Below are 72,089 nucleotides of genomic sequence, written 5' to 3' on the forward strand. Positions count from 1 at the left end.
GGGGGAGGGATTCGCAGCAGGAGTATCTTGTATCTTTTATTTGATGTCTGTGCTGTGCCAGTGAACTAGGGTGGACGTGTGTCGTCTTTTTCGAGTAGCTGTTCTAGGAAGGTGTCCCATATATCTGCGTTTTTAACCTCAATCCCAATGTCCCTTAAGGTGCCTAATACTTGTATTTCTGCATTGGTCCAGTGGGTTAAATCTTTAGTCCATCTGTGTATGTCTGGGGTGCAAGGCGACTTCCATTGTGTTACAATGAGTCGTTTAAAGGTGATGAACGCTAGGTCTGCACGTCTATGTTTTTGTTTGTCCTTGTTACGTCTACGAAGTATGCCTAATATGCAGGATTCATGTGTGGGATTCAGCAAGAGACCCGACCACTTCGTTATCTGTTGTGTGACGTCATGCCATGTGCGGAGTAGTGGTGGGCAATTCCAGGTCATGTGGAAGAAATCTGCTTCCATCGTTCCGCATCGTGGACATTCGGATGTAGTCTTGTGGAAATATGCGTTTTATGCGAAGTGGGGTTAGATATGTCTGGTGTAGATAGTTGAGTTGGGTGTATCTGAAGTGGGCATTGCGAGATATTTCCCACATAGTTGTGAGGTCCATGGACCATTGTTGCTCTGTGAGGGGTGTGGGCAGTGCTTTGTCCCAGTTTGATTTTGTTTGTGCTTGTGTTATTTCTGGATAAGCCTGTAGTATGCAGTATATCCGGGAGATGCTTGTTGGCGAGCCAATGTCTGCGAGCAGTTCGTGTAATGTGGGTGATATTTGTGATTCTGAATTACCTTGGCCCCATGTTTTACGTATCAATGCCCCATGTGTGATGAATTTGCCTGGTCCTAGAGTGTATGTCTCTGCAAGTTTCATGTATGTAATGTATTGCTCATCCTCAAATAGGTCGCCGATCTGCTGTAAACCTTTTGTAGTCCATGTCACTAGGCCCAGTGTACCATGTAATTTATTTATCCCTGGTATACCTAGTAGGGGAATCTTGGGTGAGTATAGTGGTACACGGGTTCCCTTTGATACGTAGCGGTTCCATGTGCGTTCGGCAACTGTCATTAGTAAGTTTTTGTGGTGCGGAATGGGTATGCACCCTATAAGCCAATCTAGTATCTTTGTGCATCCCAGTTGTGTTCTCACTTTGTGTCCCTCTGGATTTGGGGGATCTTGTAGCCAAGTCATGATCCAATGTAATTGTGCTGCTGCGTAATAGAGTTTGAGGTGTGGTACACCCATACCCCCCTTTTCCACTGGGAGGTAGAGCTTAGCTACAGCCACCCTTCTGCACCCGTTCGCCCATATCAATTTGGTCAGAAATTTAGTTAATTGTACGAAGAGTGTTTTTGGTAGTATTAATGGTAGCGCAGCAAAGTAATAAAGTAAGCGAGGACGCACTATCATTTTGACCAAAGCCACTCTCCTCATGGGCGAGAGGGGCAAGGAGCTCCAAAAGGGTATAGAGCTTTTAATTGACCTAATTGCTCTGTCTAGGTTGCCTTCTTTTAAGTCTATGGCGTTATGATAATTATGGACTCCTAGATATTTCAAAGTTATATGTTCCCATTTTAAAGCGTTGTTGATTGTCACGCCAACATGTGGTTCTGGGGATGGTCTCATGGGGAATATGCATGATTTGGTCCAATTGACGCGCAGGCTGGACAAGTCCCCAAAAGTTTTAAGTAGTTGTAATATGTGTAGAAGGGATTCAGTGTAGTTGCGTAAGTATATTAATGCATCGTCTGCATATAATGAGACTATGCGGAATTCTTCGCTGTCTGGGATGCCCCATTCTGCTGCTTCGTTGCGCAATCTCGCAGCAAGTGGTTCTATTGCTAATGCAAACAATAGTGGTGATAATGGACAACCTTGTTGCGTACCTCTACCTATGTCGAATGCTTCTGATATGATAGCGCCGGTTTTAACACGTGCTTTGGGGTTAGTATATATTATGAATATCCAGCGCATGAAGCCTGCGCCAAATATCATTTTTTTGTAGTGTTGTCATCAAAAAAGGCCAGCCCAGAGTGTAAAAGGCTTTTTCCACATCTAGTGAAACCGCCACGCGAGAGTGATCTAGACCAGGAGTCTCAGACATGATGCGTAATGAGTTTCTAATATTAATAAAGGTGTTACGTCCTGGTATAAAGCCAGATTGGTCTGGGTGTATCAGAGTAGTCATGAGTGGTAGGAGGCGATTTGCAAGAATTTTCCCTACTATTTTATAATCTGAATTTAATATGGATAGGGATCGGTATGAGCGGACATTTAAAGGATCACGCCTCCCGTTGTGTTTCTGTGAGTTGTCCTTTTTCATATGCTTCTTGTAGCATTGTTTGGAATGGTGCGATTATCTGTGGTGTGAAAGTCTGGTAGTATTCTATGGGGAGTCCATCTGTCCCTAGGGTTTTATTGTGTGTCACCTGTTTTAATGCCTGTAATATCTCTTCTCTGTCGATTGGCCTATCGAAGTTAATTATTTGCTCTGTGTGTAATCGCTTCAATGGGGCGTGATGGAAGAACTCTGCCAATTGTAGCTGATGTGGGGGGGGGTTCGGTTACATACAGTGTGCTGTAGTATTGCTTGAATGCATCGTTAATCTCTTGTTGTGAGTTTACTAACGTGCCTGTGTCTTGTCTTATAGCGTTTATGGGTGTGACTTTCTGTGTCCCTTTTGCTAGCCATGCTAGCATCCTGCTAGAGCGAGCGCCTTCGGCATGTAGGGACGCTGTATAGTGTCGGTGGTCGAATTTGCGTAAGCGAGTCTCGGTTATGTTCCATTGTTTTTTTAGGTTAATTAGTTTGTTGCTGCTGCCCCTACCCAGGGCCAATTCGCATTCCGTGTTGCGTATTTTCCCTTCGATGTCATGCAGCTCTGCACTTAGTTCTCGACGGACCCCGCCTGCCGTTGCCATGCATATGCCTCTTATTACCACTTTGTGTCCGTCCCATTCTGTCGCTCGTGATGTTGTTGTCTTTGTGTTTTTTGCAAAGTAGGTTTCTATTTCTTCTGTTATTTTGACTCGGAAAGGGGGCTCGCGCAGTAGGGTGGGTTGCAGGCGCCATGTTGGAATACATGTTGGCTGTCTGCCCCATTTTAGTGTTGCCAGTAACGGGTAATGATCTGATAGGGTTTTAGCAAGGTACGATGCACTATGTATCATATGTGTTAACCTGATAGAACATAGTAGTAGGTCTATTCTCGTATGGAGTTGATGTACTGGTGAGTAAAAAGAGTATTCTCTGTCTGTGGGATGTAATTGTCTCCATATATCTTGTAATTCTCTTTCTTGCATCGATTGATTGAGCGCACGGGACAGAGTCCTGCACTGTGCGTCATTTGTTGGGGGATGTGATCTGTCCATTGACATCTCTATTATGCTATTAAAGTCTCCCCCCCATATAGTGGGTGTGGTCGGGTCATACATAATTGTGTGGTGATGGTCTGAAGGAACCCTCCTTGTCCTGTGTTGGGTGCGTGTATCCCAATTATTGTTAGTGTTTCCCGTCTAGTTCTCCCTCCAGGCAAGTGTATCTGCCATTATTATCTATGTGTACATCTTTGATTGCGTAAGGTACGCCAGGTACGATCCATATTAATACACCCTTTGCATATGTCGGGGTTTTGGTGCCATGTACTGTACCCGACCACTTTTTGTCTATTTCGCCCAGTTTGTGTGTTGTTGCGTGTGCCTCTTGTAAGATAGCAATATGTTCTTTGTGTCGTTTAAGGTAAGAGTGTATCCTACGTCTTTTAGTCGAATCCTGCACATAGTACACATATGTGTGAGTCAAACATAAAATAAAATACTTTACACACCACACATGATCTGGGGGATTAATGGACCCCATTTCTAAAGTTGAAATAGGAGAGACTTGTGGGCACTTACTGAGGTATATGTAAAATACCAGTGCTGTTACAATGGTAATCAGTTACTATTAGTCATCAGTCCCCACATAGCCTGGCTTAAGAGTGCAATAATCCCCCTTGAGTATATTTGAGGGAATATCCAACTCCAATACACTCACAAATTGCTGAGTAGACTGAAGGAAAGTTAGAGGTAGGGGTGGGCACAGCTGATGGAGTTCCACTCTGCGGAATTCCGCAGAGTTGATTAATAACTCTGTGGAATTCCGTGGAGGCAGAGTTCTGTTAGCTGTGGAGTGGCCCTGAATGTACCTGGTCTTGGAAGCACTAAGCAGAGTTGGGCCTGTTAGGCTTCACCCTGCTTAGCAATTCAGAGATCAGGCACCTTCAGGAGGACAGAGCCAATAGCCGCAAAAGCTGCCATTTCAGGCCTCTTGCGCATTGGCCTGCCCGGTGTGCAGTCAGTGCACATGGGGCAGGCCGGTGCACTAGAGGGCTGAAACAGCAGCATTTGCTGCCTATGACCCTGGTCTGAATTCATAGGCAGAAAAAGCTGCCGTTTCACATCTGTGCACCAGTGAGTGTTCACATAAAAAAAAAATACGAGGATTACTTGGGTCCTCGTTCTCAGGGGGTCCACATTGCAAGCAGCATGGCTGGCTCCCTATATCATCCGGAGCAGCTAGACTGCTAACAAGCAGCTCCATGTGGGTGAGTGCTCACTGCAGCCAAGTTATGGGCTATACAGTGGAAGCACAGACTCTCCGTGATTGCGCTTTGTGGCCCATAACTGGGCTGCAGTGTGCACACAGTGAACTCCGCTCCACTGGCGGGGCTAGCAGAGTTTTTGGCTGAACTCACTGCTCCAAGCGGAGCACGGAGGGCCAAAAACTCTGGTAGCTCCACCAGTGGTGTGGAGCTCACTGCCAACACCTAGTTAGAAGATATATAACAGAGTGACACTTCTTTCCCAAGCAATGCTAGGACTTCTGTCCCTGCTTGACAACAAAGAACATCTGGTCTGATTTAGAGTTTGGTGTATGTGTATGCTTTGACATCCACGATGGATGTCCTGACCATCGTATTATAAGTGCCATAGAAATAACCTACTTTTTAAAAGGCTTACAGGAGCTCACTCTCATTTATGATGGAGTAACCTGTCCACCAAACTCAAACCAGGCCCATGGTCTGTTCACTTTATTGGAGAAAGCATTGTAGGGATGGCTACAGGGATATGTAAAAACTTACAGGTATACTGCTTGTGAAACTCTGACCTGTAAAACAAGGAGACTACCTGTTAAAGGAGGGCAGGAACTCATAACCTTCAAACCAACTTGTTTATCGAATGAGGTAGCCAGGTATTAGTAGTGAAGGAAAAGATAGTGACCATAGTATGTCACCAAGGAGCAGCCAGGTACTCCGTGATGAAACAAGGGATGACCTCTGCCAGAGAACCCAAAGTGAAATGTTTGGCCACCACCAGTACTTACTGTTGACGAGAATGCAATTGTGGTGTTACTAAAAATACTGTGGAAAAGTGAGTACAATATTCCTTAAATTTTGTGTTTCTGCCGACAATACTTCGCCCTGATTTATACTTTTGGTGCAAAAGTGCACTAACACAGTTTTGCACCAAAAAGTTTAGCACCAGTTGCACCATTTCTGTGCACCAGCCAAGGACCATATTTATGGAATGGTGCAAGCAGGTGCAAAGGGCGGGCTAGCGTAAAAGAAAATGACGTTAGCCGCGTGGGGCTGGTGGTATGGAAGAAGAGGGTTTTGCACCAAAAAATGACGTTAGGGAGGTTAGAGTAAAAAAAATGACTCTAACCTGCCTAGAGTCATTTTCTGACGCAAAACCATCCATACCACATGACTCCTGTCTTAGAAAAGACAGGAGTCATGCCTTTCTAAGACAGGAGTCATGCCCACCACCCCAATGGCCAGCACAGGGGACCAGGGTCCCCTGGGCATGGCCATTGCACTCAGTGCCATGTAGGGGGGCTCATTTCAGGGCCCCCAATGGCACTTTAAAAATAAAATAAAATACTTACCTGTACTTACCTGGGATGGGGTTCCCCATCCTCTGCTGTCCCTCTGGTGGGGGTGTCCCTGGGGCCTGGGTAGGGCACACAGAGGCTTATTCCATGGTGTTCCACCATGGAAATAGGCCCACAGGTCCCCTAATGCCTGCTCTGACCCAGGCGTTAAAAAATGGGGCAAAGCAAGCTTTGCCCCATTTTTTGACCCCTCCTCCCTCCCGTGCACCATTTTTGAACGGGGGTATAAATACGGCGTTAAGGCCATAGAGTCATTTTTTGCACGGGAACACCTTCCTTGCATCTCATTAAGGCAAAGTAGGTTTCCACATCCAAAAATGACTTTAACTCCATAAATTTGGCGCTAGACGGGTCTAGCACCAAAGTATAAATATGAAGTTAGTTTTACACCGAATTAGAGTGAAAAAAAATGTTGAATTCGGTGCAAACTGAGTATACTGTTTGACCCCCCACTTGTTCCACCCACCCTGGGTTGCGCTGATCCGAAACTTTGACTGCTCACATCCTCCCTCCTTTCATCTCTACTTAATGCCATTTCAATTTCCAACACATAACACTCAGTCACCTACACCCCATCACAAAATGCCCAGACATGTAGCAGTGTAGAATGCTAGTCATGCAAAATGGAGTAGATCACACCAGGAGATTTCCCATCACATGTCTTCAGAATCTTTCTAAGCACAGTGGCGACCGGTAATTTTAGGAGGGAAGGTGGAAGCACACTCACACTCACACTCATTCATTCACACACACACACACACGCTCACTCATTCACAACACTCATCAAATATTCAAACAAACATTCACAGACCAAACATTCATTTTAAAAAAACACACACACATACTTACCTTCAGCTCTGCCTTGGAAGTCCCAGGAGGGTTGAGACTGCTGCCTTCCCTCTCTGGCTGATCTATGGTCAGCCAGAGAGGGAAGGCAGCAGTCTCAACCTCGTCACAGAGTGGGATGGGGTCAGTGAAACTTCTGACCCCACCCCACTCTGTGACAAGGTGTCACTAATTGACACTCTCCCTGGGCGCTTCAGGGCTTAAACCTGAAGCGCCCAGGTCAGAGTCAAAATGTGATGCTTCCCCTCAACACTGAGGGGAAGGGCATCGAGGCACCTTTGCTGAGGTGAGGAGGTCATGCCCATAGGAGCTGTGACCTCTTCAGCCCAGCAAAGTTCATCCCAGGCAGCCAATAGTCTACGCAAATCGCGCATGTCTCCCTCCTGGCTCCTTGATCTGAACATGAAGAGTGTCTGTCAGACTGACCTTTGCTCAGCCTGACAGGCACTCTTCGTGAGGGACAAAAGGTAGGAGGGCATGGCACCACTGCCCTAAAGGACGGGCTGCGGCTGTCCAAGCAGAAAATGAGTATCATCCAAACTTTCGGTGGGAGTTTGGGTTGGTAAATGCAGAGGAGAAAGCTGAGAATGTTAACCTCTTTTCAAAGTCACCGTTTGAAGGCGTAAAGGTGAGTGGAGATGGCAATGCAACTACAATGCACACTGGGAATATGGAAATGCTCCATCCTTAGACCAGTCCACAGGTATTAGTACCTAGATGAAAGGAACCTACTGAGGTCCTATAAGGTAGCCACTGCAAGAAGAAGACAGTTGTGTCAAGCAAGGATCCCAAAAAGACATTAGGGGGCATATTTATACTCTGTTTGCGCCGGAATTGTGTCGTTTTTTTTTACGCAATTCCGACGCAAAACTAACTCCATACTTATACTTTGGCGTTAGACGTGTCTAGCGCCAAAGTCCATGGAGTTTGCGTCATTTTTTTGCGTGGACACCTACTTTGCATTAATGATATGCAAGGTAGGCGTTCCCGTCTAAAAAAGTGACTCCGAGGCATGTGCGCCGTATTTACACTCCCGGGCAAAAATCACGCCCGGGAGTGGGCGGGTCAAAAAAAATGACGTTCAGTCGCTTTTGCGTCGTTTTTTAGCGCCTGGTCAGGGCAGGCGTTAAGAGACCTGTGGGCTCGGAAGGAGCCCAGAGGTGCCCTCCCATGCCCCCAGGGACCCCCCCTGTCACCCTTGCCCACCCCAGGAGGACGCCTAAGGATGGAGGGACCCATCCCAGGGAACATAAGGTAAGTTCAGGTAAGTATTTTTTTTTTTTTTTGTGGCATAGGGGGGCCTGATTTGTGCCCCCCTACATGCCACTATGCCCAATGACCATGCCCAGGGGACAGGCCCCTGGGCATGGCCATTGGGCAAGGGGGCATGACTCCTGTCTTTGCTAAGACAGGAGTCATTTAAATGGGGGTTGGGAGTCGAAAAGAAAATGGCGCAAATCGGGATGAGGCGATATTTTTGCCTCAGCCTGACTTGCCCCATTTTTTGGCGCCCAAGCTCCATATTCCCCTATGCCGGCGCTGCCTGGTGTACGTCATTTTTTTTTACGCACAACAGGCAGCGCCGCCGGCTAACGCCGGCTAACGTCATTGAATAAATACGGCGCCCGCATGGCGCTTCAGAATGGCGTTAGCCGGCGTTATATTTTTTGACGCACAACTGCATTGGCGCAGTTGTGCGTCGAAAAGTAGAAATATGGCCCTAGGTTCTCCAATTCAAAAGTTGTGGTATGGGATAGTACTCATGGAAGGCGCAGTTGCTTTTCGAAGGAATGCGGACATTTTTCCAGGCCTTAGGCCATACCAAGAGAGATGATTAAAGTTAATAAAAGGGCCCGGTTATGAATAAGGCCTTTGTCAGGTCAATAATTATCACAGCAATAGAATCCAATACTGTGGTTCGGAGTTTATTGGATTCGATCATTTTAATCTATTCTGACTTTTTGGAAAATTACCTGTAAATTTTAATGGTCCCTGCACCACAATCCTCGTGTCGTGGTTAATACCAGGCTTTTAATTCCTGTTAAATTCGGACAGATCTGCCCTGCTAAAATGCAACTAACGGTGCAAACTTAATCGCACCTAGTAATTGATGGTTGCAAGGTCACAACACATGTAATTATGATCAATGTACAAACAGATATTTGGAGGCTTAACATTTAGGCCCATATTTATACTTTTTGACGCTAAACTGCGCTAACGCAGTTTAGCGTCAAAAAATTTAGCGCCGTCTAACGCCATTCTGAAGCGCCATGCGGGCGCCGTATTTATGGAATGGCGTTAGCCGGCGCTAGCAGACCGGCGCTGCCTGGTGTGCGTGGAAAAAAACCACGTAGACCAGGCAGCGCCGGCGTAGGGGGAAAATGGCGTTAGGGCGTCTTAAAATGGGGCAAGTCAGGTTGAGGCAAAAAAATCGCCTCAACCCGATTTGCGCCATTTTTTTCGACACCCAGACGCCATTTAAATGACTCCTGTCTTAGTAAAGACAGGAGTCATGCCCCCTTGCCCAATGGCCATGCCCAGGGGACTTATGTCCCCTGGGCATGGTCATTGGGCATAGTGGCATGTAGGGGGGCACAAATAAGGCCCCCCTATGCCACCAAAAAAAATAAAAAATTATACTTACCTGAACTTACCTGAATGTCCCTGGGATGGGTCCCTCCATCCTTGGGTGTCCTCCTGGGGTGGGCAAGGGTGGCAGGGGGTGTCCCTGGGGACAGGGGAGGGCACCTGTGGGCTCATTTTGAGCCCACAGGCCCCTTAACGCCTACCCTGACCCAGGCGTTAAATAGTGGCGCAAATGCGGGGTTTTTTGACCCGCCAACTCCCGGGCGTGATTTTTGCCCGGGAGTATAAATACGACGCATTTGCGTTGCCATCATTTTTTTAGACGGGAACGCTTTCCTTGCATCTCATTAACGCAAGGAAGGCGTTCACGCAAACAAATGACGCTTTTTGCCCATACTTTGGCGCTAGACGCGTCTAACGCCAAAGTATAAATATGGCGTTAGTTTTGCGCCGAATTTGCGTCGAAAAAAACGACGCTAATTCGGCGCAAACGGAGTATAAATACGGGCCTTAATGGCTCACTTGTAATCAGGTCCTGAGTCGGAGAACTTCTCGGTATTTTATAATAGTTTTTCTATGAAGAAAGAGCAGTAAAATACATGAACTGTGCATTTATATTTTGCACCAACTCCTTGTTATGCATGTGGAGACATCTAAATTGGAACTGCATTTGTGTTCCTCTGATTGTTCACACTCATACAGTTTTGCCCTGTGTAGCTACTTGTCTGTTCTAGTTCATTTCATGTCATATCTGGCGATAGTCGTGCGTGGATACTCTTAGAAAATGGTGGGTCTGTTTGGTGTTTACGAATTTAGGGCCAGATGTAGCAACTTCCGAGTTTGTGATCGCAAATTGCGAGTCTGTGCGACTCGCAGTTTGCAAGTCGCAAACCGGGATGCAGGACCCCCTTGCGATTCGCAGCACTCACAGGGATGGTGGCCTGCTGGAGACAGCAGACCACCATGTCTGTGACTGCTTTATAATAAAGTAGTTTTTTTTTTTTTTTTGTATTGCAGCCTGTTTTCGTTAAAGGAAAACGAGTTGCAATACAAACGAAAAAATTAAACGTTTTTGTTTCATTTTTTCAGAGCAGGCAGTGGTCCATAGGACCACTGCCTTCTCTGAAAAAATGTTTGCAGGGTCCTATGGGGACCCCTTCCCTTTTGCGAATGGGTTACCACCAGTGTGACACTGGTGGTAACTGCGAATTGCTTTGCGACCGCGTTCGCAGTCACGAAGCAATTCTGCATCGCGATGTGAATTGCAAATAGGAAGGGGAACACCCCTTCCTATTTGCGAGTCGCATTCCCATTTTGCGAGTTGGTAACCAGGTTATCGAATCGCAAAATGGGAATGAGCATCGCGATGTGCTTTTTGCATGTTGCAAACAGCAAATTTCGCTGTTTGTGCCATGCAAAAGCTTCGTACATCTGGCCCTTATTCTGATGAGTGGTATTATGGGTGTGAATAGGTAATATCATATGCTGGATTTTGGTATGTGTTTATGACTTTGTCTTAACCTGAACATGAATTTTGCCACCTCTGTGTTTGTGTAGTTGATGTAATTTCGCTTTTCTGCTCTATCAAGACTTAGCAATGTTTGACTTTTTTAGTGTTCACAAGCACTGTATCGCAGCCTTTCTTGCTCAGGCTTTTAACATTTGCAGTATTCTGCGAGAAAGCCACTTCAAAGTTGTAGAAACAGGTACAATTTTTTGTAACATTGAAAGTAAAACTTGGATTAAAGGGGAAATTAAAGTGCTTGATTTGTAATTGTATTCTTATTGCAGAGAGTCAAATGGAATATTAGTATCTGCACAATACACAGAGCCCGCAGTCTAGTGATGTATGGCTCTTTAGTGTTGATGTTTGGTTCTGAGGGACTGGAAATCATCTGGATGTTGTCCTGCACAGACATCCCATTCAGTGAAACATAGTTGACTTCAGCCTAGGCACATACCCATTTTTTGTTAGATGGTTGTGTATGATGCACTCTTCTTTTCTTCAGACTTTATAAGGATCTCCCTGGACCTGGATGATGTGGTCAGTGGCATTATTGAGACAGGTCTATTTGCCTCAGTTCAGTGAAAAAAAGGCCTACCTTTCTCCTCCTTTTTTCCTACTGGCTTTTGGTTTATCATGATCCGATGGTATTTTTGGCATTTTAGGGCAATGTTTGTAAAAAAAAATAGACCAGTGCGCCTTTTGTGTAAATTCCTGTGCAGAAATAACACAATATACCCCAAAATTTAAATACAATTATCTGAAATGCTGATGCATTCATTTGTAGATATGAGAACGCATTTTGCTCTGAAAAATATCACATTGTTGCTATGACCCAAAAAAGCAGCTGCTCGCGTTCTGTCCATTCATGTTGCTTCTGTACACTCCCACAATAGGATTTTTATTAGAACAGAATAGAATTTACCCGACGTGGCATAATGGTGGAATTTGATGCATTTGGCATAACAAGCATAACACAAAATGCTGAAATTATGCAACATTACTCTGGCGTAAACACCATTTTCCATAGCGTGGTAAGAACACACCTGGAAGAGCTTCTCCTCAGATCATCAAGGATTCAAAATTCCTTTCTGAAAACAAAATTATCATCCCTGTTTTATATTTCTTTAACTGTCCGAACTAATACTCCCTGTGGAATAAGACATATTCTAAGCTGTATCTGTGCCTCTGTTGGTATGTGTCCAGCTGTGGAACTGTTAACTGTGATTTTCCTGAAAATCATTTGGTGCAGCTTCAATTTTTTAAACGACATTTGGCTCGCTAAAGACACTGGAACAACTTTCATTTTCGTACTCGTCACTTGGTGCAAATGTCGTTTTTACACTTCTCTGGCAATAAAAATGTTAACCCAAAATTGCAACAGTGGAATACGTTAAGTTCACCCTTTGTTTTTCTTGTGACTGTTAGAGTCGGATCAGTGTGTGTGTTTTTTTGTCTGTTTTGATACCTGTTTTTTTTTCTCTGTCTGGCCAATTTGTTTTTACTGTTATTTCCCTGATATTAAAACAAACATTGCCTGCACCAAGCTCACTCACGTTGATGCACCTTGCAAAACACTTATACAGGGTGTCTTTACAAGTTCAAGACGGCCCCAATTTGTGTACATGGGTCATAATTTGTAGCTATCTAACCCACTAAAGGGTTCCACTTTTTGGGGCTAATTTAAGAGCCCGCAGCACCTTCTTGCATCATTTTTGTTATGATAATGTGGCCCAACGAGGCCATAATCGCCATGCCAAATTTACAAAGTGGTGCAATGCAAGCATTGCTCCAGTTTGTAACCCTTTGCGCTACATAATATCTGACCAGGCATAATGTATGCAAAGGGGGTGCTCCCTGTTAGGGGCACCAAAAAATAGCACAAAGAAATCTAAGAGATATTTTTGCGTCATGTATTCCGGCACTTTTAAAGCCTGCTCAGAGCAGGCATTAAAAGAAGGCACACCATTATCTACAATGGGCATCAATGGGCTTTGCTGGATTTCCGTCATAATTTTTGACGCCAATCCTGCAAGGCTCCGAACTAGCATCAAAAATGAGGATGCTAGTTCCCTAACTACTGCCATGGTGCACTGTATCTTAGATATGGCTCACACATGGTGGCGTTAGGGGGGCCCTAAGGGGTGCAAATTCCTAAATGAGGCCTTTTATTTTGGTGCCTGGACCCGTTTTCTGTGCCCACTCCGACCCTGATGGCTGTAGGACAGAACTGATATTTGGTAGAGCCGTTCTGACCACAGGTGTCAGATTTGGGTCGACTGGAATCACTTTACAAACATTTTTGCTTTAACAAAAAATTGCATTTTTTTCTACCACGTTCTACTCCCTCATTGCTACTTCGTCTCAGCCGGTGCTTATACTGTGTGCAATTTCAGTACCATGTTCAGTGTTCCTTGGATCGCGTTAAATAGACAGTTTGCTGCTACCCCTGAGCTCTGTCTTATTACCGCTTACATTTGCAGAGTTGATGAGCTTACAATGCTAATCTGTCTCGTGCTTGCACAAGGTGGCCTAATGTTTACTGTAAAGGGCTTAGGATGTCTCCATTCAAATATGATAGACACGATAAATTTTTCAAGTATGTAAATAAACCACCCCTCTGCTAGACGAGCAGTCTTTAGTGATACCGCTCAATGCACAGGGATTGCTCTGAGCCTGCAAAATACAGACGATAAAGGGAAGACTTTTCAATCATAAACACAGCCTGGGTGAGGAAAAAGCATAAGAAGTGGGAGGTAATGCAAAGACATTTATCACAGACCATGCAGGACTGTCGTGGTTCGGTTACGTTTATAGGGTTTTCAGTGAAAATGACATGTTATGGTACAAAAATATATAATACTGTAGACACATGAATGGTAATAACTGAATTTTACAAAATATAGGCAATATGTACTGTATACTTAACATGAGAGCTACTGACCATGTGCTGCGAACCAGCTGTGTCTGCAACATATTTTATACCGCTTATCCTCACACTGCAAATATTTTACTGCACGTCTATTGGTCTTTTTAACTGACGGCCTAAGCATGGAGATAGTGTTTAAATAAAAGCTATTTTATTTTGGTTGAGTATAACATATTGCCCTATTGCTGTGCACGCTGTGTTGGAGTGTTGCGCCATAAAACCTGATGGGAAGAGATTATACGAAGAAAACTTGGTCTAATGGAGAACGTTAACAATTCTAAACTCCTGGGCACTCTACGGGCCCTAAAGAAGTGTCACAGCATCTATAGGTATGCAATATATGAATCATCGTAAATTTTGTGGAGCTTGGCAGTTCGGTGACTGAGAAGTGGCATACAGATTATTTACTTGCTCACACCAGTTGTTAATTTGATACTGGTCCAGTGCATACGTACCTTCCGCCTAATGCGGGTGATCATCTCAATGCCTCTAATATATTCACAAAAAAAGTTCACTATTGATCTAGGTTGATAACTGAGAGCTGATCAATTTCATGAAATCAGAAATTATTCTGTTGACCATGCACCGTGATGTGCACTTGCACATATCTATGTGCCCAATTCTGATGTCACAAAGAAACGAAGAAGCTAGGATGAAATAATTTGATGTAGCGAATGTGATGTATATTCTTGATGGGGAGAGATCCACTCACGATGCAGGAGAACAACTGACTTTTTCAGTACCTTAAATTGACCTTCAGCATGGGTATAACTAGAGTGCAGATTGATTGATGTCATAATTCTTTGAGAAATATTTAATGAACTGCGAGATTACATGGAGCAATACGAGCTTCAGAGTGCCGAACATTTGCAAATTAAATTTAATACTAAAGAAAACCAGTTTTTCATATGCATTTTCAGGGCTTGATTTAAAGTTTGGTGGACAGAGGACCTTCCTTTAGTGCAGCGGAAAGAATTACATCTGCCACCCTGAAGGACTACACTCTGCCACGTTAATAGATGACTAAATGGTACAGGGATTTTGTTTGTATTTTGAAGAAAACTTCCATCATGGCGGTTCTTTTCTATGTTCAAAATGTTTGGTGGACAGCTACCATTAGTTTTGGTGGCTGTCTCCCAAACTTCTTCATTTTTTTGTTTTGCAGAAACAAGCTCCACAAATCGGAGTTTGTTCCTGAAAAAACAAAAAACGAAGGACCGCACCGCACCGTGGAATGAACAAAAGAGCAGTAGTATAGGCCCGATTTTATTGACTGAACTGTGGTAATTAGAGGGACAGTCACAATAATTCAATGACCTCGGTATCCAGGTCTAGGGCAAGCTTTAAAATGTCTTTCACAACAGCAATCTGAAGAAAAGAAGTGTTGGAGTGTGTCTTTTAAAAGCAATATTAATACGAAAAACATGCAATATATTGTGTGATGAAGCTGCATAGAAAATGTGCCCATGGTGGGTGGTTACCAATGTATACGAAGACTAATGGAAAGGGCTTATTAATTCTGAATTTTATGCAATAATGTTTGAATTTGTATTAGTGTATCATAATTAGGGTTATGTGCTGAGAGTTGCTTTACTTAACATGGAGGGCTTTAGCTTAGCGAGAGGTTGGGCCTAGCTGCCTGACCTCATGTTGAATTGTTTTTTCTAACGTGTAATGTGCTGTTTTTCCTGAAGGACATGAAGCTGTATTTTTCCAAGAGCTCTGTGTGTAGCCGTAGTAAATTCTTTCTCAAGAGAACCGACTTCCTCAAGACGATGTTCTTGTTAGATGTAACAGTGTAGTTCGTAACAGGTGCAAGGTTAACCGTGGTAGGAGAAGACAATGAATACACTGACTGAAGCGCAAAGTGTAAAATTTCTACCTGACATTCCAACCATTGAAGACGTCAATAACATGGACCAATCCGTGACATGGGAACTGTGGAACATTCTAGTAAGGTGCTTACCAAATTATTGGACAGAGATAATGATGCACCAAACTTTATCCAATGAGGAATTAGGGAATAGTTAAACAGTTTTGATTTAACGGCGTGACTCCAGAAGAACTCAACCCATTTTCTCCACTCTCCACTCCGGACACTCTGAGTCCGTACGTTAGTTGTCCTATCATCTAAACCATCCCCTGCCCACCCTTTGCATGATATTATTTTCTCCACTATCTGAGGAAAATAATATGTTCCTCAGCTATGCTATTCCGAGACTATGTCCCGTCCTACCTCTGGCGATGGTGAATCAACTGGTGTCCTGAGGACGAAGACTGACGCTGCTTGACGATCTGTTGGATTGGTAAATATCCGATGAAAATTGTGATTGTCTGTTTGCCTTTTCTTTCTAGGTACCAACTGCTATTTTGATTGAGGCCTTAGTATAGAAGTTTTTTTAATTCATGTTCACTAAACGTTTTGCATGAGGCCCAACATGCTAATGCTAATTTGAGGTTAGTTAAGGCATTCACTAATACCATGTGCAAATAGACAAATGACAGAGTTCTTGCCGGGTTGAATCGTGTACTAATGAGACTCTGCTAAGTTGATTCATATTAAATGTTGTGTCTAAGTACTGAATTAATATAGTCTATCTCTTGATTAAGTTGTGCTCTGATTGCTAATTAGAAGTGCTTCTGATATGGTTTATTGATATTGAAGTTAACAGACATGGTATTAGATTGCAACAACTAGGGAAATAAATATTCTAACACTTAACTAAATTGGTATAGTTATTCATGGCCGGAAGGTCATGGTATGTTCAATTATTGAATCCTATTGGTGGTTCTATTGAGAAATTGATTGTTATTATTGGTTGCTCATTGATTTATTGATTGATGATGCCAAGAAAATACCTCGTACTGGAAAGTTCCCAAAGGTGATCCAACGGTTTGTCGCCTAAACGCATCTTCTTGTACATTTACTTATTAAGGCTCTGACACGCTAACAGTTTTTGGTAGCAGAGGATGGTTTGGCCTTTTGGGGCCTCAGTGCGAAAGATCAACAGTTTTGGTAGATATTGATGGGGTTTGGCCCTGTGGGGCCCCAGTGTGAAAATTGGGTTTTGAATGATTTTTAAATTATGCAAATTGGAGGGATGATGTGTCCCTAAGTCCCAAATGACTTTCCCGGAATCTCAGAGCTTGCTGATGGGAGTTTGAGTATGTTCTCAGCGTTCTAGTGATAGTGTGAATGAAGAAGGTTTTGCGCTTGCACGGCTTAGGCATATCGCAGGTGAATTGTGATGTTTGTGAGGATCTTAGGCCAGATGATGATGTTTTAGTAGGAGTGGGCGTACTCCGCAGTATGATAGTAGGGAAGTCGGCGAACTTCATGTGAGTGTGGCGCTTTGTGCTAAAAAAATGTCCACGTAGTTGTTGATGATGTACGGACCCTGCGTGGTCTAAGACTCTGGAGTATATTGATAAGTGTATGAGACAATTGGTTTATGTTGTAATTTGTTCTGTTTAATAGGTTAATAGTGAAGTCGACAAGTCAAGTTTGAGTCAAAGCGAGTGAATGAAAACTTCGATGGAGATTTGGTGAGTTCTAAAGTGCACTAGAACAATAATCCATTGACAAGTCGAGAGTAGAATTTGCGGGTCAAATCTTGCTTGTGAGTGCAGGATCTGAGAAGGAGAGAGTAGGGGCCGAGGCTAAGCGAAATCTCTGTAAAGTTCTGAAGCGGTTGTGTTACCCTTCCTGTAGTAAAAAGGCAAATTTGAGTTTAATTTTGGTTGGTGCTCTCAATATATTGCAATAGTTTTGTGTGACTCGAGAGCGGGAAGACAAGCCGCAAGACTTTTTAAGCCGCAGTTTGTGAGTGTGACGTCATTGGAGCTGCGCTGGGATAGGTTGGTTAGTAAGAAGGGTCGCGCACGGATTGGCAGCCATCTGTGTGAGGCAATTGGTTGAGAAGGTAAGCAAAGAGAATTCTGGGAATTAAAGTCACTTCCTGATTTGATTGTGAACAAAATAAAAGACGTAAAGATTAACTTTTTCAAGGCTATATATATTACCGTGAGTGTAGGGGAGGTTACACCGGCTTAAATTGAAATGGGGGAAAAGGGTGTCGCGCTATGCCTTTGGCTGAAGCAATGGTGCAAAGCCATGGAGAAAGAGGGATGCTTAGCGTTTCCTGAAAACGTAACATTCAATTGGAGGGTTTTAGAAAATTTGCGGAGGGTGCTAGATGATCTGAAGCCACCTCCGAGACCAGCACAGTTTGAGGCGTTAGCAATCTAGGAACTAATGGCAATACGACAACAGCAACAGAAATTTGAGAGGAGAAAAGACACTAGAGGAGGCTAGGTGGGATAGTGCGAAGAGAGTTTGGAGGAGAGAAACAATAGATGGAGTTACGCTGTTTCCAGCGATAGCCCAAGAGAGTGAAGACAAAGGGAGGAAAGCTACTCGTAAGACTGACAAAAGTCCTTCCAAAGACAAAGAGGTTAGAAAGCCCTGGACAGAGGTAGATGTCTCAGATGATGACGAGTTCCTTAATCAGTTACTGAATGATCGTCCACCGCCATATGCGATAGACGAAAATGGCCCAAGCACCAGTACATGTCCTACAGGTTCAATACAGGAGAAGGGGACAATAAGTCCAATACATGTTAGTCCTGTCTCGACACAAGTCCTGGTGCAGAGTAGTTTTGGCATGCCCACCACTCAGGTTATGCAACCTCAGTTGCAACCGCCACAGGTTCAGAGAATTTACCCTGATGTACCCATTTAAGAGACTACCACTAATTTGATGGTGCCGACAGAGCTAGTATATGGGAGACCAAAGTTGATTCAGACTGAGCCAACTCTACCTTTACTGCCCCAGATGCCATATCTTTGCCTATTATGGTTAGTCCACCAGTACCATTGTACGCGCAGGTGAGGCCTAGTGTATGCGATCAAGGGGTAATGACTCAAAATATGACAAGAGGAAGGTTCGTAGGAAGCTCCCAAGGGACGAATCCAGTGGAACCGAAATTTGAAGGATCTAGATCCCTGCTAGATTTCAGGCCAATTGGGGTTCCTCCAGATGCCATGAGACAGTCAGGTTCGAGACTACTGACACCGCAGAACTTGAGTGTGAATGTACCACAGACCCCTTTAGTGCAGGCAGGGAATATCTCATTGCAAGGTTTAACAGCACAACAGCTGACCGACTGGTTAGACAAGCTCAATACTCCACAGACTGCTCCTGTAGAAGAAGGAAGAGTGGAAGGAGAAGAGTACCTGAACCATGTGAGGTTGGGTATGGAGGCAAATGAACTCGTAGAAGGGAATATGGGTGTGAATAGGCTAGAGTCCTACATGGAAACAGAATTGAGGTATTTGTGCCCAAAGATAACTAGAGAAGTGAGCAGAGTGCACCAGAGGTTGGCAAATTTGGCAGACAGGTGTGGCGTAGATTTAGAGAATACCAAACATTTGAAGCGAAGTTACAGATTAGATTTTGAGCCAAAGGATTTTGAACACATGAGGTCTACTGGAATGAAAGCGCACCTCAAGGAGATACTGCAAAGTGCACAAGTCTGGGGAGCCTTAGAGAAGTGGGAAGGCAGATTGGCGAAGAAAAGAGACAAGAGGAAGAGTGATTGCATAGAACAGTCAGCTTAAACATTACCGGATACAGGCACGGTAAAGATGTTACCAATGAGAGAAACTGCTGGAGGGGTTCTTGTCCATGTACCGTGGACTAGAGGCGATATTCTGTCATTTAAGAATGATTTCCCCAGGCTGAGGGAGAAACCAATAGAGTGGTACCAGCAGACAGACAAGTTTGTGAAGCTTGCGAAGTGTCTTTGGGAAGACCTGAATACTCTCTTTGAGATCATAGTTCCAGCTGATTTGTGGGTTGAATGAAAAAGGAGCATGGATTGGACAACTAAGGAACCGGCAAGGGACAGGAACAAAGGGGCGCCGTCTCCTGATGTGATGAAGTATTAATATAAGGTGATTGAGTTTCTGAAAACAAGAGTTTCGCCTAAGAATATTGATTGGCAGAGGATTGATCGAACAGCCCAGGAAGTCAAGGAATCAATACATGCCTATTATGAGAGGTTGTTGAAGGCGTTTAAACATTACAGAGGTACAGAGGTTATTGAGGCAAAGGACATGAATCACCTTGTGTTCAGGTTGGTGGAGGGGTTGAGACCTGAGATTGGCCAGATGATTAAGAATCATTTGATTTGTTGGCAGGCAAAGCCGATTGATGAGGTGTTGCAGTATGCAAAGTAGTGTAGCGATGAAATTGAGTTCAAGCAGAGAAAGTTGAAGGAGAAAGCGTTGGTGATGCAAATTAAGGCAGCACAGACAGGGATACAGGGAGGTTTTCTACAGCAGATGATGCAACAGCCACAGGGAAACAGGATGCTTTAGGCACAAGTGAAAGGTAGAGGTCGAGGAGGTTTTGTAAACCACTGTCCAGACTTGAACGCTGTAATAGCTCAAAACGATGCACAGGGAATGAAGAAGATGTTACCTTATCATGCTTGCGGGGTCATTGGACACTGGAAGCGGGAGTGCCCAAGGATGGTGCAGGATGGTGTTGTTCAACAAAGCAATGATGTCAGTTCATTCCAAAATTTGAGAGGACCAAGGTTGAGAGGTCCAAATCCAAATTTTCAGAATAATGGGAATCACGTGCAAGGTTTTCAATCCATGCAGCAGGTGCAGATGCCACGTATACAACCAATGCAGTTTCAACAAATGCAACAGCAGGTACCCATGGTACCTAGACAGCAAATGCAAGTGCCTTTAGCTCCAATGGAACAGCAACAAGTGATGCTTCCTCAACAGGTCACAGGTCAAAGAATGAGTCAGAATCACACAGTACAACAATACCCATTGCGTGGTGAGAATGGAATAAACATTGAATGGTCGGATGAGAGTTCAGACGGAGAAGAGTGCAGGCTTGCAGCATCCCTAGCGGTAGATCAGAGAGAACCCTATGTTCAGGGGAAGGTAATGGGTCTCAAGGTTTCATTCTTGGTTGACACAGGAGATACTCGCTCCACAGTCAGAAGCGCAGAGGTTCCAAAACTGCCCCTTTCGGGACAGACAGTTAAGGTAGTAGGAGTAGCAAACCAACTCCTGACTAACCCGATCACAGATCCGGTTCAGGTTGAGCTTGGCACTTTCCAAGGATTGCATAGATTTGTGGTTTGTGATTCAAGTCCTGTATCTTTATTGAGGAGAGACTTATTGTGCAAGACGAGGTGTTCAATCACCTGTTCTAACGAGGGAATTGAGGTCCAGACAAACAGTGACAATGAAGGGGTAAATTAATTACACAGCACAACATTGGGAAATGAGGGGGTGGTCCATGATCATGGCTACTCTCTCGTTAACTCGTAGAGCATGAGCAAGGAAAAAAAAGCCTTCTCAACAAACATGCGTGGTGAAACATGGTGAATATTATTTATAATACTAGAATACTTGAGCATGCAACCTTCACAGTAGGCAGTAGAATACCAAAACTATGTTTTTAGTCTTACAGGACCACAAGATATATGGGGGAGAGGAAAACATTACCAACAAAGCAGAAGAAATCAACAGACTTGTACGGACCAGAAAAAAGTAAGCTACTAAAAACATCTGCACAAGAGGGGTTTACAACAAAACACCAGATGTGCCAAATGTATATTTGACAATGCTGATTTTATACACTTGGGGCCAGATGTACAAAACATTTTGCATGGCGCAAACAGCGAAACGCACATCACGATGCTCATTCCCATTTTGCGAGTCGGTAACTTGGTTACCGGCTCACAAAATGGGAATGCGACTCGCAAATAGGAAGGGGTGTTCCCCTTCTTAATTGCGATTCGCATCGCAATGCAGAATTGCTTTGTGACTGTGAACACGGTCGCAAAGCAATTCGCAGTTAGCACCCATATGAAGTGGGTGTTAACCCATTCGCAAAAGGGAAGGGGTCCCTATGGGACCCCTTCCCCTTCGTGAATGGCTCTGAAAAAATGAAACAAAAGAGTTTCATTTTCTCTAGTGTATTGCAATTAGTTTTCCTTAAAGGAAAACGGGCTGCAATACAAAAACAAAAACTACTTAATTAAAAAAGCAGTCACAGACATGGTGGTCTGCTGTCTCCAGCAGGCCACCATCCCAGTGAGTGCAGGGAATCGTAAGGGGGTCACAAATTGCAACCCACCTCATTAATATTAATGAGGTGGGTCTTTGCGACCCCCTTGCAATTCGCAGATGGTGTCAGGGATACCATCCTGCATATGGGTTTGTGACTCGCAAATTGCGAGTCGCTCCGACTCGCAATTTGCGAGTTGCAAACCCATTTCTACCTACATCTAGCCCTTGGTGTGAGAATGTCAGTTTATGTGGGCATACTGGTAAAATATGTTACAATATTTGATTAAATGATAAACACGCCTGTGCAAATGGCAACCCAGGCCACTCTACTTTGCTACATTAAATTCCATTTTGTGTGTCATACGTAAATTTTCCTCTGGGGTAATTCTGCTAATGAAAAAAGCAGGCAAAAATCAGATTAAGGACTATTCTAATCCCAATTTAAGTGCATAACTGAAAAAACTTTATTTTAGGTTTTTGCAATGATAGCTCTAAGCTATTTGGGTCACTACAATCACTCACCTCTAGACCCAGCCATGTATTACGGCTATTACAAACATATTTATTAGAAAAGAAATAGACAACAACTTCACCATTCCATTCTATAAACAAAAATCACAGTATATATAACAGTGAAAACATAACATAACCACTCACTATTTGTTAATCTTGGCAACCAAATCTAATCCATTAGCGTTGGCTAATCACACACTAAAATGTTCAACCCTTTATAGAAAAATAACCACTTAAGCTATGAAAAAGGCTGGGTATTTTCAGGTATAACATTTGCAATACTTAAGAATGTCAGCTAAAATTAGAGACTAAAGGGAGTAAAATATTGCTGAATTTGAAATGCTGGTATCTCATGTAAAAACACAAATACATGATGTTTCCACTGAAAATTATAAAAACAAATTTTATAAGAGATAAGGTCAGATCTGGGGGAGCTGGAAAGGTGCAACAAGGTTTAAAGTATGTGAAACGTCATACCCTAACATAGCCATCCCATGCCATTAAATCTGACATGAAATCAAGTGTTCTCTGATTGAAAGAATAATACAAATTAAATAATCTCACTTGCAGAAAGTGGTCATATGGGGGGCATTACTAACTTGACTAATACTCTCACACAAGACTACTACAAGATTATCTCATCCTAGGAGTTGCATTACAAGGTGCACAGGAAAAATATCCAGCTCCTGAACCTTCATCACTCCATCCCAAATTATTCCAGTCTGATGAATGGACAAGCCTGTATAAAGAAGAATATTGTGGTAAAGACATTATATTCAGCCTAACAAATATCAGGCTCCATACTTTGGGATGCTGTCGGTTAAACAGTACTTATCATTCAGAAAAGAGATCTCTCAATCAAGCATTAATAGGCTCTAGGAGGCCTCTGTTTGGAGCACAGAAATGATTGCAGCAAGCATCAATTATAAAGCCGAGCCAATTAGGGCTATGCTGTGGCCTACATGTCAGTATCCCATCCAGCATACCAACTGCATTTTTCATTATTGTGGCTTGGAGATAACAAATACAGAAAAAATGGCTGAAGCAATGTAAGACTCTATCCTGAAGGGGAACTCCACAGTGGGACTGGCAGTTCATGGCAAAACTATACCTAAAGAAATGACATCTCAATGCAATTCAAAGCATTGCATTCTGAAGTAGCATTGTTTAACCAATGCATAAGCATAGTCTAAAGAAGGATTTGAGTTACTGAGCATTGCTTTTCTATGGCTCAAGAATAAAGGCAGAAAGTGTAGGAGCTTAGTTGTAAAAGTTTAGTATCTTGAAGACCACTCTATGAGAAACAATGTTCAATTCTATGGCTTTTCAGAACATGCAGAGGTATCAGCAGTAATAAATTCCAGGTAGAACTCCTATCTAAGAAGTTGTCTGTCAACTTCTCAGAAAATCTTAAAATCCAAAGTGCCCATAGAACTGGAATGTCCAGCACTTCAGTTGTGCACAGACCACACCCAATCATAGCATGCTTTCTTCATTATCTACCTATGAAAATGATCTTCAAGACAGCCAGGATAAACAAAGGCCCTTTTTGTTTCAAAGCCTACCATATATACATATATCTTAGTTGACTACCAAACCTAATGTCAGGAGATTGAAAAGAATTAGACATTAAGGGACTCATTGCCAGTTTGGTGGTCCGTGGACCACCATGGCGGCATTGGCAGTCTGACCGCTGTCGGGTTTGTGGTCGTACTGCTGTATTGCGAGTCATGCGGGCCTGTGAAGCAAAGACCACCATGGTACTGCCGGCACCATCAGGCAGCACAGACTGCCACAGTCACAAAGCAGCACAAACAGGCCGGTGGAGCCTGTTTTGCCGGCAGATACATTATGCGGTTGCACAATGCCAATGTGACCATGCCGGTCCAACCACCACATCTCAGGAGGAGACTATAAAAGGACACAGACACCTGCAGGCAGTTTTACACATCCGGTGCCACCATGGAGCCCATTACACGTCCTGCTGATGATCATCAATGGAGCACGAATTCCATGCCGCTGTAAATACACACATCTACCTGTGTCATTATGCGCAACAATAGATGGCCCTCAGCCACATCTTAAGGGGGTCATGCTATGGGTACCAAGTACACTTGACATTGTGTCCCAGATTGGAATCTGACCTGAAGGACACATTCACAGTCACAGTACGCCTGGTTTGGGCAGGTCACTCACACTGCACTGCAACACTAAACAAAAAAAAAGCCTGCTCATCTAAGGCACAGAGATATTGAAAGGTACACAACATTATCTCACACAACACCAACAACACACCAACATTACATCTACAAATACTACTCACACATTTACATTCCTCACATGTAATGGACTAGCATCACATTCAGCACACGTGGAAGGATGTTGCATGGAACACAAAGCACCACTTCCTAGGAACAGCCCTGCAATGGACACACACATCACCCTCATTGCAACACTATGAAAAGACAATAGGATGCATAATAGTCAGAGAGGCAGCTACACATTGATCACTGTGCAAACAAGGGGAAAGTATTGATCTGTAGCTACACCCAAAGTTCAATGTATGGTCTGTTGCATGTATGATGGCTATCTTCACATTACAGACAATAGTGAGGTGTCAGCATCTGTTATACACTGGAGAGAAGTAGCTTCTGGGTGTCAGATGCCAATATACTCATTTCACTAGGCACATGGCTGAGGACAGTGATCCACCACCACCTTATATTTAACTTGTAACTCTGAAGAATAGTGGTCTGTTGCATAGAATTTAAACCCACTACAAAAACAAACAGTACTTGACTGATCAATGTACACAGCCATGTGTTGTTCCTTGAGAGCAAAATGTCTGTGAATTGTACACAGTTGTGTCACGGGTCCCTGAGCCAATAGGCAAGGCACATCAGTATACAACACATGACATGTCTATGCAAACAATCGCTTATCTACTGTGCTACCAATGGCCATCCATAATCATCAGGTAAAACTGTCAGAACCTAACACATTCACTTATGACAGGCAGGAATATGCCCTGAACCCACCCCATTGTGGCTTCTGTGCTGTCCTCAAATGCCCATCAAGGTCTCAGTAGGCCACCACCAGAATGCAGCCCATTAGGGGGTCATGTTCCGACAAGCACCCCACCCACGTTGAGAGCATAGCCCCAGCTGGACCTCCACAATTTTACAGGCCAAGCATCTCAGGTCATCCCACCTTTTCCTGCAGTGGGCGTTCTGTCAGCTGTGGAATACCAGGGTCTGCACCTTCTTGGCGATGACTCTCCGTAGGTCCTTCTTTTGATGGGTGTGGACCTTCATGGACGAAAAAGAGAAATTAAGAGATTAGAATCACGAGTTTCGTCTCAAATGGTTGAGTCACATATATGTCAGTAACATCAAGCTTGGACTTTTCTATTGGTCAATACTCCCCAAGTGTGAAACACACAAGCCAATAAGTAAACGGACATGATTACAGACATATGTATTTCTACCTGCAGACTAGTCCAGTACCCTGCACGTGGCCTACAATAACCAAGCAAGCTTAGTGACATCAGGTAGCCCATGCTTTAGCAACCTGTACTGTGATGTGAGCCACTCTGAAACACTACACACCTATGTGAAATCAGAAGGGTAAACTCCTTAAGCATGAATGGGCCAACATATCTACACTCTGTGAGAATGACTCACTTCATGCAGTCCCAACAGGCAACTGCCAGAGTATTACCCTCAACACAACAGATGAGTAGCAATCAGGGTGCTGGCATGGTGGGTACAGAAAGTATCTTCCTTGTGCATGTGTGGACATGTGCCCTAACAAATGCAAACTCAAGCCACTTCAAGGGGTGGGGATCTGTGTTATGTATCTGTACCACAAAACTCTCCTTTTGAAATATGTGCCATTCCTACAGAGATGGCATCCAACAAAGGCATATATTGCACAGTTTCTGCTATGTGACAAAGCTATTGAGTCACATACCATGGCCCCCCATGATATGTGGGACTGTCAGTTATGCAATACACTTGTTCAGGAGAAATATGACCTGTGAGAAGGTGACAACAGAGCTGTGGGAGTAAGTGACGTGTCATGAGTCTAAGACCCACATGGACAATGATGCTAAATGCACATGTGGACTAGATTCATGATTTACCTCTGAACCTATTCCTAATCTAATCAAAGGAATGAGGCATTAAGGGTAGGTTTTGCCGTCAGAGCCTCATATTGATCACATGACAGGATCTGCTGGGGTACGGGAAGTGGGCACAGTGCTGCTGTTGGATAGCCACAGCGACTCTAGAACAGCATAGACTTGGTCCCATACTGGGGGATACATTGGACTGGCCCTGCTCTCTGCAGGCTGAGCTAACAGAATCTACATGACACTCCATTCCCATCACTTCCATGCATGACAGTACATCCTGTAGCCAACAGCAATTTGGCATGTAGTGTGTGTCGCAACCTGAAGGGCAGTGTGACTCATGGTAAGCCTTTCGCACAACACTTTAGCAAGGGCAGATAAAATATGAAAGATCTGTGACACTATACACATTGCTCACATGACTCACCTGACTCATACAACATGCATACACAGCTCATGCTGTCACACACATACATGTTGTCTGACAGTTACAGCAATTATGAGGAAACAGATGACAGTGGATGGCAGTAATGGCTCCTTACCTAGTTATGTGCATTCAACACAAGGAGGATCTAGGACTCCAAAAACCTCATACAGCACAATATAACTGAGCATAACATGTGGAACTGTCCACCAATACTTGCACATTGTCCATCCCATTAATGCCACACAGACTGCAACAACAGGCATACAAGTAGTGTAACTGGCACACATGGACACATTCTAGCCTGTGAGGAGGGAAAGGATGGTGAAGTACAGAGAAAATTGTGCACATGAGGTACTTACCTGTTCCTCTGTGAGCCATAGAGCTGTTCATAAAGGGGTAGTACCTTACTAACTAGCCTCTCTAGCTTCTCCGGAGAGAAGGCAGGAGCCCTATCACTTGCTGAATATGGCATAATTGCTCCCAGAGGTAGCACACAGCACCTCTGTTTGTGGAGGTGTTTCTGGCAGCAGTGTCAAGAGTCAAGTAAGTGAATCTTCAGAACGTGGTGGTCACGTCTGCCAGCAGACACAGCCATTGGCCTGTGACTGCCACTGGTAACAACCTTAGCCTATGGCTGTGTCCACCGCGGTTACAACTGCCTACTGACATGATGACTTCCCCCAGCGGTTGCTAATGTCCACTGGAGTAAGTCAGACAGCCACCATTTTAGTGGCCTGAGATGCTGTTTTAGGCTTTAGAAACTGTCTCACACCTGCAAAAAGGATTTTTAACCTCGTAAATGTGCTTATCCTATCTTTTTTATGTGGGTCCTTCTACTCAAACACCATTGTAGTATGTTGCAGGGCACAGATGGCATTTCACAGTGGGGCACATTCCACCACCACTGATGGTCATTTTGGTGGTAGAGATATCCATCAAGGGGCAATTGAGTTGCACATCTTTAAATTTGGTCCATATCCATGTTGTGGACACATGTGTGGAAAACCATTGGGGTCACATGTGACCCTTGTGTTATTTGTAGCTGTGATGTGTACTGGTTGCCATGTCTATCCATTCTGAAATGCCATGTCACATGATATCATTGACATGCATCATGTATGAGTCTAAGGACACACTGACTAATGTTACAAATCATGTCTTTTCATACATAGGTACCCAGAGAGAGAGAGACAGGAAGGATGTCACAACTTTCTGTCTACCGTCCACTGCCAGACCTTCAGACCATGGAGCAACACCACATAATAACATATTATTACCTGGATAGGCAAACAATAGTGGGCTTATATCATCAGTTGGGGCCAGATCTGATGCCAAGCTATTAGTTATCCAACCAGCATACCAACCATTGTAAAAGTCACATCAGTATTGCACTTCCTAGCCACATGGCCCTTCCAACATACAATGCCCCTCTCTGCTGGTATGTCCCAACGTATGTTCAGTCGGGTGTTGAAGGATGTCCTCTCAGTAATGTTGAAACACCTGGATAGCTATGTCCGATTTCCCCGACGGGAGGCTTTAACCCTTCTAAAGGATGACTTTTATGGACTTCCATGCATCCCACATGTAGTGGGGGCCATTAAAGGCACACATTTTGGCTTTGTCCCAACACAGGCCAAATAACAGAAAGAACTTCCAATCCATGAACGTGCATGTTGTTTCTTTGGTGGATCTCTGCATTTCGCATGTCTGCACCCGTTATCTGGGATCAGTCCATGATTCTTTCATAATGCAGAACAGCACCATACCCCAGCTAATGTCATAACTGTACCAAGAGAGGGCCTGGCTGGTTGGTAAGTCACATCTGTCCTGTTTGTGTGTCTGCAATGTCTGGTGCTACAATCTTGAAGTGAGTGACTGATTGTTGCACGTATGTCCCATTACTTGACAGGAGACTCCACATATCCGAACCATCCTTGGTTACGAGCCCACTAAGGAACCCTGCTATGCCAGGGGAAGTCTGCTTCAAAGAGGCCCATGGAAGAACACAGCGGGTAGTAGAGCAGTTTTTTGGTCTCCTAAGGGCCATATTTAGGTGTCTTGACTGGACTTGTAGAGCCCTTCTCTATTCACCCAGAAAAGAGTGTCAGATCACTGTGGCATGCTGCATGCTCCACAACATCACCCTGTGGAGGAATATCCCTTCCATCCTAGAGGAGGGGGAGCCTGCAGTGCCACCAGGTGAGAATCCTGAAATACCAAGCAATGCTGACAGTGGTGAAGAAGAAGAAGGAGCTGGCTTGCGGAAAGATCACATCAACACCTGCTATTCATGAATGTCAGTTTGTCATGTGATGTCATGAGAGTGACTGTACAATGACCTGTAGTTGGGAGAATGTATGGAGTTGAGATTTTAGCAACAACTAGGGAGTTGATACTCTGCAGTATTCAGTCAAAGGCTACTTGAAGAGGTAGTCTTTGACATATCCCCACCTTGATGATGTTGCTTTGTTTGTGTCAGTTTCATTGCAATGTAATTACATTCCTAGTAGCTTGCAGTGTGATTTATGTAATAAGTATGTTTTCAAGACTATAGTCCTTGTTTTGTCTTTCATCATGACATCCTCTTGTGGGCATTTCAAAGTTGTGACATTGGTAGGCATCTGATGCTGTTCTGACAAACAAAGAGGACATGGATTGTTCCAGGTAATGGAGGTCACATATTTGTGCTGTATGAGACCTGTGCCAAGGCAGCTTGAACAGTGTTTGGGTGGAGGGTCAGAAGTGCAAATTGGACTTGTTTTATGTACTCCGTTGGGCCCATTTCATCATATGTGTCATCAAGTGGGCATAAGATATGTATTCATCGATTGTGAGCAAGTCATTCAACCTTCACATTGGCTAAACACTATTCTTGTATGACCTGTATGTATCTGTAGATCTGTTTCATCATTGAAGGCCACAGCAGTGACATATGTCTGTGTCATACCAGCAGATCCACGGTCCTTAGAATATGATGGGCCTGTGATCAGGGACTGTTGTACTGCCATCTATCTTGGATTGCGTGATGTTGGATTCCTTTGGTGCTGGATGTGATAAAGCTAAAGCTGGTGACGTCATCCACTTTAATGTTTGGCCATCTTACAGGACAATGTCTGACAAATCCCCCTCTTCTGTGGTCCGGGGGATGTACTAAGGAATATATACTTTGACTCAGTATGAGTCACACATTCTTATGTCAAAACGTTCCAGACATATGGACAGCCTATGTGCCATACACTTGAATAAAATGTTTGGTGTAGCCAGACACTTGTATGTATGGGTTTGTGTATAATGGTTGTAATCATGAGCAGGACACTGTGTACCTGTCACATATCCCTCCCTGCTCAAGTAAGTTAAGTATAGATCATATGGTTCACATGGTCTTACATCTCTACATAGCAAAATGTTAAAATTAAGCAAGCAGACAATGATTTTGTGATGGAGAATTTATTGCAATGCTGACACAGTAAATACAATTTTAGCAAAAAAGATGAAAAATAATAAAGTGAATGTGTCAATCATTGTTAATGAAAACATTGGAGTAGATGCCACGCAATAGGGAATCCAAAGTCCAGAGTTATCTTCCCATTCAAACTGGTGGGTAATTCAGGATCAGTCAACAGGGTGAATGTGTGGAACACAAAGGAGTTTCTTTATGAAGAAGTCACTTGCTGACAGTGAAGAGTGTCTTGCCATCGGCACATTCTGGATTCTTCATCTGATGTCCCCGCTTGCGTGGTGGGAGGATCTGCTGCTACAGAGGCAGGGGTGTCTGGGGCTTGTTCCTCTGACAGGGCCTCGCTTCCAGTGCCTGGCACCGATGAAGAAGGGCCTGGTGCTGATTGGCCATAGGAAATGTAGAGTGGTGTTGTAGAGCCCTGCTCAGGGTGGTGTTAATGTCCTACATCACCCCTATTAAGGAGGCTATTCTGGTATTGTGAGCCTTCTACTGTTCACTCTTTTCCCTGTGCAGGTCCCTCTGTAGCTGTGTCATATACCGGAGTTCGGTTACTACCTGGCACATATTGCCTTGGGACGTCTGATAGACTCCCAAGATGGGGTTGATGGTGTTCTGGCCAGGAGCAGCCCCAATGGCCTCAACACACTGGCCCACAGCATCCTCCCATGCACTCTACCCCCTCAGGCCTGTGCTAATGCCACAGGGTGCCCTCTCCTACTGGTTTCTGGACCCTCATTGTCAGAAGTGTTCTGCTGCAACTCAGGATCCAGGACTGGGGGCATGAGATGGTACATATTCTGCTTGGGACACAGGTTGGGGAGCGAATTGTTCCCTGTGATGTAGAGGCAACACTAAGACTCAGTGTTGATGTCTGACCAGGTGTCCCAGAAGGGTCAGAACCATCCTCCATATCTGGAGGTCCTGCAATGTCTTCTTCACTGAGGGCATCATCCAAGGGGGTAGGAGCAGTCTCTTCTGTGGCCTCTGTGTGCCCACTGACAGCTCAACTGTTGGTGTGAAAGATGCAATGTTACAGGTTGCATTGTGACATCTACCTCCAACAATTTAGTGTTACCAGAAGCATTGACCTCATACAAATGTATTTTGCAGTTAATCTTATGGTGGCGAGTAGTCATGATATTAGTTGTATTGACCTGACATTTGTGAAGCATGCCAATTCCATCTAAGTCAAGCAGCTGCTAAAATGGGAGGTGGCCTTAGAATGTCATCTTGCCACCAGTGCAGGCAAAACAGTGGTTCACCAAGACATGTCCTTTGCCATTTTAAGAACTAGTTGAGTGTTATGCACGCAGAACCGGGACTATGTTGTATATGTGACTGGAGTCATCATGTGCCTACTGCAGAGTGAATGTGTCTGCTGCCAATACCATTCTGGTGATGCAGCTTGAGGCCTTTGGGATAATTGTTTTACACAATGGGTAAGCTGGCCTTCCTATCCTCAATAGTTTCATCTTGAGTTAGCTGGTCAAGATGGAGCTATGTGGCCAGACACATCTCAGAGGTGAGCATAATCTGCATCTTGATCCCTCCCAGGTGAGTAAACTTCAATTGAGAGTTAGGACAAGTGACCAATGTTCCGGTGTTTGGAGTTACTGAAACAGTGCCTCCTGGGAGTTGCAGTCATGTCACTCTCCATACTATACACACTTGGTAAATGGTATCGTCCCATATAAGTAAACTTCATTTGAGATTAAAGGCACAGGGGTACTTGGGCATGGGAACACTGAGATAGTCGTTGGAGAGACAGAGCCTCCTTGCATTAGCATTCATGTCAAACCCTTTACTTCTTACACTTGATCAAGGTCATCCTCGCAGGTAAGTACACTTCATTTGTGAGTTTAGTGAGAAGGGTATTTTGAGAACTGAACACCTGAGTGGTGTTTAGAGTTAGTGAAACAGTGCCCCCTGGCCTTGTCAGTCATGTAACTGCTGGTATACACACACTATACAATTAGAATCCTCCTTTGGAGAAGAGAACACTGGGCTGGTGTTCGGAGTAACAGAAACAGTGCTTGCTGTGAGCTGTAGTCAGGTCACTTTCACTACTCCCTAGTACTTGACAAATGGTATCCCACCAGGTGAGTAAACTTCCTTTCGGAGTGAGTTGCCAAACAGGGGTCTTTGGACAAAAGTATACTATGTTGGTGTTTGGAGTTACAGATAGAGGGCCTGCTGGGAGTTACAGTCATGTCACAGTCAAGTGCACACATTATACAAATATTCTCCCCCCAGTTGAGTACATTTCTTGTGTGAGTTACCAAACAGGAGTCTTTGGAGGAGAGGACACTGGGCTGGTGGTTGGAGCAACAGTAACAGAGCCTCCAGGGAGTTGCAGTCATATAACTTCCTGTACTACACACACTATACAAATGGTATCCTTCCAGGTGAGTACACTTCAATTGAGAGTTAAGACACAGGGTCGTTTGGAGTTAGAAATACAGGGCCTGCTGGGAGTTGCAGTCAGGTAATTCTCTCTAGTAAACTGACTATACACATATTACACTCACCGGTGAGGTCACTTCATGTGTGAATTACCAAACAGGAGTCTTTGGAGAAATGGACACTGGACTTGTAGTTGGAGTGACGATAACAGAACCTCCTAGAAGTTGAGGTCATGCATTTTCCTGTGATACACACACCATAAAAATGGCCTCCCAGGTGGGTACACATCAATTGAGAGTTACCAAACAATGGTCTTTGGACAAGAGAACCCTGTGTTGGTGGCTGGTTTTACAGACACAGGGTCTTCCTGGCCTTAGTACTTCCCACATTTGACAAATGGTATCCGTCGCCGCAGCTATCATCCATCTGCCAAATTATGACCACAGCTGGATTTCCGCCACAAGAACGGTGGAAATCCGGCTGTGGCCATACTGGCGGATGGTGTTGAGGTGGCGCTGCTACTACTAGCAGAGCCACAGCAGTAGACCGCTGCCAGCCGTATTATGACAAATAATACGGCCTGGCGGTGTTCTGCTGGCAGGCGCTGCTGGCAGTAGCAGCACCCCGTGCCAGAAGACCCCCTGGATGCAGGTAAGTAGGGTTTCTGACAGGAGAGGGGGGTGGGGGGTGTTGTGTGTGGGGTTGTGTGCATGAATGTGTGAGTGTGTGCGTGAATGTGAATGTGTGTGTAGTGTTGTATGGGTGTCTGTATGCATGTGTGAGAATGCGTTTATGAATGGAAATGTGAATGCGTGTTTGCATGTCAGTGTGAATGTGTGTACAGATGTGTGCCAGAATGAATGGATGCATGAGTGGATAAATGCATGTATGTCTGTGTTACTGAGTGTGTGTATGCGTGGTGCGTGTCTGCCAGTGAGCGTGAATGTCCGGTGGGGGGTAGGAAGGGGGATCGTGGATGGAGGCAGGCATCTGGGGAGTGTTGGGGGGGGGGTGGGTGAGCCTCCTACCCCTATTCCCTGTCACTGGTAGGACCTACTGCCATGGTTTTTGTGGCATTACGAATGCCACGAAAACCATGGCGGTAGGCAGGGTCAAAATGCCGCCGGCGGTACATTAGCAGCCGCCGGGCTTGAGATTTTTATCTCCGGTCCGGCGGCTGCTACCGCCATGCCGGTCGGAGTGGTAGATTGGCGGGTTGGCTGCAGACAATCTGCCAATGTCATAATATGGCGTATGTACTGTCATCCTGTTGGTGCTACTACTGCCACATTATCACCGACCGCCGGGGTCATAATTACCCCCAGTGATCTTTAGACAAGTGAACACTCTTCTGGTGTTTGAAGTTGCTGAAACAGTGCCTCCTCTGAGCTGCAGTCAGGTCACTCTCTCTAGTACACACACTTGACCAATGTTTGCCCCCCAGGTGAGTTCAGTTCAACTGAGAGTTCACTAAGTAGTATGTGACCACTGTATTAGTGTTTGTAACTATAGGACTAGTGCCTGTTGGGAGTTATAGTCATGTCAGTGCCTGTAGTACACACTCTTGGCAATTGTCATCTCCCCAGGTGAGTACCCTTACTTTGGTAGGGAGCAAAAAGGGGTATTTGGAGAAGTGACCACTGGTCTCATGTTCAAAATTATAGAACAGTGCCTACCGGAAGTTGCAGTCATCTCAGTCCTTGTACTTCCTCACGCTATACAAATGTAATCTCCCCAAGTGAGTACACTTCAAATGTGAATTGCCAGATAGAAGTCTTTGGATTGGTGGACACTGGACTGATGAGTGACAGTAAAAGCAGCAAAAGCTGAGCTGTGCTCATTCATTACATGGTATTTTGGCGAAATGTTTAGTGTTGTGACTTACCAGACTCCACTCCCACAGGCATTCCTGTCAAGCCCTCAGGATGCAGGATGTCCAAGACCTTCTCTTCTCAGGGAAAGAGGTGTAATGAGGCACTAGGAAGGCAACCGCCAGTCTTCTTGGCCTACAGCTGGTACTTGGAGGCCAGGAAATGGACCTCGCCTCTGAGGTCGTTCCATCTCTCCTGATGTCCTCCCTTGTGCGCAGGGTGGTGCTTACAGCATTGACTCTGTTCACAATCCTGTCCCACATTTTTAATTTCCTCCTGAGAAGCGTATGCTGGACTTGTGATACAAGCAATTGAGGCTCTACTCCTATGATTTCACCCACCATGAGTCTTAACTCATCTTCTGAGAAACAGGGATTTTAAAACATGCCATGGTGGGGAAAAAAAGAAATGGTTGACAGTGACTACCTAAAGAGGGGAAGTGATAAAAGGTGTGACTAGACAGAAGTGTGTGCAGGGTGTTATATGGGTTGGTATTAAAAAAATAAGTAGGGCCCAGTATCCGTACTTTGTGGAAAATAATTTGCTCTGGCTTCTGTATGTTGCAGTGTAAATGTAAAGTATTGTGGTGTATGAAGGGGTGTGTTTTATAGTGCCTTTTGCATGTTTGTCCAGTGTTGCAATGTGTGTCAGCTGCATGTTTTCAAATTCATCCAATGTGCATTTGTGTATCACTTTGGGGACCACGGACCACTGTGTTTCAGACCGCCAGGGATGTCGGCCACGGTGACTGTGTGCTTGTAATATGGGTAGTGGTTGGTTGTGATGCTGTTTGTGCTGGAGGTCGGACCGCCTATTTCCAGGCCTCTGCACCACTGCCAGTCTGCCTTTTTTGGTTGACGGTCTCAGGCAGGCCTGTAAAACTCATAATAGGGTGGTCTGACTGCCAAACTCGTAATGAGGTCCAAAGCTCTTAATGGACAAAGGTAAATTACACTTTTGAGTAATTTACAATTTTGAGTAAGTTAATACTTTTTGCTTATTCACAAAATCCAAGTATACTATACTTCTTAAAAAACAGTAGTAAATCAAGCACCACACATGGCCAACCACTGGTTCTACACCACCCTCTCCTATAAAATAATAGAGGTAGGGAAGTAAAATCGAAATGAAATCCACAAGAAACAATGTTAAATTAAATGTAATTATTTAAAATAGTTAAAATCATAAACAAATATCCCATGTAATATCTAAAATATATACACAAAATATTAATTATTTATTATTTAATTATAACATATTTTAATACCCTATTTTGTATAAAGAATATGTGTAGTGATATTTTTGAATAAAACAATAATAAATTATCTGAAATTAGTTTTAGCCATCATTGTTTAGTAACTATTAACTAGTTTCTTTTGGTGGCACTATATTTTTAATGTAAACTGCATTTAAATAGTTTAAATTTAATTTAATATTTTTCCATTACTTTACGATTGTTTGAAAATTAGGTTAACAGTTGTGTGTCATTGTTTTTTATTGTCTTTTCCATTTATAACATGAATTGACATTAACATTCATTATACAACTATTTGTAATATTTATTTTGTGTTACATTTTAACATTTTCCTTATGCTTTGGGGCAGAGAACTCTGCATGATAAATACATTTTTTTTACTTAACTTGAAAATAAATATTACAAATATTTTAAAGCAATATTTTAATTCCCTGCCCTGCTATTTTCAATGGGAGATTGTTGCAGCATGAGAGGATCGCCATGTGTGGTGCTGAACTTACTACTGTTTCTTTAATAGTATGCTTGGATTTTGTGAATAAGCCAAAAAGTATTACGCTTTCTCAAACCTGGAAAACACTCAAAAGTATAATTTAACTTTGCGAATCAGGCCTTACATATGGACTACTAGACCCTGAAGTGGGGAGATCATGAAATACTCCTCACCAGACAGACTAGGGACATTTTTTAGATACCCTGTATGATATTCCTACAGAAGCATCAGAGAACCCATCATCATCAAACAAGGTCCGCAAAACTGAAACTAGCAGCCACAAGCCTGAGGAATAAAGAGAAGCTCCCAACTTTCCCACACAACACAGATGCCACTCTGGTAGAGCAAGCCTACACAATTTTGTTTAATCCCTACTCAATGACAGAGACAAGTCCAGGTGCCCACTGAAACATCTACGAGCAAAGGATAACAGACAGTGCCTGTTCCAAGAAATCTCTGTGATGGGGGAAAAAGACTGCAATCGTCTATTTTGTTCCTGTAACCTTTGCTAGTCAGCAACTGTATGCCTTTATATACATGATTACTATCATACTTGCTTTCCCTACCCATACCTTGAGACATGGTAATAACTCTTTAAAAAAAGTCAGTGACAAATTGGGGATGGTCAGGGTTTAGACATGGAACTATCAGAGGCTAAACCAATCATCCTAGTTCTTTGGGGAGTACACCACATCCATTAAATGTACCATACCATAAAAAATCAATACTGGCAGCAACCATATTTAAAGACCACCTTTTATGTTATGTTATCCCTCACATACCCAAGGGACTCTCAACATTTTCTAGTCCTAAATTTTGCTTATTTATTTTTAGTTTTGCACTTTTAACATCACAGATGTGGTCCAAAGGGATTAGAGCAGTTTATAAGAGAGCAGGAAGTACTTTGTGGTTAACAAACATCATAAAACTACCTATTAACACAAGGAAAACAAGGAACATATAAGGGTAGATTTATGAAAAATGGTGCTGCACCTAGTGCAGCGCCATTTTTCTTGAACCCCTTAGCACCTCCCTAATGCCACCATGTGTGTGCTGTATTGACAATATGGTGCACCATAGAGAGTCCAATATTATCGAACAAATAATGGTACGAGGTTTCTGTTAGTTTCTTCCCGAAAACTTTAATTGGTATGAGAAGCTTGTTACAATAATAAGTTCGTGAAGACAAGCAGCCAACGCATTTTGCCCTATACAGATGGGCTTCTTCATGGCTGCAAAGTAACATATAACCATAAAAAGTGAGGTGATATAATAGCATGCGTAAAATAACAAGGACAAGACATGTTAACATAGAAGATGTTATTTTACATACATGTAACAAAGAGCAATACATAACACAATTTATTTGTAAGGTTACAAAAAAGTTGCAAAAAGAAAGAGTGTATATATAAACAATATCTTCATTCAAACCAATATCGAGTCATGTGTAGTTGACAGATCCGGCAAGGCAAAAGTAATCAAAAAAAGGGGGGAGAAAAAAGGGGTCAAAAGTAGAATTCTAGAAATATATCGCGTGAGAGTGTGCACAAGGACGTCATAAAGTGAGATAGAGAGCCAGTGCAAATAGCATTATAGACACTCGAAAAAAGCGAGGGTATCCCTCAGCCAGTATATCTGAAGTCCCATTACCGACCCCGAAGTGACATGGGATAGCAAAAGTTGATTCAAGTAAAAAAAGGTAATTTACGTAGAGAAAACACACATACCAGAGGTAGTATTCCAATTGAGATAGAGTTGTTGTTCACGATGTGCAAATGGGCACAAGTGTAAGAAGATTCTAAAAAAAGGAAGAAAAAGAAAAGGGAAGAAAAAACCCATGACAATATAAACAGTCAGGGGCAAAAATCACTAATTACAAAGTAGATAGGAAGAAAGTATTGCGTTTATGGTAAATACAATTAGAACAGGAAGAAATGTGGAGACTGGAAAGTTTGTCAAATGAGTAAGTCAGGCAAAAAAAGTCAGTGGCACCCTCAGAAATAGGTTTAAAAATATTAGGGTAGCCGCGTTCGTAAGATAGAGGCTGTCTCAGCCTTACCTGAAATATAAGAATTAGTTGCTGTGCGGTGATCCCGGTGGTCGCAAAGGCCGGTGACCGAAAAGACAGGAGAAAGGGAGACAGGCCCCTTCCCTTTCTTCACAGCTGGTGCAGGCCCTTTAACATTCTTCCCTGGTGGTGCAGGACTCTTCATACTCTTCCCTGGTGGTGCAGGACTCTTCACACTCTTCCCTGGTGGTGCAGGCCCCTTACCTGTCTTTTCAAGTGGTGCTGGTCCCTTCCCCTTCTGTGTTGTAGGTCTGGTATCCTCATCACAATGAGTAGGTGGTGATGCCACTGTACCCGTGGACTGTTTGGCTGAGGTGCTGGGCTGTGTCCTCGGTACCCTGCCTATATGTGCCAGACGGGGGGAGGGGTAGGGAAGAGGTCAATTTGGGAAAGGAAAAGATTTTTAGGACATTGGGGTGGGAGGAGGGAGGAGTAATGGGAGTAGAGGATGAGGGAGTGGTTGTTGTAGATCTATGTCTGCTGGATTTGGGTGCAGGTGCATGGGCTGTATGCTGATTTGAGGTGGATGGAAGTTGGGTGTGTGAGTGCTTCTGTTTGTGTCACTTAGGAGTTGGGGACAGACACAGTGGGAGAGGACACAGGGGACGCGTGCATTGTTGTTGTGGAGGTATCTGCCAGTGAGGTGTGTGTTCTGCTTGGTGTGTGATGCTGATAGTGGATGTAGATGTAGTGCATGCAGGTGGGAGTGTGGATGTGACTAGTAAGGAGGTGGAGGAGGAGGAGGGGGAGACAGTGGAGGCAGTGCATGTTGTTGTGTCCGCAACTGTATGATGTTTCTGTGACAGCGTGTGGAATTAAGTGTGGTGCTTGTGTTTGCCTGTGCCACCCTTGTGTGTTGCCTTGTGTGCATGCTCGTCTGTATGTGTGCCTGGGATGGGTTGGGGTTGAAGGCAGTGGGACTGGGATGTGGTGGTTGGAGGGGGGATGTTAGAAACAGGGACCAGAGCCTGAATTGATCTCTGTTGGGCACCCAATACACAGTGAATGCCCTCCAGGAATGCATTGCATTGCTGCATCTGGGAGTCCAGCCCCAGGATGGCATTCACAATGGTTGACTGCCCTACAGAGATGGATCTCAAGAGGTCAATAGCCTCCTCACTCAGGCAGCAGGGCTCACTGGGGCAGGGCCTAAGGGGCCTGGGGAGAAGGAGATGCCCACCCTCGTGGGTGAGCAGGTACGGGCAAATCTCTGAGGGGCTACTGAGAGAGCGGTGCTGGTACAGGGGGTGGCGGCTGTACCCGCACTGGGGTTGTCACAGAGGTGTCTGCCACCACCAGGGAGCTCCCATCTGAGGAGGTATCAGAGTCTGTGTTGTTCCCTCCAGTTTCCACCGTGGTGCTCCCCTCACCGTCCGTCCCACTGGTTCCCACGGCGTCACTGGACTCTGCCTCCAGGGCCATGTGGGATGCAGCTCTGTCACTCGTGCCCCTACACCTCTGCCAGATGATGCTAATGCACACAAGGACAGGATGACAAAACAAGAAAGGGGAGGTAGAGACAAAGGATACACTGGGTCAATGACTGCACAACACCACCGTTAGCATACACAGCACCCTCACACACAGAATCTCAAGTCCTCCCACCAATTCTGACAGTGGGTGCTCCGCCTACCATAGACCCCCATGGTCCTCACCTCCTTGGCGATGGCAAGCCATATTCCCTACTTTTGATGGGCACTGACCTGCAGAGTCAATACAGATAGGAAAACACATTAAACTAACAGTCCAGGCTGTCATACACATGGCCCACCATACCCATTTCTGTCACCATTGGCACACACATTGCCCAGCGCACGACATGTACACCACCAACAGATAAACCCCTCCTTACACAATTCCTTCACACACATCTCCATGCATTCAAGCCACATGCATCGTGCCCACAGTGTACTCATCTGTTGGTCTGAAGGCTCATACAGCAGTCCGTACTGGGGTTAGACCTCATTCACCAGTCTCTCCAACTCCTCTGAAGTGAAGGCTTTGGCCCATTCCCTGGTCTCACAGGCCATGGTAGGTTCGAGACACAGGTCACAGCAGCACATGCAGTGTAGGTCTTCTCCTGTTGAGGGTCAGGAAACAAGTGAGGAATGATTTTGATTTTGAAAATGGTGGTCACATCCTGAGGGGTGTACACCGTCACCACCGGCGTACATCCCCAATGGCCACTGTACTCCTTAGGGCCCAATATTATACAATGAGGATTTGCACAGCGGTTCACAACGGCCTACCGCCACAACGCCCAATGTCGGTGGAATTACCTCACTTCCACCTGTCCCTCCACACAGGACAGGCGGTCGCCATTTCAGGGGAAGTGAACAGCCCTATCGATAATTGGTGTGTCACAGGATAAATAGGTGCATACTTTGAAATTTACACTGTCACAATATGTAAGTGCACAATCTGGACTGCTGTTGTGGTTTAGTTTTTCAAATTGTGACAGCCTACACACTCTTGTGTCCCTTAGATACTTACTACTGCAGATGAATAGGAGATGGAGACATACCCCTGTGTACAGGCCCCTGGTGGACTTAGCTACACTGGACCACATGCACATTATACTCACCTATAGACTGGACAGTGCCACAATCATAGAGCTGTGTACCCAGTTGGAGCCTGACTTGATATCAGCTATCAGTCATCCAACTGGGATCGCCCCTCTTGTACAAGTTGTATCAGTGCTCCATTTCCTGGCAATTTGTTCTTTCCAAGTGACAGTGGGCTTGGCAGCAGGAATGTCACCGCCAATGTTCTCAATCGTGCAGGCAAGAGTCTTGTCTGCCATGGTAAAACACATGTGCAGCTACATTGCTTTCCCCCAGGTCACAGTGAAGGCCGAACTCTATGCAATGGGACATATTCCCAATATTATTGGTGTGAGTGATGGACACGTATTGCGTTTGTCCCCCCTGCCAGAACGAACAGGTGTAAAGGAATCATAAAAGTTTCCACTCCATGAATATGCAGATGGTCTGCCTGGCAGACCAGTACATCTCCCATGCCAGTGCTAAATATCCTGGCTCAGTGCATGATGACTTTGTCCTGAACGAATAGCACTAATGTGATGGGCCAACTACAGAGGCACAGGGTGTGGCTTTTAGGTGAGCCTTGGTCCCAACCCGGTGTAGGTTACTGTATGCCTCTGATGTGTGTCTAAATGCTGTCCTTCAATGCCTGCAGGTGACTCTGGCTACCCAAACCTATAGTGGCTGCTGACCCCTGTGAGGAATGCCAGGACAAGAGCTGAAGAAAGTTATAATGAGGCACCTGGGTGAACCAGAAGGATCATTGAGAGGACCTTCTGCCTCCTGAAGGCCAGGATTAGGTGCCTCCATCTGATAGGTGGATCCCTGTGCTACTTACCCGAGATGGTCTGCCAGATGGTAGTGGCATGCTGCATGTTGCGCAACCTGGTCCTGAGACGCCATGTACCTTTTCTGCAGGAGGAGGCAACTGGAGATGCCACTGTGGCAGCAGTAGACCCTGAGGACAGTGAGGATGAGGAGGCTGAGGAAGAGGATGTGGACAACAGAACATCAGTTATCCATCAGAACTTCCAATGACACACAGGTGAGACAGTGCAACTTCAAATTTATATGTCTATTGGTGTATTCTGTGTGGCAGTGGCATGCTGGCATTACCCACTTGTTACCTCTACTTACTATCACCTATGGATTATCATTTTACAGATGCTGGTGATATGACAACAATGTCCTGATGTGATCACTACAGCCAGCTACAGGTGATCATTTCTATGCTCTCACTATGTACAGTTCATTTGCAATGGATGTAGCTTTTACCATCAATGCAAATTTTCAATACATGAAATACTATTAGTCAAGGTTTTTAAAAGGGTGTTTATTGTAGTGCTAAGAAATAGAGGGGAAAGTGCAATGGAATGGGGTGATGATGGAGGAAAGTCCATGGTATTGTTCCAGTCTGTTTGTAGCACAGGTGCAGTGTCCAAGGGGCCATAGGAAGGCAAACAATGGCAGTTCAAGGTGGACAAGGTTACTGAGTGGGACACAAAGGGGAAAATCAAGAGAGTCTCATTTCCTGGTAGTGGTCTTGGAAAGTGTCTCTGGCTTCTGTCTGGGTCACAGGGAATGTTTGCAGCGTGGTTCACCTTCTGTAGGGGGAGGGGTGCTAGTGGCCTGTGGGTCCTGTGGCGGGGCCTCCTGCCCACTAGTGGCAGTGGAAGTGGAGGGCTGGTCTATGGACTGGCTAGTGGTAGGGGCCCTCTGGTGTGCTGTTGCCATGATGTTGGCCATGTCTGCCAGCACCCCTGCTATGGAGATCAGGGTGTTGTTAATGGTCTGCAAGTCCTCCCTGATCCCCTGATACTGTCCCTCCTGCAGCCGCCTGTTATCCTGCACGTTGTCAAGGATCTGGCCCATTGTGTCTTGGGAATGTTGGTAGGCCTCCCAGGACCTCAGACAGTGCTTCCTGGAGAGTCGGTTACCTGGTCTTGTCCTCCACCTCGCGCACAGCAGTCCTCCCAAGTTTCCCTATTGGCCTGTGCCCCTGTCCCCTCAATGGTGTGCCCACTGCCACTGACCCCAGGTCCCTGATTGTCTTGGGTGTGAGGTGTGACCTGGGGTCCCTGTAGAGGTGGGCACACTGCTGATTGACGTGTCCTGGGGACAGAGGTTTGGGTACGCTGGGTGGGTGATGTGGTGTTGGATCCTGATGGGGGAAGCTATGTGGTGGTCTGTGATTGTGCTTGGGTGACGGGTTGTCCAGTGGTCCCTGATGGGCCAGGTAGATCCTCCAGATACAGAAGTCCAGAGTTGCTGTCATCACTGGGGACTTCTTCTGTTGGGGGACTGGATTGTGGTCACACCTCCTCTCCACTGACATTGGCTGGGGTACCTGTGGGGATGTAAATGATGTATTATGCTTCAAGTGTATGACATTTGTACTTCCCTGGCTTCCCCTCTATCGTTGGTGTTGCACTGACAGCTTTTGCTAGTGTATTGTGGAATTGTTAGTTTCTCTATTCTGTGCATGCTTTAGTGATGGATGTCCATGCAGCGCTGGGAGAGGTGTCCATGCATTGGTTTGGCATGCAAGGCTTAGCATTGGGGTTAGTGAAATGTGAAGGTGCAGTGTGTGGGATGGAGTGGAGTGATGGGGAGAGGGTGTGGGGGTAAGTTGGCATGCAGGTATTGTGGGGGTGATAGGTAGTCAATATTGACTTACCAGTGTCCAGTCCTCTGGCTACTCCAGCAAGTCCCTCAGGATGTAGTATTGCCAGTACCTGCTCCTGCCATGCTATGAGCTGTGGGGAAGGAGATGGGGGTCCACTGCCACATTGAAATCTGATGTGTTTTTTGGAAAGTGCCTAGTTGTGGATTTTGGCCTCTAGCTCAGCCGGTATCTAGGGAAACCTACCACACATGCGTGTTTTTCAAAACTAGACACCTAGGGGAATCCAGGATGGGGTGACTTGTGGGGCTCTCGCCAGATTCTGTTACCCAGAATCCTTTGCAAACCTCAACATTTGGCAAAAAACATACTTTTTCCTCACATCTCAGTGATAGAAAGTTCAGGAATCTGAGAGGAGCCTCACATTTCCTTCCACCGGTCATTTCTCTAAGTCTACCAATAAAAATGGTACCTCACTTGTGTGGGTAGGCCTAGTGCCCGTGACAGAAAATGCCCCAAAACACAATGTGGACACATCAAATTTCCCCAAAGAAAACATGTTTTTTAGAAAGTGACTTTCCTGTGGAATTTTGGCCTCTAGCTCAGCCGACACATAGGGAAACCTACTAAACCTGTGTATTTTTTAAAACTAGACCTGTAAGGGAATCCAGGATGTGGTGACTTGTGGAGCTCTCACCAAGTTGTACTACCCAGAATCCTTTGCAAATCAAAAAATTTGGCAAAAAAACTATTTTTCCTCACATTTCCGTGATTAAAAGTTCTGGAATCTGAGGGGAGCCACAAACTACCTTCTACCCGGTGTTCCTCAAGGTCTCCTGTGCCTAACTGTGGATTTTGGCCTGTAGATAAGCCGGCACATAAAGAGCCTAGTAAACACACATATTTTTTTTAACTAGACACCTAGGGAACTTCAAAATGGGGTGAATTGTGGGGCTCTTGTGAGGTTCTGTTACCCAGAATCCTTTGCAACCGTCAACATTGGCAAAAAGAACACGTTTTCCTCGCACTTTGGTAATGGAAAGTTCTGGAATCTGACAGGAGCCAGAAATTTCCTTCCACCCAACATTTACTGAAGTCTTTTGATCATAATGGTACATCACTTGTGTGGGTGGGCCTCGTGCCCGAGACTGGAAATACCCCAAAACACAATATGGACACAATATATTTTCACAAAGAGAACTGACTGTATTTTTGCACAGTGAGTAGCTGTGGATTTTGTCCTCTAGCTCAGCTGGCACCTAGGGAAATCTAGTAAACCTATATTTTTTTTTACAGTAGATATCTAGGTAAATTCAGAATGGGGTGACTTGTGGGGTTCTCGCAAGATTCTGTTACCCAAAATCCTCTGCAATCCTCAAGATTTGGCAAAAAAAACACTTTTTCCTCACATTTCGGTGATAGAAATGTCTGGAATCCAAGAGGAGCCACAAATTTCCTTCCACCCAGCATTCCCCTAAGTCTCTCGATAAAAATGGTACCCCACTTGTGTGGGAAGGCCTAGTGCCCGCGACAGGAAATACCCTAACACACAACATGGACACATCACATTTTCCCAAAGAAATCTGACCAGTTTTTTGCAAAGTGCCTAGCTGTGGATTTTGGCCACTAGTTCAGCTGGCACCTAGGGAAACGTAGCAAACCTATATATTTTTTCAAAGTAGATACCTAGGGGATTTCAGAATGGGGTGACTTGTGGGGCTCTCAACAGGTTTTGTTACCCTGAATCCTCAAAGTTTGGCAAAAAAACTGTTTTTCATCACATTTAGGTGATAGAAAGTTCCGGAATCTGAGAGGAGCCACACATATCTTTCCACCCAGCATTACTCCAAGTCTCCCGATATAAATGGTACCTGACTTGTGTGGGTAGCCCTAGTGCCTTTGACAGGAAATTCCCCAAAACACAACATGGACACATCACATTTTCCAAAAGAAAACGGGCCTATTTTTTGCAAAGTGCCTAGCTGTGGATTTTGACCACTAGCTCAGTGGTTCCCAACCTGTGGTCGAGGGTCCCCTGGGGGTCCACAAAGCCTCTTCAGGGGGTCTGCGACAGCTTAAAAAATTAAATATTATTAACAGATTAGGTCCCCAGCTTTCAGTAATATCTCAGTGGGTGGTGGGGTCCGGAATACAATAATGATTCGCTGGGGGTCCCTGGCTTCCAGTAATGATAAAGTGGGGGCCCACAAAAGTCAAAAGGTTGGGAACCACTGCTTTAGCTCAGCCAGCACCTGGGGAAACATAGCAAACTTAGCAGACCTATATATTTTATAAAACTACGCACCTAGAGGAATTCAGAATGAGGTGACTTGTGGGGCTCTTGCCATGTTCTGTTACCAAGAATCCTTTGCAAACCTCAAAATTGGGAGAAAAAAACTTTTTCCTCACATTTTGGTGATAGAAAGGTCTGGAATCTGAGAGGAGCCACAAACATCCTTCCAACCAGCATTTCCCCAGTTCTCCTGATAAAAATGGTACCGCATTTGTGTGGGTAGACCCAGTGCCTGCGTTAGGAAATGCCCCAAAACACAACGTGGACACATCAAAATGATCTATAACAAAACTCCCTGTTTTTGTATCAGGGGCACCTGCGTTTTTGGTCCCAGGTGCGGTGGTTATCAAGGGAAACCTATCAAACCTAGACATTTTTGAAAACTAGACATCCAGAGAAGTCCAGGGAGGTGTGGTTTATGTGGATCCCCCAACATTTTCTTACCCAGACTCCTCTGCAAACTTCAAATGTAGCTAAAAATAAAATCAAATTTTCCCCATTTTTCTTTGTAGGATCACTGTACCTGTACAAAAATCATCCCACCCAATGTTCCCCTCGGTCTGCCGATAAAAATGATACCTCATTTGTGTGGGTGGGCCAGGTGCCTGCAACAGGAAAAGGCCAGAAAAGTGTAAAGATTGAGGGTATAGCATAGCGAGTTGATAAGCACTTTTTTTAATACATTTTAGGCTGACTCTGCTTTGGGGACCCACACCAGGGATGTGTCAGTTTACTTGGGATTCTGAGAGGAACTCTGGGTGGTAGGAAATTTGTGCCGGCGTGGTAATCCTACAAAGAAAAGTGAGGAATTTTGCAGGGAGTATGAGTAAGAAGATAAGAAGATGTTGGAGGGGTCCATGCAAGCCACACCTCCTTGGACTCCTCTGGGTGTCTAGTTTTCAAAAATGTCTGTGTTTGGTAGGTTTCCCCAGATGATCGCTTCACCGGGGACCAAAAAGACAGGTGCCTCCCCTAAAAAAACAGGTAGTTTTGTAATAGATCATGGTCATAGACCATGGAAAGAGCCCACAGGTGCCCTTCCATGGTCCCAGGGACACCCCCACCCACATCAGAGGGACACCACAGGATGAGGGACCCATCCCAGATAAGTCCCAGTAAGTATTCTTATTTTTTATTTTTATTCCCTATCGGGGGCCCTAACTTGAGGCCCCCTGCACAGCAATGGCCATGCACAAGGGGAAATTGTCCCCTGGGCATGGCCATTGGGGTGATGGGCATGACTCCTGTCTTTACTAAGGCAGGAGCCATGTCCATGGGGGTTGTGCACCAGGAAATGGCATAACTCTGCTTAGAGGCATTTTTCTGCCTCTAAACAGTAGTGCCATGATTAGGTGCACAACCCACGATTCCCCCTATGCTTCCTCCACCCGGTTAGTGTAATTTACAATGACGCTAATCGTGCATTACCGCCGGCTAGCGCCATTCCAAAACTATGGTTCCTGGCAGGCATCCAGGAATGGCGCTAGCTGGCGCAATACTTTTGCACGCAAAACTGCGCTATGGCAGTTTTGGGTGAAAAAGTATAAATATGACCCATACTTTGGCTTTATCACTATATTGCCCCCCCAAAGGGGAGTGACCCTTGTCCAAGAGTTATAAACTCAAAAACTATACCACTCACTTGTCTGAAAAAGCTAGACTCACCCGCAACTATTCTGCACAGTCACAACAATCACCAATGATATCCCACTAAAAAGAAAAAAGAAAAGAAAACTACACATAAGACAACACAAATATCATTTTGCACTAATCTACGGCCAATTTCACACACAATCCTACATTTAGTACACCACTTACAAAATGGCAACAATAGTCATTTGGAGCAAATTGTTTTTTCTTACCTAAAACATGCAACTACACAAACTGCTTGTCAACCACTGTGAAAACCGCAGGAAGTCACAGCAAAGGAAGCAAAAGCTTTGAACTAGAACAATAAGGAGAAATAAAACATTATAATCACAAATGAAAATACTTTGCTAGTCGACAAACACCCAGCAACTAAACATTTAGAAATTTCGCTTTGTGCCTTAGTTGATCTGCCCCTCTTGGGGGCAGACGGGCCTAAAAAAATAGGCCAAATAGCCAACAGTTGTGTGCCCCCTTTGAGGGGGCGACCCTTGCCCAAGGGGCCTCCCCTAAACACAAAACAAAATAAATACAATTATTCCCTGGTGTCTATGTGGCTTCTGCCCCCCTTGGGGGCAGATTGGCCTAAAAATTATAGACCAATCTGCCCCCCAAGGGGGGTAGAAACGGCAACAGATATATTGGCCCCCAAAGGGGAGCATCCCTTGCCCAAGGGGCCGCCCCTCACAAAAAAAAACAATCCCTGGTGCCTTAGTGACTTCTGCCCCCCTTGAGGGCAGATCGGCCTAAAGAATAGGCTGATCTGCCGTCCGGGGAGGGGGGCAGAAATGGCCTACAGTGCTGTCCCCCCTTTGGGGGGTGACCCTTATCCAAGAGGCCGTCCCCCACAAAAAAAGTAAACGATTCCTGGTGTCATTGTGGTTTCTGCCCCCCTTGGGGGCAAATCGGCCTAAAATAAGTAGGTCGATCTGCCCCCAAGAGGGGCAGAAATGACATAAAATATATTGTCTCCTAAAGAGGAGCACCCCTTGCCTAAGGGGCTGCTCCCCCATACTGAAATTGACAAAAAAACAAAAATCCCTGGTGCCTTAGTGGCTTCTACCCCCATTGGGGCAGATGGGTCTAAAAATAATAGGCCAATCTGCCCCCAGGGGGGGCAGAAATGGCCTACAGTACTGTACCCTTACCCACGGTGTTGCCCCCCAACCAAAAAATCAAAAAGTAAATAATCCCTAGGGTTCATGTGGTTTCTGCTTCATTGGGGGCAGATTGGCCTACAACTAACAAGCCAATCTGCCCCCAAGGGGTGCGGAAATGGTGATAAATAATATGCCCCCCTAAGGGGAGTGACCCTTGCCTAATGGGCCGCTCCCCGATAATGAAATCAACAAAAACAAGAAATCCCTGGTGTCTAGCGGGCATTCTGACTGCCCGATCAGGAATCAGGAATGCTGAGAGAAACATTGAGGGAAAGGAAAATCCTTTTCTTTCCTACAATGCCTCTTTCATTGCAGTTCCCTGATCGCTCCCCCACCGGCCACAGAAGAAATTTACCTCCTTCTCTGAGGTCGTGCTGGAAGCCATTTGTGGCACTCTCTGATGATGTCAGAGTGCGATCGTGTTCTGACTTCATTAGATCGGGCAGGGTTGGGGTGGAAAAGGGGAAAGCCATTCTCCTTTCATCCCTGCCCTGGGGAGTGGTTGGGAGGCTCATGGGGGGAGTGCTAGCCAGTCCCATGACGTAACGGTTACGTCTTTGACGCCTCGGCGCTGCATCCAAGGACGTAACCATTACGTCCGTGGCAGGGAAGAGGTTAAATGTGTTATGTTTTTGTTTTTTTAAATATTTAGCATTTACTTACATTGTTTTGTATCATTTGTAATTTTTAAATGTTTTCAGTATTTCATTTTTTTGTGTATTGTTTGGGAGTAAAATCAAGATCTGTTATTGATGAGCATGTGTTTAATTTGTTGAATTGCTAAATAACAGTTGAATTTGTTTTTTTTTTCAAGTGAACTTGATTTGTTTACATACACTTTAAAATTATTTAGTAAATAGATCTGTTACACTTTATCTTTTTTGTATTTTTAATGTATATTTGCATGACAATATTTTTTTCTGTGATTTCTAAAACATATTTTTTATTAATTATTATCTATTTTCCCTAGTTTTTCTTAGGATGTGCTGAATATATTAAATCAACCCCCAGGTCCAATGCTTCCCTACTGTTGCTTACATTGGAGTGGGAATAGTAAATTTCCCAAAAGTATACCACTTTCCCTACTATTGCTTAGGGTGGACTGACAATATTAAATATGACCCTAACAAAGTCCAACACTTTAGTACTCTTTGGAGAGGAAATAGTAAACTCCCCCAAAGTCCAATGCTTTCTCTACTGTTAATAGGTTGGATTGAGATTATTAACTGTGACCCCAACAAAGTCCAACACGTTCTCTACTGTTTCTTAGCTGATAATGGTAATAGTATATCTGATCCCCTACTCTAAAGTCTAATATTTTCCATATGCCTGCTTAGGTTGGCATGGGGATAGTAAATCTGACCCAGCCAAAGTCCAACACTTTCACCAAGTTGCTTAGTTGGAGTGGTAATAATAAATCCTACATCCCCTCACCCAAATCACAACACTTTCCCTACTGTTGCATAGCCTGGAAATTTGACCCCTCCAAAGTCCAAAGCTTTCCAAAGTGTTTCTTAGATTGGAGTGGGAAGAGAAAATCAAAACACAGAGCCCAGCACTTTCACCAGTGTTGACTATGTTGAAGTAGGGAGTGGGAATAAGAAGTCTGACAGCACCAAACCTCAGTTCCTTTCCTACTACCGCTCAGGTTGGCATTGTAATAGTAAATTTCATTACCGAAAGTCCAACAGTATCACTATTATTTCTGTTGTAGTGGGAAGTAATTTATATTTCTTAATTTTGCAACACTTTTTAGAAATATTTTTAAATTTGAAGTGTTCATTATTTTAACTTAGATTTTTGTTAATATTTCTATTTTAACGGAGTTTAATTTTTGATGTTGATTTCATAATTTTTTGGTCAGGTTATATAAAGAATTATAAATATGTTGTCCCTTTTTTGTAACATCTTATATATTTTCATTTTTTTTTGTGAAATATTTTTATATTGGTAATTTCGAATTATGGTTATGCCTTTTATTTTCATTTTGTTTTATTATCTTATTTCTAATATATTTTCCTGGTTTTCAATATTATATATGTATGTTGTATACTTTTATTTAAGTTGACACTTTTTAAAAGTAATATGAATTTTGGAAAGGCGTTGTTTTAAATATAATATCAATGTTTTAATAATAATATTGTATTATTTTAGTTTGTATTCATTTTTTTCTTTAAATATGTACATATGTTTTGTTTCTAAAAAGTGTAACTACTAGTATTTGTAATAATTAAAAAATAATTTCATGCATGTATATTGTTTATTTTATATCTATTCATTTGCTTAAATAGCTTTCATTAGTATATTTTTTAAAATGATTACATTTCACCTTTCTATATTATATGTATATTTTATATGTACTTTTCTAAAGGCAATTTTTGAATTGTTATTATTATTTATTTTTTAATATGTATACTGACCTATATACTGATAGTATTTAAGACCACAATATTTTGTAGATGATATTTTACTTTTTATCTGCACGGTGGATTCGGCTGCACAGTGAGGACTGCTTGTGAGTCTCCTGGGAGTGAGACAATTACAGTTTCTGTCTTTTTATTGTGTGTTTTTTAATATTTTAGGCTATTTGAGGCATTTTATTTCATTTTAGACCTTAGGCCAGGTTATTAGTGCAGAGTCAGGTCTGTCAGAGCCCAGCCTCCCTCCACCAGTGTGCCGAATCAAGTTCCAGCTCAGCAGTCTAGCTGCTGCCTGCCACATGGGTTCCTCCGTTGGCTTCGGCACCCTTATCTACAGGGTGGATGCGGCGCGCAGCGGAAGCACACTGCGGAAGCGTGCAGTGGGCGTGCCGCTGGTGCGCCAAAGGCGCGCTTAAGGAAAGCCCATCTGAGCCCGTCCGATCGGTGCTCGGGGGCTGGGGACTCTGCTCCACCTCAGGCGAGTCTGAGTCGTATTTGCTATTCATCTCGTACCCTCCACTCCTTGGCTGCAGTTTCGCAGTGTAAACATCTTATTCCTTTGGCCACACTTAAGGGTGGAGAGAGTGTATGTGAATGCTGTGGGTGGGCATCTCGAGCCTCTCCTGCAGACTTGCCATTACAAGGTGCAAGTAAAGGGACTCATTCGGACAGGGCTAACGGTAGGAACCCTTGGTCTGTGCTCTGATCAATGCGCGGTCCTTGCCCAAACACAAGGTGGAAAATGAAGATTTGATTGACTTCTATAAACTGGATTGTCTATTTATTACTGAATCCTAGGCCAAGGCTGAGTCCAACCATGATTTCATTGTAGCAACTCCTTTAGGATATTCCTTCTTTAGGTTAGATAGGTCCTCAGGTAGAGAGGGTGGGTTTGCAATTATTTGCAGGTCCCACTTCACTTGTCAGTGGGAACCGGCAAATCTATTGCGGAAGTCTTCAAGATTCAGCAGAATAACTGTATTCTTCTTGAGGGATTTCTGATTTACAGACCCCCTGGCCTGTTTGCCACTTTCTTGCTAGACTGGCCTAACTTAGTCGAGCCACTGATGACTGTGACGAATTGTATTATTCTGGGGGATTTTAATCTTCATTTTGATGATAGCCAACTCACTCATATTAAGGACCAGGTCAATTTCATGGCTACTTTGATTGGGATATCATAGTTACCACGGCCACTCATCGGGCTGGGCATATTTTAGATGGGATCTTTGCTCGCCCTGAGGATCAAGTCACAGTGATAAACATCCCTCAGGAGTGGTCTGATCACCACCTTTTAATTTTTAGATGCAGAAACTTGTCTCCTGGCCAACATAAGAGGATGTGTTGCAAGGCCTCGCGTTATTGGAATAAGATTACTAAGGATCCGCTGTGCCCAGCGTTAATTGCTGGATGGGAAGCGGCAGGTAGCTTTCGTATGTATGCCTTAGATGAATTCTGGTATTAATTTTGCTTTGGATCAACTTCCCCCAGTTGTGAAGAGGACTCCATTAGGGAATAAAAAAAACTAGCTGGCGCTGGTTCAATAAGGTCCTTAAGATGTTACAAAGGAGATATCGCCAACAAGAAAGGCGTTGGAAGCTATCTCCTAACTCAGCAGAGAAGGATAATCTGAGAACAGTGTTAAAGGCTTATAAAGTTGCGTGTTTAGTCAGACTATTTTACTGCGAGGAATAAAGATGCGGCTAACACCCCTAGAGAATTATTTAAGGTGGTTTGGTCTTTGACTACACCCCCTTTTTTCCACTGACATAGATTACTCTCATGAATTCTGTGATAAAATTGCCTCTTTCTTTGAAACCAAATTTCTACATATTCAGTCTGACTTTCCACAGTCTGCTGCAAAGCACGCCCTTCCGGTTGTCCTGAACACCACTGCAGACTCTGATATTCCACTGCTCATGAATTTTCAGCCATTACTGCCTGATAGGATCACAGAACTCTTAATGGGGATCAAGTCAGGCTCTCCGTCTGACCCCTGTCTGCCGTTTATCCTTCAGATGGTCCCTGAACTAGTTGTGCCGGCACTTGTGCTGTTTTTTCAGGAAGTATTATCCTCTGGAGTCTTCCCCTCATCTTGGAGAGAAGCAACCGTTATCCCCTTGAAAAAGAAACTAGACCAAGCTGCACTTGAGTTGAGCAATTTTCAACCCATCTCCTTACTTCCTACGCTGGCAAAAAAAATTGAGAAACATATTAACCATGAGCTTTCTACTTTTCTTCATCATGCTGGTAGCCTAGATCAGTCACAACATGGATTCAGGAAGGCCCATAGCACCGAATCTGCACTTCTTATGACCTCTGACTCTATTTGTAGGTTGTTGGATGAGGGACAAGGTGCTGTTCTGGTCCTGCTGGACCTCTCTCCGACATTTGATACCATCTCCCCGCAGATTATGGTTTCTCGACTCTATCAAGCAGGGATAAGAGACTCCGCTCTTAAGATTCTGGAGTCCTTTCTAGGCAACAGACCGATTATTGTGAACTGGGACAACTTTAAGGCACCTGCTTTCTGTCTGCCAAGTGGGGTTCCACAGGGTTCAGCTCTCAGTCCTACTCTGTTTAATGTTTATGCTGCCCCCTTGGCCAAACTGATTCATTCATATGGCTTTACTCCCACCTCCTATGAGGATGACACCCAACTGATCATCCTCTGTAACTGTATGCATTACATTAATCGCTGGATGGGCCAGAATTGGCTAAAGCTCAACACTAACTAAACAGAAATTGTGTTGTATGGTTTCAGCAATGAGGTGTGGAACTCCCGATGGTGGCCTTCTCAGTGTGGGAAGCCTCTCTCCCCGAGTATTGCCACCAAAAACTTGCGGGTTATCTTTGATAATTGTTTATGCTTTAGGCCTCAAGTTAATGCCATGGTTAAATCCAGTTACTGGATCTTAAAAACACTGGGGAAAATCCTGCCATATCTGCAGCAGGAGGAGAGAGTTGTGGTTATTTCGGCTTTGGTAATGTCCAGATTGGACTACTGCAACTCCTTGCTGCTGGACCTGGATAAAATGTCATTGAGTAAACTTCTATTGATTCAAAACAATGCGGCCCGATTGATTTTGGATTTTCCTCGCCCGGCTTCGGCCAGATATAGTCTTAAACGTCTTCATTGGCTTCCGGTCCGGAAGCGGATTATTTTCAAAACTCTATGCTTAACGTTTAAGGCCGTACATGGAGGTGGAGCGGATTATCCGGCAGCTAGACTACGCTGGTACTGCCCTAGGTGTGAACTTAGATCTAAAAATGCCTATTTGATCCATGTCTGTCGGACGCGCAGAGTAAGCACTGAAACTCGCTTCCTTGGGATATCAGGAAGGAGGAGAACTTCCTAACTTTCGGGAGGCTGGTGAAAACTTGGCTGTTTAAGCGTTAATTGGTCTGGCTCCGCTGCTGGCTCTCTCGTTGGATTCTCACTGTACCCCCCTCTAGCGATTCGATGCTAAGGTTGGAATGTGCTTTAGAAATACCTACATACATACATATACATACATACATTGTAAAAATGTAAAGTTCATATTTAGGACCACTGAAGTTTTGTCATAATATTTTTGTGTTGCAATATTTTTGACAAATGAAATATGTCACAAAAGCAGTGGATTGTGATGATAATTAAACACTTAGGGGCTCATTACGAGTGTGGAAGTCTATAGACCGACCACTGGATCTGTGATGAGGAGACTGCCATTTAGGTGGTGTCTCCTCTTCGGCCCTAGTATAACTTTCTCCACTTGGGTGAGGGGTAGGAACCAAGATTTCCACCCATCAGCCCAGTGGGAAAAGTGTGGCAGAATTGCCGCTGGTTCATAAAAGAGCTGGTGGCAATTCTGCTGCATGCAGGGGACATCAGCACCCTCGGAATGCGCACTGTCTGTCAGAAGACAGTGCACATTTCAAGGGTGCTAGGCAGGGGAACCTGCTGCACTTGTTTGTCTGGCAGCCTTTTCATGGTGGTTGTACCGCCAAGAAAAGGCTGGCATAGAACAAGGTTGTTATCAACAGGGAGGGTCTGACTTTAGCGCTGCCCTGGCTGATTACAACCTGCAGCGCAATCAGCCCATTGGGATCAGTGATCCTGGCAGGGAGAGCAGTAATGTGGCCTTTGGCCTGTCACAACCATTGCAGTCTGATAGACACTGCAAGTCTGGTGGTCTGTTAATCACCAGACTTGTAATAAGGCCCTTTATATCTCAAGTCTCACTATTTCAGCCATTTGCACCACTACTAACTCAATACACATAGGTCATCATTAGGAGTTAAGTTCCGGAAGAGGAGACCGTGCTGGCAGTCTCCCCATCAGCTCCATTACAACTTTCCCATTGGGTAGGCCAATGGAAACCAAGGTTTCCGCCATTCAACCCAATGGGAAAGGTGCAGCATCACCCTTGAACTGAGCACTGTTTCCTGTGCAGACGGTGTGCATTTCAAGTGTGCTGGGAAGAGGGACCCCTGCACTGCCCATGCCATAGTCATGGACAATGTAGGGCCCCCCTTGTGGTCCCCTGCACTTGTTCTCTGCCAACTTTTTCATGGTGGTGAAACTGCCATGAAAAGGCCGGCTGAGAACAAGGTTGTAAACAGCAGGATGGCACTGAATTCAGAACCATCCTGGCTGATTACAAAGAGGACCTCAATCAGCCTGATGGGATTTTAGATGCGATAGGGGACAGTGGTAGGTTGGCGGGTCTGCCACCAACCTCGTAATGTGGCAGTCAGACCGCCACAACCATGGAGGTTCAACTGCCACCACGAGTCTGGCGTTCTTGTGACCGCCAGACGGGGAGTCAGAACTTTACTCTGGTTAGATTAAAACAGAGTTCTAAGGGAATGCCTGCTCAGCCCGTAGTAGCTATTGCGCAAGCAGCAGGCAATCTTCACATAAATGTGTGATATGTGCCAACAACCTCAAGGGAAACAAAAAAACACAACGAAATTCCCAAATCAATTTAGGAAAATAGAAAAATGTAATGAGCAAAATGAAACCAAGATCACCAAAATAGGTTAAGAGGAACCAGAGATAAACAAGAAAAAGTATAGCACCAATCAAACTCCGCTGTTTAATGAGACCTATGTGTGATTTTAAGCTGACTACGATGGAAGGGAGGTCACATACACTATTTTTTTACCTTCAGACTTAGGGATGATTTAGAATTCAGAATATGAATTTTACTCCCTAAGGGCACCAGAGTTATGTTACTCTGTCACCCTGATGGAATAACCAAACTCCTGATTTAGAGCTGTCTACTGTCCATGTGGATCCACCATGGCTGTTTTCTCCGATAGAGTAGATGTCATTGAAAAAATGCTTTTGCTTTCACTTACTGCCACGTTTTGGATGACGGTCTGTAATAGTAAAATCTGGACATTTGTTTATCTACTCAAAATAGGACAGGTGGACAAATAGCCAAATGTCTGACAGCCCTTACTCCTTTAGGCTGTGGGTGAAGTATGTCAGTGGCAGAGATGGAGTAGTGTCTGTTGTTGACATACTTAAGTTCCACCCTATTCTAAATGAGGTGGGCAGAACTTTAGTTTGGCAGAGAGGGAACTCCATCGCTATTATGACAGAGTTCCATCTCTGCCAAATTCTAAGTCAAGTACTTAGGACCTTTTTATGAGTTTGGCAATTCCACCGTGGGACAGCCAAACTCACAGGGAGGAAGCCACCTCCATGTTGGTGGCGCCCCAGAGCATATTATAATGTTCTCACTGGGCTGACTGGCAGGAACATTGTAGTACATGGTTCCCACCGGGGTGCCAGAGGAACAGTGCTACGATATTAGTGTCAGCTCCCTTAAGGGAGCCGAGGCCAATACTGTAGCACTCTGCACCTTCAGAATGTGCACAGTCTGAAAAGCAGACAGTGAGCATTCAACAGTGCTGGGTAGGAGGGCTCCTGCCCATGGCATGGGAAGTGCAGGAGCCCCCCTTCTAGCCCCCAGCACTGGCTTTCTGCCAGCCTTTTCTTGGCAGGGACCTCACCATGGGAAGGCTGGTGGAAAACTGAGTTGTAATCAGCCAGGTGATGCTAAACTCAGCACTGCTCTGGCTAAGTACAACTCAGACCAGTGGTGGGTCCGCCCACCACGGTTGTAATGTGGCAGTTGGACTGCCACAGTTGTGGAGATCTGACCTTCACTGCAAGGCTGGTGGCTCTTAGATCACCAGCCTCGTAATGAGTCCCTTAGACTTTTTATGCAAGTCAAAATCTTTCAGTGGGGCCAGGATCAAGGTTGTAAGCAGTGAAAATCCCCTGAAGCTGGATACGTCATTGTTCATCTCCTGCTGAAGGTGTTTTTGGTACTAAATGCTCTGACCATGACAAACCTGGATTTCATTGCCAGTGATGTCACTTCGCTGATCAGATAGATTTGTCACCTTGCCACAGATTTAACTACTTTTTTGGAACTCAAAATGCTCCGGCGGGACAAGGCGGCAAAGGTGTAGCCAGATAGAGCACCATGAGGCCAGAAAAGTTCTCAGTGATACCCTGGGTAATCAGTTCTCAGTGCAGCAAAAATCTGTGAGTAGGATGAACTTGGAAAAAGTGACTTTAGTCTCAGCTTTTGCAGAGGTCTATGAGGGTGCCTCCTGGTCAATTTTGCAGCCCCCATTTCTTTGGGGCAGGCATCTAGGTACTAGGCGGCATATTTATAATCCCCTAGCGCCACCTTGGGCCACATTAACGTCATTATTTTTTATGTTAATGTGGGCCAACAAGCCCGAAATCCCCGTGCCGTATTTTCAGAGTGGCACAATGCATGCATTGCACCACTCTGTAACCCTTTGCTATTATGGCAGGCATATGGTATGCAAAGGGGGCATTCCCCCATTAGGGGAACGGAAAAATGGAGAAGCAGCTAAATCTTCTTGAAAAGATATTTTAGAGTGGATATTCTGCTCCAACAGACAGTTCAAGTTGGTTTTAGTGCAAAAAGACTTATTTAAATTTTTCTTTCAACAGAAAGGAAGTGCTTCAGAGACTCCAACTTCCTGTTCCTATATAGTAGGCTACTCCTAGTGTGTTGTCCATCTTCTGGTCACTTTTCGTTTGGATTTCAAGGTGGAAGGATCACTCTCTTTGTCTGCTGCATATATACCATTGGATTTGAGGACTCTGTTTTTGTGATATCACCATAAGTTCAATAACTGTTGTATAAGGATGTTTTTGATTTGATAGTGGGCATGCACCATTATCTCTCTGCACTTTTATTTGATTTTTAAATTTGATTGTGATTGTGGTGGGTGGCCTGGAGTTTCAGTAGGGGCCTCTTTATTTTTGTCTTTTATAAAGAAAAAATGTTGCACTGTTCAGTACAATTTCCACATGTTTGTTACAATTACAATACTCATTCATTTTACCATGTGAGCTAATCTGTTGAAGGGGCATCCAGCTAGTAGGCCCAGAAGTAGGCATCAGTGCATGAAAGAACTGTTTCTGTAGAATATGTTGTATCAGTTTAATAATATGCTTCAGGATCATTGTATACATATATGTAGATTACAGATTATGAATATAATTATGATGAACAGTGCTTTATATTACATACATTATTTTTTACCTGCACCTCCTTGCCTTCCATTAGGTTTATCAACCTCCTGAAGCACAAACATCAGCAAGTAATTTTCGTCTTTTTATTTTTTTATTTTTATATGTTTTCTATTTAATTTTTTTGTTTTATTTGTATATTTACATTACATTTTTTATTGTATTTTTTATTATTTTAATTCACATTTTCTATGTTTTTTTTATTTCTAGTTTAAGTTTCTTTGAATTTTGTCTCCATCCATGATCTATCTACCACCTGACTGCAATAGGCGCACATCGGCACTAGAGCGTTAATTTTTTGAAGTATTATTCCATTTCTTCTTCGACCCCTGCCTGCCTTAGTAGGTGGACTGCACAAACACCAGCATCATTCCTTTTTAAGGATTACTCCATTTCACCCTGGACGCCATTCCCTGCCATAGGCGCACACCAGCTTTCATTATTTAAGGATTACTCCATTTTCCCATGTACCTCCCTGACTGCCACATATGTCTCCTTTAGAATCGGTGCACATCAAGCAAAGAGTTATATCTCTATGTTTCTATCCTGATTGGAAATGACATTTTATGCTATGATGGTATTGTTTGAGTTTGAAAGTGTTGTATATATTGTTGTTAATTATTTAAAATAATAACTTAAGTAACCAACCACCCTAAATTATATTGATGTTTCACTAGATGTTTTTCTTGCTTGTTTGGTTTTAGATGCACAAGAGAAGAGACATTACCCACAGTACTGCAGGACAAAACATGTGACATCAGTCTCCCAATCTCTTCCCCTTGTGCAGCTCAGCGCTACTGCCAACGGATAGTGCTAAGATGGCCCCAAAGAAAGGTCTTGTCAAGAAAGTAGCTACTAAGAAGAAGCAGCTTTCCACCACTGGTGTGCCGACAACAATCTTTTTCCAGAGGCTTGTCCCTGCTGCATCAGCCTCCAGGAGAGAAGCTGGGAGCAGCAGTCCCTCCTCAACGGCATCACCCCATCCTAAGCTCAAGCCCATATCTGTCAGCAAGACAGCCTCTGCAGTCACGGGGAAGGCGACATGCAGTGTTGTTGAACTGGATTTGTCCCTTTTGCAAAGTACCAGCCAATCATTTCAGGAAACAGAGCAAAGTGCACAGCAGCTGCAGCCAGCAACAGTAGTTCTATTTGAAGCTGAAGCAGAATAGGAGGTTGAGCTTCCTGCCAAGCAAGAACCTCTTATTTTAGAAACCTTGGCTCCAAGACCTCTTGCAAGAAAATTAGGGATACTCCATCATCTTTTCCAAGCACCCATTCTGATGATCTGAAAAAGAATTAGCCCCGACCTGCATCTATATTGGCTTGGTTGTAAGAGGCAGGTCTTAAGTCCAGTGCAGAGATGAAGGCAAAAGAGATTGAGAAAAGGGTAGCAGCAATAACTATTGACCGGATGTTTCATGAGTATCTGGGTGACCCAAAAGAAGTCTATGTGGCTCAAAACCCATTGGTTTTCTTGGTATGTGAAGATGCGCCAATGGTCAGTGCTCATCAGGCTGGCAATAATGTATCTGGCTTGTCTGGTAGCCAGGGTTTTGGCTGTGTGTATGTTCAGTGCAGCTGGTGCAGCTGTCACAGCGAGGAGGACCAGTCTGTCACCTCAAAATGTGGAGATATTGACTATGATCAAAATGAACCAACATTTCATTTCACATATTTACACCATTCCTGAAACAGCACAGGAGAAGGATGATTGTTCAGACTCAAGATTGAGGACAAACTCTATTTCCCTGACTGAGTATGTTACCATAGTACATTTTCATTATTTATAATTGAACTTCTTTCTTTGTCCAAAAAGAATATTGCTAATGGAACATTATGTGCGTTTCTTACTTATGTAGCCCTACCATTTTTGGCACATGTATGGCCAGATTGGAGTTGGACCAGTGTGCAGTGAAGAAACCTCACCTTTCCCTTCAGGACATTGGAGACAATGCCTGCCTCCCTCCCATGCCTATCCTTTTTCTGATCACCTAGCAGGACTGCCCCCGAAGATCGTTGATTTACAAGACTGCTAAATTCCAATCAGTTGCTTGCATCAAACAGGAGATGCAATTGTGTTCCTGCCACCATGTTTAGTTTGGAAAGGAACTATTGCACCAATGGGTGATAATATATTACTGAGTGATTGTGAGTGATGATTGATGATTTATGTAGTGGCAAACAGTGAAGGGTTGTCTTCAACTAATTAGTAAACTTGATTTTGATAATTTGCAATGTTTGGGGCCTGATGGGTGATGATATATTCTGAAGATGATTTACCCTTTCATACTTAGTGAAATTTTCCTGCAGAGTCATTTTTCTGGTTCTTCAGAGACCAGATCAGCCACTTTAGTTACAAATACAAATCTACCCAACATAATTTAATTATATTTCTCTACTTCTTCTTTAACAGTAGTGCACTACAGTTCTATCTCAGCAGGAGTTGGACCAGGTCAGGAGGAGGATAGAATGACTCTGGGAGGAACTACTGCAACAACCAGAAGAAGGAAGTTATTGACTTTGGAGGGAAGCCATGATGATGATGACTCTGAGGTCTAGTGCTCAGCTTTCTGGACTAGAGAGAGGTGTGTTGATTTGGGAAATGTTGCTGCATGTGTTTGCTGCACTGCTGGCTCAAACTCCTCCTACGTTCTTGCTCTGCCTCTGAGTCTTCATGGTACACTCCTCATGAAGCTTACTTTCTTTCTGTCCTTCTCCTTGAATCTGCAATACAGTTTCTGTTTTAGTTTCCACATGTCTTTTTGTCTCCTGAATGAAAAAAAGGTGAAAGGTTAACACTCCTGCTTACCTACCAGACCAGTTCACTCAGGTATCCAAGAGTGACGGACATTCTGAGAAGAATGCAGATGCAACACTCAATTTGGCATTACAGTCCCATTTTTCTTTTAACAGTCATTTTTTTAGAACTGTGTGTTTACTTTTCAAACCCAGATGACAATGCATTTAGATATATAATAATAACTTGGGTCCCTGAGGCTGAAGGACTGCTCGCAATGCATTTAGCTGAACTGTGTCATACTCAATCCTTCATTTCCTTCCACAACATTTTGATGATGGTATGATGCTCATCACCATGATTTAAATTGTCATTGTGTAGTGTTTGTCTTTGTTACACCATTCTCTAAGTCCCCTTTCCCATCAATTCATCAAAACGTTAGTGCTGTTCCACTGGTCTGTGTGATTTATTGAGGTGTGACTTAATGTTACACCATAAATGGATCACACACTTGATGGGGCAGATGTGGTAAAAGAGATACCAACTTACTGTGGGATCTTTTAGTACCTGAACAATAGCCCACAGCGGCTCTATTTACCCACCCACACAAAATTTGTCAACATCATCATTCATGCCTTGTGTTTTGTTGCGCAAAGGCTTAACCTTGTCCACTCCTGACTCTGAATTCAGTTCTCCTGACTGGAGGATTCTCTAAGTTTAGTTTGAATAAAATACTAGCTCCACATTGTTCAGAAGAAGTTACTATTGCTAGTTTTTGTTATCATTTTAGGTCTTCTTTGTTGTGTCCTGATAGTAGTCTGGTCTCAGTCTTTACAAGTTCACAATATAAATAATATAACCCACCTACTCTGTGTTTTCTTTTAATCTAGTTGACTGTTTTGGATAAATCTTTGAGTAATCCTATGGTTGGGGTTTAACTAGTTGGGAGTGGGATCTCACTGTGATTCCTTTCTTTCCCTGTTAGCATATTAACCTGTTACAACTTCTACCACCATAAGATGGCACCTTAGGAAAACCTTGCAGTAAACAGATTTCAATCAATCAATCAAGCAGTACATTTATAGAGCGCGTTACTCACCCAAGAGGGTCTCAAGGCGCTGGGGGGGGGGGGGGAGTTACTGCTGCTCGAAAAGCCATGTCTTGAGGAGTTTCCTGAAGGCGAGATAGTCCTGGGTAATTCCTAGGTGTGCGGGGAGGGAGTTCCATGCTTTGGCTGCCAGGTAGGTGAATGATCTTCTTCCGGCGGTGGTTCTGCGGATCAGTGGGACGGTGGTGAGGGCGAGGCTGGCTGAGCGGAGCTGACGGGTGGGCGTGTAGAACGAGAGGCGGCTGTTGAGGTATTTGTGGCCCATGTTGTAGAGTGCTTTGTGTGCGTGGGTGAGGAGCCTGAAGGTGATCCTCTTGTTGACGGGGAGCCTGTGCAGGTGTTTCAGGTGGGCGAATATGTGGCTGTGGCGAGGGATGTCAAGGATGAGGCGTGCTGAGGCGTTCTGCATGCGTTGTAGACGTTTCTGGAGCTTTGAGGTGGTACCTGCGTATAGGGTGTTTCCGTAGTCCAGTCGGCTTGTGACGAGGGCATGGATAACTGTCTTCCTGGTTTCAGTGGGGATCCATCGGAAGATTTTCAGGAGCATGTGTAGGGTGTTGAAGCATGATGATGAGACGCGTTGACTTGCTTGGTCATTGTGAGGAGGGGGTCCAGGATGAATCTGAGGTTGCGTGCGTGATCCGAGGGGGTTGGTGCGGTGCCCAGCGCCATGGGCCCCCAGGAGTCGTCCCAGGCATATAGGGATTGTCCGAGGATGAGGACCTCCATCTTGTCTGAGTTAAGTTTTAGGCAGCTGAGCTTCATCCATTCCGTGACGTCTTTCATTCCTTCCTGTAGGTTGGTTTTGGCGGTGGTTAGGTCTTTGGTGAGGGAGAGTATCAGCTGGGTGTCGTCGGCGTAGGAGATGATGTTGATGTTGTGTTTGAGTGTGATGGCGGCGAGGGGGCTCATGTAGATATTGAAGAGGGTTGGGCTGAGCGAGGATCCTTGGGGTACGCCGCAGAGGATCTCGGTGGGTTCTGAGCGGAAGGGAGGGAGGTGGACTCTCTGGGTTCTGTCAGAGAGGAACGAGATGATCCAGTCTAGGGCCTGTCCTAGGATTTCAGTGGTGCGGAGGCGGGTTATTAGGGTGCGATGACACATGGTTTCGAAGGCTGCCGAGAGGTCTAGGAGAATGAGGGCGGTTGTTTCTCCGTTGTCCATCAGAGTCCTGATGTCGTCAGTGACTGCAATGAGGGTGGTTTCTGTGCTGTGGTTGGCTCGAAATCCAGATTGGGAAGGGTTGAGTGAGTTGTTAGCCTCGAGAAAAGCAGCCAGCTGCTTAGTGACGGTCTTCTCGATGACCTTGGCCGGGAAGGGGAGAAGAGAGATGGGGCAGAAGTTCTTCAGGTCATTGGGGTCAGCCGTGGGTTTTTTCAGGAGGGTGTTGACTTCCGCGTGTTTCCAGCTCTCGGGGAAGGTGGCTGATGCGAACGAGCTGTTGATGATGTTCCGGAGATGGGGGGCGATGACGGAGTCGGCTTTGTTGAAGATGTGATGGGGGCAAGGGTCCGAGTGGGAGCCGGAGTGGATGGTGTTCATGATGCTTCTGGTCTCTTCTGAGCTGATAGGGGTCCAGGAGCTGAGTGTAGTGGTGGGGGCTGCTGGTTCGGTGGCAGGGGGCGGGGTCCGAAGCTGTCATGTAGATCTGCGATCTTTCGGTGGAAGAACGTGGCGAGGGAGTTGCAGAGCTCTTGTGGGGGTGTGATGTCGTTGGAGCTGGCGCTGGGGTTGGAGAGCTCTTTGACGATGTTGAAGAGGTCCTTGCTGTTGTAGGTGTTGTTGTCTAGTCGCTCTTTGAATGATGTCCTTTTGGTGGAGCGGATCAGCTGGTGGTGTTCACGGGTGGCGATCCTGAGGGCTGTCATGTTTTCTGTGGTTCGTTCCCTGCGCCAGGTTTTTTCGAGGGTTCGGCAGGATTTCTTAGATTCTTTGAGGGCGTCCGTGAACCATGGGGGTTTCCTGATGGTGGTCCTATTTGGGGGTCTTTTAAGTGGTGCAAGGTTTTCGGCACAGTTGGTGATCCACTGTGTGAGGCTGTGGGCTGCGTTGTTGGCGTCAGTGATGTTGGCTGGTGGGTTTTGGTTCAATGTTGAGAGGAGCTGCTCTGTGGAGATTTTGCTCCAGCGTCTGCGGGGGATTTGTTGTGTGCGATGGTGGTGAGTCTCCCGTTTGAAGGTGAAGTGGACGCATCTGTGGTCGGTCCAGTGTAGTCCGGAGGAGTGGCTGAAGGAGATGTGGTTGCTGGCGGAGAAGATGGGGTCGAGTGTGTGGCCAGCGGTGTGGTTGGGGGTGCTCACCTGTTGCTTGAGTCCGAGGTTGGCGAGGTTGTCGAGCAGGGTGGCAGTGTTGTTGTCGTTTTTCTCCAGGTGGAAGTTCAGGTCCCCGAGGAGGATGTATTCTGATGAGGCTAGGGCGTGCGGGCTGATGAAGTCTGTGATGGTTTTACTGAATTGGGCGCGTGGGCCCGGGGGTCTGTAGATGAGTGTTCCTCTGAGGGTGGTTTTGGGGTCGGTGTGGATCTGGAAGTGTACGTGTTCGGCGGCGAGGGGGGTGTCTTCGGTGGTGGTCGTGATGTTGATGGTGTTCCTGTAGAAGATGGCAATTCCTCCTCCGGTTAGGTTGACGCGGTCCTTCCGGGCAATCTTTTAGCCGTCGGGGATGGCTATGGCGATGTCTAGAGCCAAGGAGGCGTTCATCCAGGTTTCTGTGATGAAGGCGAGGTCTGGTGCTGTTGTGTCCAGGAGGTCCCATAGTTCGATGGCGTGCTTGTGGACAGAGCGTGTGTTGAGGAGGATGCACCTGAGGTGGTTGTTGTTGCGAGGGCCGGTGGGTGGTCTGCAGTTTCGGTGGAATGTGTATTTGCAGGCTTGACAGGTGAAGGGTCCATGGGTTCGTTTAGGGCTGGCGTGGTAGCAGGTGGCTGTTTGTCCGGTGTTGAGGGCGTGGAGGGAGGCTGCGTTGTATCTTAGTCGAGTGCTTTGAGTGCGGTGGGGGCCAGGGGTTCTGGCGCTGGGCGCGGTCCAGGCGCGGACGGGCGCAGACAGGATTGCCTTTGGCGCGCCTTCAGCACGCCAGCGGCGCGGCCACGCAGCAGCCGCCATAATAAGGAAGGGGGGAGGAGGGGTCAGCTGGGAGGCGGGAGATGGGAGGGAAGGACAGCAAATGGGAGCGGGGGTGGGGCCGCAAGGGTGGCAGCGGCGGGAAAGAAAGCGCAAAGGAATAGAGAGGAATAGAAAAAAACAAAAGAAAGGAAATGCCAAAAAGGAAATAAAAATGCAAGAACAACCTGGCAGGGGCCTGGGCAGGCGGAGCTGTAGCGGCGGGGAAGCGACCTACCCAAGGGTCAAGGGTCGCTGTCTCTGCCACCCAGCAGCCGCCATAAGAAGGAAGGGGGGAAGAGGGGTCAGCTGGGAGGCCGGAGGCGGGAGGGAAGGACAGCAAATGGGAGAAGGGGGGGCGGGCCGCAAGGGTGGCAGCGGCGGGAAAAAAAGCGCAAAGGAATAGAGAGGAATAGAAAAAAACAAAAGAAAGGAAACGCCAAAAAAGGAAATAAAAATGCAAGAACAAACTGGCAGGAGCCTGGGCAGGCGGAGCTGCAGTGGCGGGGAAGCGACCTACCCAAGATTTAGAGAGGTAGCAGCCCTTGGTATATCTACTCAGGTAATGGAATTCTGGAGTGAAGTGAACTAGTTTAGTTAGTAACTAATTTTACTGAAAATGTTGTTTGTGTTTATCTACGTTGTTGTAAGCAATATAGGAATGGCAATTCCCCCTAGTGGTCACTATAGTTACAGAGGGTAGTAGGACAAGGGAATAACTAACAAGTATACACTTTTAAAGCAGATTTTGAAAACAGGCTATGCCAAAATGAAGCAGTGCAAAGTACAACAACAAACTAAAGTTGTGAGGCATAATTAAAGTTAAATAAATGATTTCTCTTTTATTGTTTTTAACAATTATAAAACCCACCCTTCCCATCCACAACAGGCCCACCCCTCTCCCCAAACAAATCACCTAGTCCCCAATCAATGTCCAATGTCCAAACCCTGGTCCCAACTCCCTTTCACACCCTCTTTACCCACAACAAATGTCCCTCTCACCAAAACAAAAAAGAAAAAAGGACTTAAAGAGGGTGTTCTCTACATGGGGCCAGAGATTAACAAGGGTTCCCTCAATGTGTGTGAGCCTGCAATCCAGGTGCTCCCGATGTTGCAGGATGTGGCGCTGGAAAATCTGGTCGGAGCAGGAAAGGAGGGAAGCAGTGGTCCAAAGTGGATGGGAAGCTGCCACCTGGAGGTGGTACTGGCAATGTTGTTGCAGCTTGAATGCTGAAGGTGCTGGCAGCTGGTTGGGAGTGGGAGTTGGGAGTTGCCAGTGGCATGGGCAGTGCAGGGGCTCCCAGGGGCCCCTGACTCCCCTTTCCGCTAGCCTTTTCATGGCGGTGCAAACAGCCATGAAAAGGCTGGAGGGAGGCGGATTCGTAATCCCCTGCAAGCAGCGCTGCCCTGGAGGATTACTCCCACCGGGACAAAAGTGGCAGAAAACTGCTGGTCCCGGCGGTGCGACCGCGGCGCTTCCACCGTGGTCGTAATCCCCAGGATTTCACCGCCAGCCTGTTGGTGGTGAGATCCGTCAAAACAAGGGTTGAAATGACCCCCTAATACTCCAAATGGATGGCCTCTAACATCTGCTTCCGCAGCTGAGCTGTTATCTCCTGGCCTGTAGTTGGACCACCAGGAGTTGCTAGATGAAGAAAGAAAAAAAAAGACAAATTGTAAACAGTGTTCTGTGCAAATTATAGTAGCACAGTAGCAGTACATTGCTGGTTCCCTAGGGCCATTGGAATTTGATGCGACTGATTACGAGTCACAGGGCTATTTGTTTACTCACACATGCCTTACTGTAGTTGACAAATGTTGAAAGGGAAAAATTTGAACAGGCTTGAATCCATTATGGAAGCCATGAAATATATGAATCACTTGCCCAGTAAAGTGTGGCACATGGCAAAAATGTATTTTTCATTTTCTTTTGGTAGGCTCGGACAGAACTTAGGAAAGAATAAATAGGTGAAGTAATAGGAGATAGGAAGTGACTGAGTGATCATGAAGAGGGAAGGGAAGCACACCTTTTTATTGTTTTACAATACATTCAAAACTTTGTAAATGGTGCATTAATTGAAGCAGATGCTCATTGCACAGACAACACTATTGCGATGCTGAATTGAACCATGTTGCAGTTAGGCGATGACATAGGTGACTTAATTCCATGGGCACGGAGGTGATAAAAGATAATGGGTGGGATGATACATATTTGGCTTACTTAACAAATACAGTGAGTTAAGGGAGTAGACAGAAAATTAAAATACCCCCGCTTTGAACCAAGTATTTGAGAACTACTGGAGGGATTCACCATGACCATGGCCACTCACTTATTTCATTGCTTGAGCATGAGCAAAAAAAAGAAAGCCTTCTCAACAAAACTGCGTAGAAAATATCACTTGGTCATGCAATCTACAGGATAGAGTATCGGTCCTAAAAACTGTTCTCTTAGTCCACCAGATATATAAGGGGAGAGTGAAAGTTTTCTAACACAACAGAAAAAAGTTACAGACTAGTACAGACAGGAGGACGTCAGCTACAGAAACATGAAATACAGAAAACAGCTAGGATATTGCAGGCAACAAGAATTTAACAAATCTTAAATAGAAGATTAGTAGAAAATTAAGGGAGACAGACACAGTAAAACAAGTTTCTAAAAGGTGAGAGATAACCGTTAGGAAATTAATATTACTGGGGATAGTAGATCCTCCAGTTGTGGTGCTAGTAGTGACACCCCCATCTACCTGACCCACCTCCGAATCAGCCCTCTTCTTGCCTTTGGATGCTGAGGTAAGAAAAAATTAAGATAAAAGAAATAGATTAATAGTACAACTTATCTACCCAAAAATATTTTGACAGGCAAATGCAGTAACATTATAGTGTTCTAAATCAGATTGGGTATAGTACTAGTATTGAGGTGACCTATCCTCAATTTCCACAACATAAGGCCTATTTCAAATCTCCTAAATCTAATCTACATTTGGAACTATTAATTCATTGGACTGAATGATCTTTGCTTCTCAACCACCTTTAATAGGCCAATTCAGTCTCCCTTTTCAATGCATAGATGCATACTACACTTCACTGGTATATTGTGGATGGGACTGTATGAACTGCATAAAGAAAGACCAAGAGAACGCTAACTCACTGATATTACTTACTACTACTAGCTACTACCACTGTCTTAGTGACAGGAAAGAGGAGTCTGTATGGCTTCTAAAATAATCAGCCCGACAAGTACTATTAAGTAGTGTGGAGCACCCGGCTAGCTCAAACTAGATCACATAGTATTCATCATAATGTAAACTTAAATTACCTCGGAGTGAGAGCAGAATGCTATTTGAAAAAATAGCATTGAAGAATACAACAAATAAAAACTTGCTCACCGAGCCTGACACCTTGAGGCCCAGCAGGTCGAACAGGTCCTGCACACAGTTCCGTATGTCTACCCCGCGGTACGTTAACTGCTACAGGGTGCTTTGGACCTCAGTGTGCCGACGCAAATACCAGTACACCCATCCCCACAGCAGTCAATGTTAGCCACAGGGCGTAGCTGCTCCCAGGCCTGCTGCCAGCATGGAGGGGAGGTGGTGATAAACATAAAAACAAGGGCTGCCACCTCTGCCTCTGAAGAATGGCACAGGCTGCACCCCTTGATGGCACTGACGACTACAAGGTGTGAGGCTAGCGGGCCACTGGCTCCACCACTTCCTCTCTCGTCCCTCGCGCCCTACTGTGCCAAGGCAAAGGGTGGTCAAAGAAGGGAGGAAATAGGAAAAGGATGGAAGAAAGTAACAAAATAAAGAAGAAAAGGGAAAACCAAAAAAAGTACAAAAAAGTCACGACAAAAAACAAAAAAAGACAAAAACTAAAAAAACACAAACTGATGCATCAAAGGAAACTGAGGGGTGAATGAGTGAGATGGGGGAGGATTGAAAAGATTAAGGGTAGATTGAAAAAGCGTGGCCCAGCACCATACATACAACAGAAACCAAAATGACCACACACATGCAAACTGCATGGTGCCTTTCACATGTAGTTCCTGTGCCAGAATGCGCATCGCATTACTAAATATAAAAAACATAAGGGTGAACAGGTGCATCGAGCAACTCTGCCTCCCCCTGGAACTCCACTGAATCTTGCAGTGTTTTTGTCCTGCTCCACAGAATTCCACAAAGCAGAACTCCACGAGCTCCACCCAAGCCTACTTTTATTTCACTCTGACAGTTTACTTAACTCAATGTGCAGTGTGTCCTATTTTTATTTATTAGCACTCTACCTTGTGGATTTACAAACTGCATTTTAGAGTGACTTCAGACTATATAAAAATTTGCCCTGGGCGGAAATTCAATCACACTGCAGTAATCTGAGCAATTTTTGTAACGCTGCATTACTCTTTGATGCAGATTTACTGATAATATTGTAATTATATCATCTCAAATAATTGTGAAATTTTGGGTAAGAAATAGGCCTGGGCAGAATTTCAATGACGCTGGTTTAATTTGGGTAATTCTGCATTACTCTTTAACGCAGAATTACCAATAATAATGGAAGTACACCCACTTGTGTTATTAGGGGTAAATTGAGGAAAAAATAATTCACCACAAGAGCACATTTAGCAAGCTAGATCAGCTGTGAGCGTTGCAGTTTTTGTTGTATCGCATTTAGCACTATTGTCTTAGCACAAAATGCATCCTGAAGTAAATTTTGGATGCAAGAGTGCATTTTGTACTTTGAAACTAGTGCTAAATGCTGGGAGTAAATTAAGGCTTTACATTTAGCAAGTTTGAGCAGCCACTCTCACTCGCTTTTCATGTTCTGTTGTATTTAGTGCTATTTCCTCCTGTTCATTTTGGATGCGAAGGTGCATTTTGTGGCAAGAAAATAGCATGAAATGCAGAAGTACTCTTCTCATGTAACTCCATTTAACCTCATGAAGTTTTTTTGCAATTCTGCATGATGCCACTACATGGTATTCTGTGAGGCATAGCTACCCTTAATAAAAATGGGCTTTTCTTATATGGCTACGGCATTTTATCATGTGTTACTGCATTGTAATTAAACTGCAGCCTATCCAGGGAATAGTGGAGCTCCTGGCTGACATATACCTTTTTTGTGGATAGATTAGATGGCATTAGATATTTAACTTTTCATGCCATCACTGTACTTTAGACACCATTTAAAATTCACTTACAGGTAAGCTGAAAAGGTCAAAGATGGAGTTCCATCACAGAACATGTTTTGGAGGTGCAGCACAGGCAATTTACTATTGTTTGTAATGATAAAGTAGACGGAGTCCGAAAGCCATTAAAAATCAGATGCAGCAAAAAGCAAACAATCTGGAGTGCCCACGTCAAAAATGTGGACTTGTGACACTGTTTTTCCTTAATGAAGCAAAAGTTACTGTTGATTAATGTGTGTACACACATACTCAGCATAATTTGTCAGAAAAAATGATTGAAGGGATGTTTCCAATTTGTCTAACCACTGGCATTTGCTTGGGATAGCATTCCAATCCATTGATCTTTTGCCCACTATCTTACCTCAGATTGGACCTAGCCATATGAAAATCAGTCTTAGTCCTGCTTCAGTAGGAATATTCCAGTCTAAATTGCTAAGACGTGCCAACTCTAAACTGGAGCAAAAATAATTCAAGGCTGGTTTTAACCTGGCTCGTTCTCTTCAGTCATGTGCAGCACGGTTTCAGTGGCATAGTGACCAAGGGACCCATAACTGTGCTTACCCTAGCCACTTAGGGTTCTACATCAAACACACACAAAGTGATGAAGGAATGTTTGCAATGTGTCTAACCATCAGCAGTCACTTGGGGCAACATTCCAAACCATTGTTCTTATGCTTATCCTGTCACCACAGATTCAACACAGCCATATGCAAATCAGTCTTAGTCGTGCTCCAGTAGGAACAGCCCAGCCCAAACTGCTAAGCCAGGTCAACTCTGAACTAGAACAAAAACACCCCAAGACTGGTGACAGCCAAATTTGTCCTCTTCAGTTGGTTGCAGCCTGGTTCCAGTTGCAAAGTAAGCAAGGGACCCACACCTGGACATAATGTTGGCCACTTAAGGCATTGCATTGAAAACTCAAAGGAAGGCTTACAGTTTTTATAACCACTGGCAATTGCTTGGGATATCGACGGGCTGTTAAACTACCCGAGTGTTCCAGGTCTGGGTTTGCTTTTCGTTTTGGGAGGGAATGCTCCCATGAGGAGCATGGTCAGTACTGGTTTGCAAAGGAAGGGTCTTAGCATAGATTAGCACAGAAGGTGAAAGATTGTGGGTTGAAATGCTACCCCAAGCAATTGCAAGTTAACTATTTCCAAGCAATCCTCTCATCACCTTTTT

This window comes from Pleurodeles waltl, chromosome 1_1 (genome assembly GCF_031143425.1).
Source record: "Pleurodeles waltl isolate 20211129_DDA chromosome 1_1, aPleWal1.hap1.20221129, whole genome shotgun sequence".
NCBI classification, from domain to species: Eukaryota; Metazoa; Chordata; class Amphibia; order Caudata; family Salamandridae; genus Pleurodeles; species Pleurodeles waltl.